The sequence below is a fragment of the Cygnus olor genome, chromosome 2 (genome assembly GCF_009769625.2).
Source record: "Cygnus olor isolate bCygOlo1 chromosome 2, bCygOlo1.pri.v2, whole genome shotgun sequence".
Taxonomy (NCBI): Eukaryota; Metazoa; Chordata; class Aves; order Anseriformes; family Anatidae; genus Cygnus; species Cygnus olor.
The window spans coordinates 132,841,520-132,913,608 of record NC_049170.1 but is presented as its reverse complement, the minus strand read 5'-3'; the positions used below and the strand labels follow the sequence as shown (position 1 = coordinate 132,913,608).

The 72,089-nt window shown below is 40.1% G+C and overlaps 1 protein-coding gene across 1 annotated transcript; it reads right to left on the bottom strand.

The window, feature by feature from the left end:
* Positions 1-15,299: 15,299 nt before the first annotated feature.
* On the bottom strand, positions 15,300-33,129 carry LOC121064569 (carbonic anhydrase 2). The gene is made up of 7 exons (XM_040546249.1): positions 32,761-33,129; positions 32,110-32,307; positions 21,352-21,470; positions 20,358-20,450; positions 19,531-19,593; positions 18,450-18,605; positions 15,300-16,140 (listed from the first exon to the last, which is right to left on the bottom strand). Exons 1-7 carry the CDS (start codon positions 32,792-32,794, stop codon positions 16,021-16,023), a joined length of 783 nt encoding a protein of 260 aa, XP_040402183.1. The 5' UTR covers positions 32,795-33,129; the 3' UTR covers positions 15,300-16,020.
* Between the last annotated feature and the right edge of the window lie 38,960 nt (positions 33,130-72,089).

Genomic DNA, 72,089 nt, shown 5'->3' with positions numbered 1-72,089 from the left:
AACTTGATTGAATGTGAAGCTGGTGTTTGTATAGAGACTGCCTAAAGTAGATAATAGGCTATCTGACGTGAATAAAAAAAACATAGTTAAAACTCCAGGCTGGGAACTGAGGGACAACAAAAGTGGAACTCCTGATGTAAAAAGACAGATGGCAAAATTTCAAAATATCTTAAACATATTTATATGAACACCCAATATATTAAGAATTTAGAAAACAAATATAATCAGCAACACTAGGAAAACTGGCCGTTACTTAATGCCCCTTCTGTTTGGTCAAGCTGAAATCTGTAGTGATGTTCCATTCATTCCATGACTATTCAATTTCCAGAAGTAGGTATTTTGTGCTGATTTACTTACGATGAGTAAGTGAGCTACTGTAGACAGGATAGGTATGAATAGCTCTCATTATGTGCTAAGTCAAAGAAGAAAAGTTGCATTGACAATATCATGAAATGTAGGTATCCAGTAATTGTCAGTTTTGGTAATGGATATAATGCTGTGTTATTCTCTTTAAAACTGCAGTAGCAATTCTGTTTCATTCTGAATATGATTAAAACACATAATGAATATGATAAAAACACATAACACCGCAGCTCTCTCTCATTCCTGTAGCCGGCAGAAGTTTTCTATTCCAATGAACCATAGAGTTAGTGTCTTGGTCCCCATGCCAGCATATCCCATGCTAGCTTCAGAAAATATTGCGTGTCTGAACCTCCATCTGGCAAAAATAAAATGGACTATTAGCATAATTAAACTAGTAGGTACTTTCAGAATACTTTTGTGGCGAAATGTATTGCAAACCATTGAGTGATGCTTTTGTCTATACCTGGACCAAAATTGTCCCAGATGTTTTATATTCATTTATTTTGCCTATGATCAGAGCATCCAGTTTGTATGAAGCATCAAAGAACATCCCTTTTTCCCCTTTTTCTTGCCAGAAAACAGATGGAAGCATTATGACCATTACAGAGCTGATGCCTGGACTGATAAAAGAAAAGCATATATTTAGGGCCTGGATAATAGTTTATGTTTGGCAGATTTACTTGGGGGGGAAAAAAAAAGCCAGAGGAAAAGTAGTCTATAAATGAACTTTGCTATGTTACTATACTTTGCTACTGTAGGTAGCTATACCTTGAGATACTGTCAGCTAAGTCATAGCCTGATGGCTGTGGTTTCTAGAGCTGCCGGTTCTAGCCCTAGTTCTCACCACTGCCACATATGGATACTAAATAGAGAGAAATAAAGGCAAATACGACTGACTGGCTTTGTATTAACTTGTTTGTTTGTTTGTAGCAAAATCAAGCAAATCCTTGACAACATACCTGAGATTTTTAATGATTTTCACAGTGATACGTTTCTGAAAATTGCCACTCAACTTCAGGACTCGGTGAACTGAAATTGTTTCACAGCCTCCCTGGTGTGTAGGTTGCAAAAAAAATCCTGGCTGTGCAAAAAGGAGTCTGAATCACAAGCAGTACCAGGCAGCCTGGAACAGACCTTTAAAAACGAGAGACGTCTTGTACCATTTGCCAAACAGTGGGGAAAGTGTGAAGATGACTAAAATGATTCAAACCTTTTTAAAAGCCCTCACATGCCTCATCATGTTCATTTTTACAGAGAGTAATTTACTCCCACCACAACTTTTTGTTACATTCAAAGGGAAACTTGAAACCTGCTGTTAAGTTTGTGTAGTACTAGTAGAAGACAGCAGCCCTGATCTTGGAAGGCTTCACTAGCCATCAGTTTGAATAGGATTCCAGGGAGAAAGGGTATTGTAAGAAATAGATTTTATTTTTGCCTCAAGAAAGCAGGAGCTAAACCTCTTCTGTGCTTATTCAAGTCTACATACTGTGATGGATTATTGAATTAGAATCTCAATCCTTGTCCCACTTCAGGAACTGTCACCAGAAATTTGAATTAATGTTGAGTAAGATTATGGAAATTAGTCTACAGTGATGAAGAAGGACCTGCAGAACAGTAAGATGAGGAAAAAAATGTTGCCTGGTGCCTATTTTGTCCTGTTTTATCTATTTTGATTGGGTTTAAATTAGTAGCTTTCAGTAATTGCTACAAGACTCCATTGCTCCTTATCTAACCCCAGGCAGCAGTTACTAAAGCCCATACATTTTCTAAAAGATAAGGACAAATAGTATGGAAAAAAAGTTGTTTACTTCCAACGACAGATCATTTATTTTCAGTGATATATCACCTATTTTGCTATCAGTTCAACACACTGAGCAATGTAACACTATCTGTTTTTAGATTTCCTACTGAAGTCAATGGAGAACTCTCAAAAGCTGATAGCGTGATAAGCTCCTTTGTAGTTTTATACTTGATTTCTGGGACAAATACCATCAAGTACTGAGGAACTGTGGAAAGTTAGTCTCCTGAGTTTTTCAGAACACTGATAAAGTTTTATCTTCATCGACAAAAAGATAATCTCAGAGTAGATAATTTCCTGTCTGTTATCTTCCTGGCAGTTATTGCCATCTTTTTCTTTGGTTGGTACTTTGTATTTGGTGTGCTAAATTCAAGAGCTGTTATGGTATAACTGACACATTAACATTTTTATTTGTCTCTCTATAATGTATGTTATTCTTTTACTTTCAGTGAGCTGGTAAAACCACAGCCTAGCCAATAATAAGCAGAGGTGTGGAACATTAAACTGAAAAAAAATAAATAAATAAAAAAGAGAGAGATAAGATGCTCCATAACATCTCTTTAAAGCTTATAAACTTCAACTTTTCAACACAGTTCTGTAGATGATAAGAAAGTATTAGGATTGACACTGTCAGAGTCCCACCTAAAACAATATATTCAGTTCGAATAGATAAAACATGGATGACTGAGTTTTATTGGGAGTTATGAAACTGTTGGAAAAAAGGTTGTGTTTTACCAAAAATAGGAATAATGAACATGACTCATGACACTTCAAGTTTTATGGAACCAAATAAACAGCACATAAACAGTGACAAAGGACTTGGTGCGTAGTCACACTCAGTGTTGTCCACAGTGTGTGCCACTTTTCAGAGGCCGTAGCTGCTTTAGATCGAGGGTCTACCTTTACACCCTGGAAATAATCACAAAGCTGACTGTCAACTTCCACAGTAGCTTTTTATGTGCCATACAACAGACCAAATGTTCCCTGTGCTTACACCATCTGGATTGCTTTTGTCTTGTGGCTATTTTTCTATCAGTGAACTTTTCAGAAGTTTTCTCTATCCAGAAAAACTATGAACAAATCTCAGGTAAATCTCCTCTGGTAACCCAGTCCCAGCATCTGTCAACCCCTTAGAAAATAGACTGGAATTGGCTGCAGACTATCTTCTTGACACTGTGGATGTAGAAGAGGTTTAATTAGGTGGTCTTAGATGACCAATGAGGGTAAGTGGAAAAAAGCACTGAAAGAAAATATTGACAGACATCCTTGACAGCACAGCTCCTGCCCGAACACCAGCAGGATTCAGAGCAGGCACAGAAATACAAACATAAAATGGACTTCAGGATGCATGCATTTTCTGGCCCGTGTTTTAAAGCCCTAAATTATGGAGCACTATGAATGTCTCTCTGTGAAGGAAATTTGTGGCACTGCTGCCATTTATCATCATGAGAAAAAGTCCAGATTTCATGTGCAAAAATATCCCACAGAACTCATAACCAGGGAAGGACTAAATAAAGGACCCTTGATGGACATCTGGGAACGGAGGTAGACAGAATCTAATTTGTCCATAGGATTTTTATTTGGTGAAATTCCATTGCAGCAAATCCCCATTGTGTGCCAGCTTTTGTTGTTAAATCTATTTTTATTAACGTGGAAAATGAAATAATCTCAAGGCCCAGGAGTAATCTGTTCAGTGTCTCACGTACACATGCCATATTTTCAGATTTGCTGAAAGAAAAACAACACTTGCCTTTCCAGAATGCTCTCTTCCCGACCTTCATCCTGCAGTGATTAATTACAGTTGAATTTCAGCTCCTTGGAACTGAGAATTTATAATAGAAATACTGCGCAGCGTGCTACTTTCGTCAACTCTGCATATCCAGACTGGCTTGTTGCAGTAGGTTTGCCTTGCAAGAACTGAAGCCGCTGAGGATATTTTCAACCTTCTAAGTCTGCAGAGATCTTGAGTCATGGTATTCACAGGGCTGGTGGTAGATACAGCAGCATGAAGGAGGAAAGCTCTGTGCTGCAAAGCTGACTTTAAGCAGAGGCTCCGTGAACAGTGAGTGCTACTACCTGGCTCTAACCCAGATTCCCTCAACTGTTTCAAAGGGCCGAGAGCCCTCATTCTCTTCAGCAGGGCTCTGTTGCTCTTGCAATCAGTGTCTCACTTCTGACTGCTGGAAAGTAAAAATAGTGTCATAGTTAATGTATGAGCCTTGGGTTTTATTTCTGATTGTGTAGTGTCAAGCTTTGAAAATCACTTTATTTCTGTGCTTGCTACAGTTAGCTTTTACAATACCTGGTCTAGGGGGCAATGTTCCTGCCCATGGCAGGGGGGCTGGAATTAGATGGTCTTTAAGGTCCCTTCCAAACCAAACCATTCTGTGATTCTACAAAATGCTTTGATTTTTGTCCACACTGCTGTCCAGAGCACTAAAGAAACTCAGTTACATGGAAAAGTAAAATAGACAGGGGAATCAGTCTCCTAACCATGGCATGGGAGAAAGTTGCTGTCCCTCAACTGCTCTGCTGTGGTTTGCTTCTCTGTTGCTTTGGCAGTAGCTTTTTTTTTCCTGTCATGCATACTGCAAGTACTGTTTCATAGCATCCTGGTTATCCCAGGCTCTGTGTTTTTGAGATGGGGAACTTGAGATGGAAATGTATATTGAGAGCCCAGGGCAGATCTGTACAGGGGGTCCTAGCAGAGGATAAGAGATAAGTGGTAGGAGGCGGTAGGAGTTGGGAAAGTGCGTGTTTTTGTATGAGACCTGAAGTAAGGTGCAGGGAGGAAAGTGTCAGTGTTAGTAGCTGTATGAATTTTGCACATGAATTTCAGCAACAGAGGGACAAAGAAAAGTATTGAGAAAGTATTGAGAAAGGCGTGAAAAGTGTGGGTGACAATTATCTGTCTCACAAACAATTCTTTTCCCTGCTGGAATCTTGGCATATGTCAGCTTTAAATATGCCTCAGCAATTTTTCCTGCTAAATCAAAAGGAAGGTGCTGGGTGAGAGGGACTGATGCTTTGATGGTGTCACTGCAGGTTGTGTGTGTCAGTATAGTTTTCCCTTCATGATGTTTTGCAATGCTGCCAACATTCACAAATTATTTCCAGCTTAAAAATAATATATCTAAAAACATCTCATAAGAGGAAATTGTTATTTTGCCTTGTCTTAAGAGAAAACACTGATGGGATTAAAAAGAAGATAAGGTCCTAATCCTCTCTTTATGGTTGGTGAGATCTCTTTCTTTGCATTTATTTGTATGTTGTTAGTACTCTTTACTTGGGGTGTTCAGACCAAGGTAGGTCAAAATTGCTTTATTGATTGGCAGATATCACTGTGAACACTTACTAATAACACTGGGGTTCCATGAAGGCATAAATATTTGTCTGCCTACCCTGCACTGCAGAAATAACATGTTTAGTCAGTCTTCCTTTTTCTCTGATTATTTTCTAGCCTTGGCTGCATAAGTTGGTAGCATAAGTTTTAACAAAGTGCTGGATTTCCTTACCTGACAGAACAGGCACACAACAGGTTTTGAAACGGGATGAAAGAAGCATAGTAACTTTTTCAGACACTCATAATGAGCTAGGTCACAAGATGTATGTACATAGAGTATGTACCTATTTCTATCAAAACCCTGCTCCCTTAAAGTTAGGCTCTTAAAGTTATTTCTGAATTATTCATTAAATGCAGATTAGACTTGCTGTCTTACCTAATCAAGTTTGCAGGCTGTGAATTTCCTAAGAGTCTAGCATCGTTAGCTCTTCAGTCACTGGGAAAGCAATGTCTAGGAGTGATGGTTGTCTATGACAAGACTGCTTGTTACTTGGCTCCCTATCCTTCTTGGGCAATTAGCTTTATTTGAGTCCTTGAAACATCCTTTAATAAAGCTTTTTTTGAATGGCAAATGCATGGCTTCTGAGATGCAGGGTATTTTTTGCTGGAGCAGACATATGACCCAGTTTTAGATATTTCACTGTCTGTTATTAGTAAAGAACATTTCAGAAGGTACTGTTTTGATCAACGTGCAAAGGACTGAAGACAAAGGTAAAGCAACTATTAATTAAATGCAGAATATTTTGCTTGGCTTGGTATGGATTATTTGTTTTGTGTGATAATTAGTATATGGGTTTTGTATTTTGGCCTCAGAATGAAAAAAATAAACGCTTTACAAAGGTTTATATTACTGAAAGCATAACACATTGACAGAAAAAAAGGCTTTTCCTTCTCATGAATTGGAGCTGACATTTAGCACACAGCCAGATAGATTGCAGTAGATAGACACAAGGCCCAGAGTCTAGTAACACATTATTCATGTGTTGTTGTTATCATATAACATAATTATTAATTGTTCTGTTGTTATTAAACTAATTATTACACTAACATAAGTATTCCTCGGAATGAAAATCATCTCAGTATCCCACAAGCTTAGATTTTTTTTCATGTTTGCTATTTTTCTTTTTGAAAGGCAAAGATTTTTCAATCTGTCTTCCTTTAACCTAGATAGCTGTGCAGTGCTTGTAAAATCCTCTGAGAAATAAAAATGGATTTTCATGTGGGAATGATCTGTAATTTCCATTTACCTGGGAACTTTACAAGGATTAGATAACTAGATGGAAATAGAGATTTACTCAACAAAAACCAAGAACTGGATCCTGCAGATTGCTTAAGAGCATAATTAGGTCTCCACATCAACAGTCCCACCAGCCCAGCTCACTCCTATTCAGACAGAAGCCATCTCTGGATCAAGAAATGGAGAGATTTCAGCAAGGCTAGTTTTATCCTGTTACCTGTTAGATGATGAGCTTGGAAAACATTTGGAAACTCAAGGTCCTATTATGGAGGTTGAGGTCATGCAGACATCATCTGATAAGCATAGCTTCATTGGTGACCTTTCTATTGACTCTATAGGGTACTCTGGTTGCCTTGTAAAGCAAGAATCTGTACCACCTGTGGCTTTCTTGTCCTTTAGGTTATAAATATATATATATATATTTATACTGTGTTTATAAAGTGAAAACAGACACCTGAATCACAAGTCCTGAAAACAGCTGGCTACACATGGTAATGGGAACAATATGGTAATGGGAACAATATAGTCCTCATTTTGTTTTCATGTCCTCAGGGAACCTCTGTGAAGCTGAAGTAAAAACAAAAAGTATTTCTTCTGGCCACCTTTACTATAGGTGATTCCTCCATCCTATTCTCTTCCAACTGTTCCTCAGGATAAAACACCTAACCTGAAATCCAGAGGAATGGGACACCTGACCTTTCAGGTATTCAGACTCCTAATTCCACCTCTCATGGAAGGAAAGAGTGTAACAAGACAATGGAATTTCAGTCAATGGGTGGAATTGCTCATGTCAGTGATAAGTCACACCAGAGTTTTCATGATCAGGCCCTAATTTTTTATATTTCTTCCCCCACGCCCTTGTAAAGTGATGAGCTCTTTACCAGAGAGAACATTAGGAAATGCAGAGCAGAACATAATATTTAAGAAGTCACACCAGGGACATTTTACTCATCTGGGATTACTGCATATTATATCTGTAATTTTTTTCATTCGTTGAATGGTTGCTTATGTCTCTAAAATTATTTAAAATACCTCAGTTTCCAAATGCTGTCTGGGTATGATTTCCGTTACTAGTCATAGCATTTAGGAGAATCTGATGCACTTCTACAGAGTAGGAGGAAAAGATGTTTACCACCCTCCTTTAAGTTGATCTGCAAAATGCTGTCCTTTCAAACCTTCCCCAGGAAGATGTTATGAGTGAGGATGATTTTTTAAGCCACATTTCACACACACACACACGCACACACACTGTTGCTTCTCATTTCTTTAATATATCTATTTTTCTTCTCTGGGAGTGTTTATTCATGGCTCTAAAACAATGTAAAAAAAATGCTCAGTGCAAGTATCTAGAGGTCTTTCAATTTTGATTTTGATTCAAGGAATATATTTCTTAAAAGTGGCATCTGAAATTAATATAATTAAACTATTATTGAGGACTTTTTGAAGAAATATAATTAATAAAGTGTTGAAGAAATGCATTGTCCAAATTACAATATCCTGCACCACCTGCAGTGTCACATGATCATCCCATTAAATAGTGTTATGTCCTTCCTGTATCCATTTCAAGTAAGCTTGTTGAAGAAGAACTGAGGCAGAGGGTAGAGGAAGTTCTTGCCTGTCCTTTGAGTAATTACAAAAGGTATTCTGCTACTACACAGTCATGCAAAACAAGCTCTTTGGCTGTCGTTACTCCTTCACTTTGGAAAGGGCACTCCAATTCCACAGTCCTTCCCTGCTTGGGTGCATGGTAGGAGGCCAGCTGTGGAGCAGGGTGAGAGAGACATCCTTGCACTTGCCTGCTTTTCCCTCCACATTTTGGGTGGCACATGATCAGCAAAGAAGAGTCTTGGCTAGTCATGGGTTCTGCTTCTTCCACTGATGTACCCTGCATGTGAAGTCCTTCCACATCACTTTAAGCCTTCGTGTTTTGGAGTGAACTGAGCCTTTGGGCATGGCCTTTAGCTGGTTATGGTCTAGTAGATCAGCATTCAGGAGAGAGAGCCTAGTTCTGCTTTCTGTGACCTGTCAGCCTTGGCATGTCTGTCATGCCTCTCAGAGACACCCCTTGTAATCTTTTTCTGTCTGCATTAGCCCTGGTCCAAGGATACCTACTGGTATCAAGCTACACATTCTTTTTCTTTTGATCTTGGGGCTTCACTGATAGAAGGTGGTCAGTAAGGCTGTGCAGCAAACTTTCCAGGTCCTTGAATGCTGAATGATGTTACAAGACTCATTAAAACCTGCCCCTCAGGAAAAAGTGTTAATATCCACCTGTCTGCTCTAATCACTTGTTATTACATATTGTCTCCATGTATTTCTTCTCTGTTTTAGGGTGTGAGTTCAGTACAGCAGTGATTGCTTCTTGTCATACACATACACGATGCCTCACACAATGCAATGTTATAAAAACAGTGCTTATATATTGTCTTTTTCAAAAGGTCCTGGGGATATCTTTGTATTGCTTCATATGGTGCAGTGCTGATCAAAATTGATTCTCTTCTGGGATTAGGAGCAACATTGCAACACTGCGTCAGCACTGAGCTCTGCCCAAGCAAACCATCAGTGGCATCCAGGCAGCACGGCTGCCCTTCAGCCCTTCACCATCATACTGAAAGAGGAAGAAGGACAGTGCCATAGCTTCCAGTTGCAAAGTAGATTAAAAATATATCAAACACTCAGTGCAAGCAGCTGCCACCAGATGCTGGCTGTGTGAGATGCTGTGCTTTGGAAGGTGGCTGATGTTCAAGGGTCCATGGGAATTTTTCAATAAAGCCATTGCCTGTACTTTCATCGCTGCTTGTTTCTGTGATATTTGATTTGACACAGCTGTTGCTTGCAGGGCTTCTATTTGAAGGGTTAGGAAATCCTAAAGCTGTCATTTAGTGAGTGATACTCTTCTATAAACTGTCTGGACTTCTATAAATATTGCTGACTCCATGCAGGGCATTATTATCTAATCTCCCAGGGAACATCTCTAATCACAGTCTACCCGCCATTGTCAATCTAGGACACATCGAATCCTTAGAAATAGCAGTGGAGAAATCATAAAATGTTCTAATACATGGAGCTGGCAGACAAGTGCGAGACAAGATCACAAACAGTACAAAATGAACAGTTGCAACTGAACGTGCTTCTCTCTTTCTCCCATCAAAGTGGTAGCTGAGTGAGCATGACTTCAAATTAACACTGGCCTTCTTCTTTTCCTTTTTTCTTTTAAGTAAATTTCCCTTTAATGAGAGCTGCCTATCTGACACTAACACAATTACCTGCAGTGGACAAAACATCAACTTTTGCTCCATGATGAAAGTGGTCTCTTTTTCTTTATGAATTCATAAACAGTTTTCCAGTTTAAATAGGTCTGATTGTGGTGTTAGAATGGGTGTTGTTTTAAGTCTGACTGTGCAACAGTTCCGAGGCCTAATTATACCTTCTTTATATAAGTCAATAATGAAGGAGAATAGAGGTCAGGAAGAAGAGCTGGATGGTTCTATTCACATGTATCTTTATCAAACTCATCATTCAGGAAATGGATCATGAATGCTGGGGAAATTGTTTTCTTCATCTCTGAGTTGGCCTTAGCGTATAAGTCCTCCTTGAAAACACTACCCATTGTGCAAGAGTGTAACTGCAAAGTGTGAATTTGTGAACAGCCCACATACCATTTAATGTTGGAGAAGGTTTTTGTGAGGATTTTGGGGGAAGGATCTCAAAGATTATCCACTTTGAAAGAAAACAAACAAAAAAAAATGAAAAAAAATAAATAAAAAATGAAGACCATTGTTCCCTGGTAGACTACACAGGTAAGACATTCATCAGGCTCTGCATGTATGGCATGTATATGACATACAAACAGCAGCTTGCATTGTCTGGTTGAACACAATATACTTCATAACCAGCAGATGCAAACATACAGCACTGGCAAGATTCCAGGTAAGCAGACTCATGCAAGCAAGATGATAAATATACAGCTGATTTTGGTTGTCTTTGCTGTTGTTATTTATGGAGCAAGCTTGAAGTGTGACAAAAGTTGATCAGAACGAATGGGAAAACATGGAGCCACATTTTCAAAACTATTTTGTTGTTTTAATGAAGACCAGACTGTTTCCAGCCGTTGTTACTTTCAAAGACCGCAGTCAGTATTTCTACCCCAGTGAGCTGATTTTTGGTGTGAAACAAGGGTATCACATGATAAGTTGGTCTGATATATGACAGTGCACTAAGATGACAGAAAATTACAGAAATTGAGTTGTCCATCCTTTTTCTAGAGGCATGCCTATTTTCTTACAATTAAAAAAAATAAAAAAAAAAAAACCTACAGTGGTCTCATTCTCGGTGTATGATTCACACCTTGGCCTACAGAAACTACTTTGCAAGCCTTGTAAGCAGCAGTTTTTGCAACAGCAATTCCCTATTGCAACGCCCATACTGAACTCAGTCATGTAATGTGACTGAGTTGTCCTGAGGGCATGTTCCACAGGCATCAGCGTGCACCTGTGCCTGACCTACACTCTGTTCTGTGCCTCATCACCTCTTCAAGGTACCTTCTTATGAGCCCTGTGGAAAGGTCCATTCCAGGAGGATTTTAAATAAAATCATGGCTGTTGTCATTATTGCTTGCCTGACGTATTAAATATAAAATAAAATAATAAATAAGTAAATAAATACATAATAAAATAAAATAGCACACACACATACCAAAACACCTTCTGGGGAAGCTGGAATACCTGTCCATGTTACAAAGAATGTGTTATGCAACTGAGTGAACTGTTACAGGATGGAGACAAGGATTCCCAATTTTCACCTTATCATTAGGTTAGAGGCAAATAACACTCACCGTAACACTTGCAAAGCATCCAAGCACTGATATTGGAATTCCAGCTGGGACAGGGATACTTAGATGTATAGCACTATAACAGCTAAGAGTGTGGGCGGTTACCAAGCTCTGTCTGGTATCCCCACATCTGACTAAAGCTGTCATTGTATAAACATCAGGGCAAGGGACATGGCTGCTTCTCAGTGACTGTTAGGTGGCTTAACTTTCTCATTGACGTGAAGAGACACCACAGAAATGTTTATGTGCTGTAAACTTATGCTGTGGATTATTTTGGGTAGCTTGTTCAGTTAGCTTTACACCAATTCTAAAAGTAGATGCTCAAATTTCCCTTGGCTGGAGTCACCTGGCCTCCACAAAGGGCCACACAGTAGGGCTGTGTTTCCACCAACAAAAATCCATTATGTCTGAAGATGTGCTTCTGCACAGGCTCCAACTTGAATCTCGACACTGCTAAGCAGCTGAGTGTATTCCCTGACATCCTTTCTAGACTAAATGAGGCAGATCTCTTTCCTCCTGCAGGCGCTGGCCATGTGCTCAGAACACACCTACGGCATTGGACCACATACCAAGTATCATCAGAGAACAACGATGGCAATCTCACTTTTTCTTCACTTCATTGTCTAGAGTATGCAACAGGGACCTCTTCCAGATGGAGTTTTAGTCCTGTTGTCTATAGGGTAGTGTCCTAATTACAAAGCCGAGATGGACCTTCATTAGTCTTGCCTTTGGTAGGTCAGTATGTGCATGGTATCTTCACTGAACCAGCAGAAGAGAGTGCAAATCCACGAGTGAATGCAAAAATAAGTAACTTTCTAACATAGTAATGTCTGGCACCAAGAGAAGAGAGGGATGGTTCAAGTCATAATCTCACTCTTTGAGTATGAGATATGATTTCACGAGTGGTCTTCCTCAGGGGTTGGTATTGGGACTCCGGTGCTGTTTCACATCTATGTTGGTGATGTGGACAGTGGGATTGAGTGCAACCTCAGCAAGTTTGCTGATGACACCAAGCAGTATGGTGCGGTCGATATGCTGGAGGGAAGGGATGTCATCAAGAGGGACCTGGACAGGCTTCAGAGTTGGGCCTGTGCAAACCTTCTGAAGTTCAGCAAGGCCAAGTGCAAGGTCCTGCATGTGGATTGAGACAATCCCAAGCACAAATACAGGCTGGGTAGAGAATGGATTGAGACCAGCCCTGAGAAGGACCTGGGGGTGTTGGTGGATGAGAAGCTCAACATAAGCTGGCAATGTCTGCTTGCAGCCCAGAAAGCCAGCCGTATCCTGGGCTACACCAAAGCAGCGTGGCCAGCAGGGCGAGGGAGATGATTGTCCCCCTCTGCTCTGCTCTCGTGAGACCCCACCTGGAGTCCTGCATTCAGCTCTGGGGCCCCCAGCACGAGAAGGACATGGACCTGTTAGAATGAGTCCAGAGGAGGCCATGAAGATGATCAAAGGGCCGGAGCACCCCTTCTATGAGGACAGGCTGAGGGAGTTGGGGTTGTTCAGCCTGGAGAAGAGAAGGCTCTGGGGAGACCTTACAGTGGCCTTCCAGTACCTAAAGGGGGCCTACAGGAAAGCTGGGGAGGGACTCTCTGTCAGGGAGTGCAGTGAGAGGACAAAGGGGAATGGTTTTAAGCTAAAAAAGATTGGATTTTTAGATTAGATGTACAGAAGAAATCCTTCACTATGAGCGTGGTGAGGCACTGGCACAGGCTGCCCAGAGAAGCTGTGGATCCCCCATCCCTGGAGGTGTTCAAGGCCAGGCTGGATGGGGCTTGGGGCAACCTGGTCTGGTTGGAGGTGTCCCTGCCCATGGCAGGGAGTTGGAATTAGATGATCTTTAAGGTCCCTTCCAACCCAAACCATTCTGTGATTCTGTGATTCTGTGATTCTGTGATTCTATGATTTATTTTTTTTAATTACAGCATTTGTTAGAATGTCACAGGTGATTCCAGGTTTTTACCCTCACCATTAGGCAGAAGTTCACATTCTTTGTCATACACCAGCCTATTTAAGCTGTACAGGTACCACAGAGAATACCACCTCTCAGAAAGCTTTATTACCTACTGGGTAGGATATCACAATTGTCATGATACGGGTTCAAATTTGAATCTCTGAGGCTTGTATGTTTTGTTTTTTAATGTTGGACATGCTGTAACATGTAGTCCTTATGCAGAGAGTAGGGCTGCCATCTCTGAGTGCAAGTTCTGTCATGCACAATTCCAGGAAAAAAGGAAGTTAGTGTTTGTGACAGCAAAAAAGCACTTTGCTGCAGTTTCAGCAAAATTGCTGAAATAAGTGGGTCATAAGCCCATATGTCTCCATCCATACAGATACTCCAAAGCTGTATGGACACAGGCCTGGGGCAACCTATTCTAGGTGACCCTGCTTGAACAGGGGGATTGGACCAGATGACCTCCAAATGTCTCTTCCAACCTCAACCTTAATGTGATTCTGTGATTCTATGTTTCCTATCAGCTTGCTTCGGCAGCTTTAAAACAGAATGTGTTGGATCTAAAATTCTAATTTTTAGAGGTGTAACGTCCCCTGCATTTTTAAGGGACACAAGTGTAGTACTCAAAAATCTGGGTGAGTCAGAAAGGTATTCAAACCACTGAACACAAAAAATTTCAATTACTCAAAACAGCTGTGCTTGGAAGAGACAAGTACCTCCAGAGCTATATTCAAAAAAGCTGAACCTAGAACAAATGACCTATGGAGAAGAGAGATTTTGTTTCTCTGGTGTTTTTTTGTTTGTTTGTTTGTTTGATTGATTTTTTTTTTGGAGGGGGGGTGGGGTGGGATTGGTTATTTTTGTTTTTGTTTTTAAATAGGAAAGCATTTCAAGGAGGGAAATTTGGCAGAATTTTCTGAAGATTTTTGGATGCACTCTGAGAAGGCTTCATTCCCATCTCAGTTGCTTAAGATCATAGGTGCTTGGGGACCTCACCTGCCCATCTGATATTTTATAAATTACAAAGTTATCCCTGATGTGGTAGGAAGCTCATCAATAAATTGTCTTAGAAACTAGTAACAGAATCCAGTCAGATGAGAGTTTTGAAGATGCCTGCTCCCACAACAGCCAGAAGCCTGAAAAGTATTGCTCGGATCCTGTGTATTTAGACGAGATTTACACTTAGGTATTTATTGCATACATGTTCATGACTTCAAAAGAACTCAGCTGATCCATCAATGGAAGTTATTGGAAGCTATTGTCTTACTCAGCAGTTTTCCTATTGAAAATTCTTCTGTTGAAATCATTCACATATGGTACCGTGAGGCTAAAAAGCAAACTGGGGATGCAGTCTTGAAACTATTTGATTTTGTTGGAGAAAAGGATTGTGTTGATGTTCTGCATAAATATAAGGCTCTTTGTTTTGGCGCTGTCACATAAGGGCAGCAACGTTTATGCAACCAGTTTGGGAGAAGCCTGTTCTGCAGTATGATTTTGTTCAAAATTCTTGTGAGGGGATCTTTTATTATGTGGTCAAATTCGATGAAAGTTTGTAGTGGTGGCTCAAAACTACTACTTCCTGCTGCTGTCTATCAGACAGCTACTTAGAGAAAATGTCCTAACATCCATATAGTTTTGCATTCATCTTCAGTATCATTGAAACTCATTCCTGATATCCTAAATGTTTATTAATTATGTTTAATATGCAATGCTGTGAACAGATTAGTAACTCCTTTTCTGAATTAAAATAACAGATTGGAAGCAAAAATATAAGTATAGATTTATTAGAGAAGTTATCTAAAATACATTATTGTTTCCCTCTTTAAATTAGAGCATATATTATTTCAATGAAAAGATACTTTGTATTCTATGGTAATAACAATTTTTAAAGATAATACTTAATTTAGGACATTTTTAATTAAAAAATTCAACATACTACCATTAAGACATAATGTTGTTGATAGCATGGGTAAAAATGTAAAACGGTCTTAAAAATATTTACGTCAGTTGCTTAAAATCTAAATCTAATTCTCAATATTCATTTTACTTTTCTTCCTCTATATACTTTTTTTTTCCTAAAGCATATCTATATTCTGTATTCCTGTGCTTTTGACAAAGCTTCAAGTTATCATTAGTTATGTGTACTACCACACTTGTGGATGAGGTTTCTTAGAATGGCTTATTTTTCTATCACCATATGCTCTCCCAAACAGCCAATGTATTGTGATACCAAAGTTGTCAGTCACAGTAATTCATCAAAATGCACACAGCCCACCCCCAGGCTTCCCCCAGCCCCACACATAAAGAACCTATTCCTGTTTGGCCAAGACCTTTCACATTTCATTAGCTGGCATTTTAGATGCAGAGCAAAAGAAAGAATGGACCTGGGAGACAAGATGTTGCCAGGGCACACATGGCAAAGGTTTGATTTGTGCTTAGCAAAAAGGGTTCCTCACAAACACAGCAATTCCTAACACACTGAGTGCTGAGGTTACTGGAAGGAAGCTCTGACTTCTCTGCTCTTCAAAGGCTGACATGGGCGCCAGTTGTCCACCATGTGGCACACGGGCTCATTCTCAGCGTTGAAGCAAAGGCCACGGAGTTTGCACATCTGTGGAAAAAGGAACAAACATTCTCAAATGCATTCTTGTTTCAACAGGACTACCTGAACTATACACCAGAGGCCTGAGCCAGAGGTCCAACTCAAAGTTTCATTAGCACTAATGGTTTAGAGGTGACATCACCATCCATGTATCTCGGCACGTCATCCACACCATTTCCTGCTCGACACAGGCTCTCGTGGCAACAAAATATCCTAGAAAGAACTAAGGTGGCACAGAAAACAAAGACCTAGGGCACATGTTTTCTGAACTCTGTGCACAAAGAGCCGTTTGTCCTCAGTCTACATCTGAATTGAAACCCTTTCAGAGCCCTTTGAAAGTTGTAATGTTTCAGTTCTTTTGAAAGTTGAATTGCTTTGTCTGCTTGATATTTAAAAACAAACAAACAAAAAACCTTGTCCTTAGGTACAAATTAAAATAACCAAATTCATTCAAGATATCTTGATTTTCAAATACTGTGAGAAGGGAAACTGTTCCACATCAACAGGAGCATACTGCAAGGTCTTAGAGTAAGGTGCTTGTCCTAAAGTGAAATTGGTGTTTCCATAGTCTGCCATAATAAAAGCACCTTGATGTCTAAGTGAGCATCTCCAAAATTACTAAAAAGAAGACTGTGTCAAAATAAAACCTGCCCCAAATGTGATCTCACAAGCCAACTGGAACTGCTGACAGAAATATGTAGGAGGGATTTTGTATGAGTCAGACTCCAAGTCAGGCTTTCCTTTATTGAGCTAGGAAGACCCCAGGCAGTGACCAGCCCAGGAGGCCTTTACCTTCAGGACCCAACAGGAATGACGTTCAGAGCTCAGCCTCTACCAGGAACTGTCACTGCAGCAAATGATAATGGAGTCGTGTATACACAGAGTCCACTCATCCAGCTTTTATTTATCTTTAGAAAACCAATTCAACTTAAATCCAGTGTCAATACTCTGCTTTATGCTTTCTTGTTTTGATCAGTTTTGGAATGAAAAGGCAAGCTGCCACATGCACTGTTTTGATCTCAAATTCATCTTTGAAATGTCGATTGTAATATGGAGGGGTCTGTGTGGGAGAAACAAGTGGTATCGTTTACCACTTGTAGGTGGTGGAAGTAGGTGTAGTAGGAAAAACAATTCTATTTTGGTGAAAATGCTCCTGCCCTATAATAAAACCACATTTGCAAGCCTTGGATCATCAATACCAATAGTTTAAAATAATCAAACAGCGTCAACTTAAAAGTTGCAGTTTATTAATAGATTTCCAATAGTTCTTCCTTGTCATTTATCCTATCTTTTATCATGTTATATCCCAACAGATCAGTTGCACTTTTTTCATATCAGCTAAATAAAACTCCTAGAATTATGTGTATAGTTTTAGCATGGCTGCCATTCATAAAAGGGATTTAAAAGTTTGAAGGGTAAACTAAAGCCCTTCAGGGCTAGCTTATATTTATAGGCTCCAGATTCTATTTATATCTTCCAAGCACACAGATGCAAACCCGAGGATAGAATCTTGCCTCTATGTAATTTCATTAATGGATGGTGCAGAAAGCTAGGGCCAGGAGTGATTTAATCTGCATAAGCTCCTTCCCACTAGGAAGGTTCTATCCTCTTCAAGCTGCACAACAGAAAATGGGATTTTTTCAGACAGCAGACTTTGGAATCTGCAAGTTTTCTCTCTTCCAAACAAGGCAGTTTTGTTAGGATTGTCACAATTCTGCGTGGGATTTCCCAGTCTGTTCTGTGATGAATAGTCCTTGTAAAATGAGTTCTGTGTATCCTGGAAATGCTGGAAGATCTCAAAGATCTACAAACTAACTACAGATCTACAGTGTGTGACTGCAAATGCGGAATAAATGCTCTTCAGATGCGTGGTAAACCCAGTATTTTCAGGGCAAGTACAATCAGATAGGTAACTGCATGTACAGCAAATTTACTGATGCTCACAACGCATGCTAGACTTACTCTGCATGTGTAACCGGTCCTGTCATGCATCCTACACTTTTCCTAGATTTTTTTACCACATGGCAGCTCCAACCTGATTAAATTTCTAAAACTCCTCACATTTTGCCTGGACTGTGTCCAAATGGAGGACAACCTTACATTTTACGTCAACCTCTAATTCCACACATAGTAGAGCTTGCCAGAAGAGCATAACCAGCTCAGATATGCATTTTTGACATGTGACACTAGCTAATAGCCTGCATAGCTCTGCAGTAGCATAAACTGCTATTTCAAAGATCACTTGGACAGCTGAACCAAAGCAATCGATATCATACCAGTCGGTACACACCTATTGGCACAGTCCCCTGGAGACCTACCTGCTCAGGGCTGACAGTGATGGGCTCCTTCAGAACATGCCAGATCACACATTCAAGCAGTGGTGGAGTGGTCAGGGAGCCAGGGTATGTCCAATAGTCTCGACATGCAGGAAGCAGTCCAGTAGGGTCAAAGTTTGTGAAAGAAGCTTGCTTCCCCTACAATAAGGAAAGTAGGCAGGCTATTGTCAAGGGAGAGACAACATACACCCACCAAGCTTGTCATTGTAAAGTCATCTACAGAAGCTCCATGTTTGAAGGAAGGGAGAAATGGAGTTTAGCATACAGTGTTGAGTGCTTCTTACAGTACACTTGGAATTATGTACCGGGAGTCTGTACTTTCAGCACTATATTTCTTATTTTTAAGACTTTCAAGACATTTCAGCATTTCAAATGTTGAACTTATGGCCTTTTCCTTTACAGATATGATCTGTCCCTGCTTGAAGGAACAATGAGATTTCAGATACCATGGGCACTGCTCCTACTGGAAATACAGAAACTGGGAGACCTGTTGGACTGTCCGCTAAAGTAAATGGCAACATCCATTTATGTCACAGGGAGCCTGATGACAAAGATTTCAGTGTAGCCTTGTTCTTTACCTTTCCTGTCCACATTTATCATTGGCAAAGGCCTTAACCCACTATGAAGGTACCTACTTAATAAATAACTTTAGTTACTCATTACTCGGCTCATGAAGATCACATACATGCTTCATACTATTTAAAATGCAGAAAGGCTTTTTTTTTTCCTAAAGTTTTATTCTGATCAAAATTTGCATCTGGAAGATGAATCCTACCCTATAGGTTTAAATACAGATGAAATAACAGGAAATGTATTAATGGAGATAAAAAATGATCACCATTTCTAGTATTATCTGCCCTTTATCGTAATTAATTTGAATCTCTTTTGCATTTAGGATTACAGGAGCATCCATGCTGATGGCATGAAGGTTTATTTTACTCTCATAAATGCAATGGATTGGGAAAAAGTAAACTGATCCACTGGGAAGAAGTAAACTGATCCAGAAGTCCACTTTCTGGATCATACGGTTGTGACTGGTAGTGTCCAAGACAGCATATATTACCTTGGTTTGAATGGAGTTCAGAGCATCAACAACTTTCTGTATTTCAGGTTTGGCATTCCCTACCTGTAATAGAAACCACATGAAAAAAAAGTAACCATGCAATCTCATGACACCTTTAGTTTTATGTTAGAATTCTCAAGGAAACATTTTGTAGCACATTTTCATAGCACCATTTCATTACATAACAGGAGTATTACAGCAAAAGTGACTGAAACTGTCTCTAAAATCATGCCAGTTGACAGTCAGCACAAATGGGTCAGTCAAGGACACTGGACGGAATAAAGTTATTTTCTTTTACAGTATGTGGTCTATTTTTGGACTTGAGCTGTTCTTTTTTTCACAGAAGTCACCCTCATAATAGAAGGGTGAAGCCAGGACAGAGTGCACACTGCTGGGTCACAATCACCTTCTTCAATTAGCTGTGAAGACAATTCAGCTGAGAAAAAATGCTCTAGACGTTTAAGAATAGCAGTAAAAAGAAAATAGGTGCTTTTTAGGCTGGTCATACCACAGATTCATACATATATTACTGTGTCAGTTATGCATATCATCTTTCTCTGATAGGGTTACGGCAGTGTCACTGTCATGATGGAGGCTAGCATGCTGCTGGTTGGTTGCTACAGAGATGGATGGCAGTCATACTCCACTGTAGGTGTACAATTTTCATATGTACAGAAAACCAAGAATTTGGAGTACCATCTAGTCTGCTCTGGGCTTATGTGGTACAGCATAATGCAGTCTTATTCTGTATTTTAGGCTCTTGGGTCCACCTGGACCACTGAACATACTGGACTAATCCAAATAATATGAAAAAAAGTTTAACTAACCTTCATGAAGATGCCTACTACAGCCAAACCATCAGGATGTTTCACAGCTTCAGCAAATTTTCCATATTTTACATTCCAGTGAACAATATGAAGCTAGGAGCAAGAAAACAAGAAGCACTATGAAAATTAGATTCCATCCATAATACTTTACAAATGAGGATGCAGGGAAGTAATTTATTAAACATTAAGAGCAGATGGTGTTTTACTGCTGAGATTTAAAACTTTTGTGTACAGTTAAGAATTTGTTGAATCATTCATTAACTTTGAAGTTTCATTTATGCAAAGAGATTTCTGTCATGCATTTTACTTTGCTTCTGACTCTTATTCCCAGATGAGTTTTAAAGGCAAACTCTGGGCTGTATCTTTCTGCTTTTAGTCTGGTAAAATTCCTGTTATCTTCAGAATGAGTTCTTCCTGCATGCAGCCTGCAGGATTTTGATATAGTACTTTTGATGTAGCTGTGTATTCTGGAGTTCTTATCAACGCTGAAAGACATGATTGTCCAGTGTCAGGACAGAATAGACGTTAATTACAGATCTGACCTCCACTCTTGAGGTTTTTTTTTAAATACTATCCTGCCCTATCATGGAAAGTCTTTGAAAAGAGTATTAAAATAATCTCCAGGTCACGTTAGCCAGGATGTTCTTTTCTTTTTTATTTCAATGTTATTTCTAATTGAAGTACATCTGTTGTCTCCTCATATCTGCAACTCAAGTTGAGCAAGTAGTTATGGTACTGTGAACAGATGTGAGGCAATGGTGAGATTTTTTTGGAGAAGAAAAACTCCTATCAAAAAGCAGCAAAGCTGATAAATTTGTGGGGCCATTTCTTCTATCTATCAATGCAAATCACAGTTATGTTCAGTTCCTGAAGCAGCACTGTACCAAAATCTTTTATGGTAACCCCCCCAGTTTCTTGCCCTTTGAAGGTTTGTAGAGCTGCTGCTACCATGCTCATTACACCCAAAAAACTGGAAAGGCAAAGCATGTCCTACCTCTGCATCATACTTCACACCATCCACAGTGTGCTCAGACCCTTGGCCCTCACAGGATCCCCAGTGAATGTGAAACTGCACCAGCCGGTAGACTCCATCCAGTGCTCCCCCTTGCAGCACTGCAAAGCAAAGGGACTCTGTTAGCATCTCCCGTAACCTTTGCTGTCAGGTCTCACTTCAAAGAGGAACATCCATCTCAAGTCTTCCGAGTGAATTACAGTTTATTGCTCTGCATGCTGCCATGCTACTCCAGATCATCTTCAATGGCACATTGCTGCAAAAAGCCAAAATCAGTAATAAACATATAAAAACATAAGTGACTTTATAGTGAGTCTCATCAGCAATTTAATAGGCATGCTAATATTACAAGTGACGAGGGAAGAGCTAAGGATGTAACTTTTCTGTCACCAAAGAAAAAATCCAAGGAAAGGTCCAAAGACTAGCCATTGTAAGTGCCCTACATAGAGTTATTTTATGAAAGCACAGCTGAAGACCAAATCATCTTTTACTTACTAATGTACTTGGTTCCTTTATTTTGGACACTTTATCCATTTAGGCAAATCCTGCAAATCCTGTGGTGAATTGGATTGAGTAAAAAGCTTTTGGCTCCAAATTAAACCCTCACACCTGTTAGCTGTGGGACGCAGCAAGGTAAAGCACTGGGCACAGTGCAAGGAATTGCAGAGATGTGACTTTGAAATCTCTCGTCCATCCCATCTTTTACTCCTCAAGAGTGAGTTTAAAAAATGGTGCTGGGAATGGCAACACCTGCAGAGGCCAATTTTTTAAAATAGGGTTTGGAAATAAAGCATTAACTTATGCTCTCCATGGTTTGACATTATTCCTGCTACATGACTGAGGTAAGTGGAGTGCCCAGCCACACATTCAGTTATACAGGAGCAAGTTCCCCTGGGCACCTACGCTTGTTAGTTTTAACCTTCTACTTAAAACTGTAACCACCACCATTATGATATGCAGGATCAAGCCCCATTTCTGCCAAATGCTCAAGGCACAGACAATGTCTCCTCCAGTGCAGCATAAAGCACAAAACAATAGCAAATAGTTCTGTTCAATAGAGCTATTTATCTAAGTTATTGGAGCAAGGTCTCACAGTGGTTTGTGCTTTTTCTAAGTCTCAAAATCACAAATAAATCTTTAAGGAATTAATATTTTAAAAATCAAAAATACTTTTAAAACGTCATTTGAAGTGCTGTATATATTACAGATCAATTTCTCTTTCAATATAGAAAGTAAATTTATAAATAAGAGTGACAGAAGAGTGTTGACATCAGTTATTACATGTAAGTGTGTTCTGTTTACGTGCCACAAACAAAATGGTTCTGTGGAGTAAAGATGCTTGCCTCTCAGTTTGCAATTAGTCTAGACATGTAAGTATCACAAGTGCATGTGTGAAAATATACACCAAATGCAGATAGGAAAAGGTCACTGTCTGTTCAGGTTTGAATAATTCTGATTATACGCAAGCATGGACAAACATGCCCATGGATACTTGGCAATGGGGGAGCTCAAAGTGGTGAGAAGGATTTGACTAAAAATCTGGAATACAGGAAAATTAAACGTAAGATGTAATGAAACACATTAGTTTCCACTTGTGTGCATTACACATGCAAAATTTGTTTCAGTGGACAAATTTAGCATTTGCCTGGGGCTCCATCTTTGGCAAATACATTTAGAAGTCTGCCAACATGCATTTCTGTTTGAAAAATGTGAATATATGTTCCAATGCAGTCCTTGTAATTTCAGATACTGTAGCCAACGCTGAACAGCCAGCAGACCAAGAGTTACCTACCTACCGCCAAGCTATGTGATACGAAGAGGAATGGCTACTTAAAGTAATTGAATAGCCACACCTTTTATTCTACTTTTGTGTTTCTGCATGTGCTAATTGCCAAGAAGCATAACTGATTCAAACACAGTACTACAAATCAGAACAGGTGTTTTTTTGTTGTTGTTGTCTTTGTGTTTTTGTTTTTTTTTTTTTTCAGAATGGCTACTGTGAATGTGTGTTAGTTCCGTTTTAAAATGAAGCAATCAGTTGCTATGTCTTTACAGATGCAAAATCATTTAATCCACTCAATATCATGTTTCATTTAAAGACAATGCCATGGAGTTTCAGTGTTTCAGCTTCAGTTCCTTTGGCTAATGGACTTGTGGCTTGTTGCAGATACAAATGGACCGAGGTTTCACCATTCCCAAACCTCCAAAAGCACTAGCGCAGCACAGGTTAATCTGCCATTATTAATCGATGGAAAGCATGCTGAAGAGCAGAACCATGCAATCGTCTTAAATCCATTTGCAGTGTTATTTCTACATAAAGTTTGCTGTAGTTTCATAAAACTCAAAGGATGCACAAAAATCTCTTTGCAGTTTTTGCTTACTTTTCTCATTCTGTGGTTCTCAAATCCAGCACTAGCTTATTTTGACTCACAGCAGAGCATTCAAAGAAAGTAATAATTAGATTAGTGGAAATGAATACAAATTCAGCAGGCTTAATTACACAACAGCTCTTCTTGTTCTACCCTCCATTAAGCAGTTATTATTTTTCCTTAATATTTTCCAGCCTTTCCAAGGAAGTAAAATTCAAACTTAAAATGCAAAGTAGAAATGTTGGAACTTCGTTTTTTTTTTTCCAGTGCAAGCATTTTTAACCGTGAATAAATGCTACCAGCTTTTGGAAAGCAAAACCTCCTCAAGAACCTGAGCAGCATCTGGGAACTTTCCTATCCCTGTCTCATGTGACACTAACACCAGTTCAGGCCCCACTGAAGACAGATGTCCAACCTTTCCATCCCCTTTTTTGAGGGATGGGAAAAATGTGATCCATAGTTGAGCCCCTGAGCATTAGCTTCTTCCTTTTGAAATCAGTACTACTCAAAACCATCCTGGAAATACGTATGTAGCTATGCTCCCTTTTGTTATATAGCATAGCTTCAGATGCAGAGCGAAGACAGCACCAGCCGACCTGGAAAGCATGTTCTTTTCTTACAGATTCATCATTGTCAACAAAATCTACATCAGTAACCTGGTCTCCACAGACATAACAGCAATACAAGAGGTAACAGCTTGAAAATGCAACTTTTCTTCCATTTGACAGTTATTTGAAATGGTGCAGTGACATAAATTTGGAGCCAATTTGCTTAGATTAAGAAATAGTAACTATGATTTCAACCTTCTACCAATTACTGAAGAAATTATGCTAGTAACATCCAGCAATTATATTGCACTGTTATTAAATGATCTCATAACATAATCTAAATTAGGTGAAAATAAGTATTAGCAGAGCTAATTCGGGAAGTTAAACAACCACATGAACTGTGCTATTAATGTCTGTGGGGTTTCTTGGATAAAGGTGAACTATGTCTGTCTCCATTACGTGGTCATAGGATATTGGACATGCACAGAAATCAAGGGGGCATTGTGCTGCACCTGGGGCAGCTGTTTGCTGAGGCCACACAATTTCAATGTTGTGCTTAAAGGCGAGACACTGGGTAGTTACCTTTCCCATGTAGAACAGGATGGCTTTGTATAAAAACACTGCAAATTGCTTCTCTCTCTCTTTTTTCTTTTTTTCCCAGGAAGTGGCAGCAGCCACATGTTAAGTTTTGCAGGAATACTGTGGAATTACTGTTGCTGTAGTTACCTCCCTGTGTAGGGATGTAACAGGACAGGAGACTAATAAATCTCATTAAGGCAATAAACTTGTCAAAGGGGTAATCTAAATGGCTGAACTACAAGATTGTTTCATGAGTCAGAATGAATTCCCTCCTACTGTACAGTTTAGTGTAATAAGAAAAAATGCTACGCTGAAATTTGTCATTCTGAGAAAATACAGAATGAGAAAATGTTCTTCACATGGAAATCATTGATGACAAAATTTCTTCCACTAAAGCATGATGGATGTCCAGAGCTCAAAACTTAAGAAATTAAGCTCTAATTGAGATACCATGAAACAAGAACATAGCAGCAGGACAGTTACAACATCTACCTTTGAGAACAACCCACTTGCAAACACACTGCTTTGGTAAAAAGAAAGCCATGGCTTTGTACCAGCCTACAATACATGTGCACATGTATATGGCTTTGTATGTAGGTGCTCACATAAATACATGCACAGCATATACATTATTGTTAATGTTCTGTAGGCATTTGTGTATTTGCAGACATCTGTACGCTAGAAAACAGACCCTGCAGAGATAAAGTGGAAGCAGCACTACTTGAGAAAAAAATAATCTTGAGCACCATGCACTATAAATGGCATAAAAAAGGCTCTAATGAGGATGCTCAGGGATTAGCCTTGTGTTCTTATGCAAGGATGGGCTTCCCCATCTGACAGACTGAAGAGTTCAGTTGGGGTGAGCTGTCACTTCTGTGAAACATGGAGTGTAGAACATCACATTTTGTCAGATGTTTCCTTCTTTACATTATCTCTTTCAAACATTCCTCCCAGGACACTATATCATGGCAAGCACGAGAGTAAGACAGGACGTAACTGTAGGGATCATGTTTGCAGATACATCTGTAACGTGTTTCACCAAGAGAAAACCTATGTAATTGGTATCTCCTAAAAAAAACCCTGCTCTGACCTTGCTAGAGGGTTAGTCTGATAAGGCAGCAGGGATGTTCCAGAGAGATAGACCAGAATGAAACATCTGCCAAAACGTAGCAGGGCTGCATACATGTGTATCAGCAGCTGCTCAGTGATTTCGATTCACCCCAGCTGAACTACTTCCTACAGGCTGGGTAGCAGCCAGACAGACTCTGACCTGCTTAAGCATCCAAAGGCATTTACGTTCTTGTCTTTCCTCCTCATCCCTTCAGGTCTTTCCAAAAGGCCCCTTGTGTGCGTGATTCAAAGAGATAGATATGTGGGAAAGTCTGTGGTACATCTAAGTGTAAATGTGTTTGTGTGCACCTAAACGTTTGTGCATACACACCTACGTAAATGTAAACGTCCACTTACTACTTATAGTGAATTAAGGAGTAGTGGCAAGACAAGTTGCTATTTGTGCATTTACAGATGCAGCTTGTGAATATTAAACATGACACAAAAATTAGATGGTATGTTAATAATCTGTTCACATAATATGATGTATTTATTGTTCCTAGTACAGGAAGGGTACAATTCAGTATTCACTTCCGTCAACCACAGCAAAATCCACTGCTCCCTGGGACCAGTGGAATTTATTTCTGATATCATCTCATAAATGGAGATTTTTGCGTGAGTCATAAGGTGCTGTAACGACTCCTTGATCAGCGTTCAGTCCTCACCTGTCACCCCTTATGAGCTGACAATGACTTCAAAAGTACTGAGTTGGAAGCATTAAGATTCTCTTAAGAGTAACAATTTACTTAATATCTGATGGCAGTAACTGTAACACTTATCTCAGAGGTTGCTTACAGTATTGGAAATTTTGTATTGACACAGTGCTCTTACTACTTTGAGGTGTAACAAAGGATGGATGAACTCAAGGAAGGTGAGCATGGCCTCTGGGCACTCAGCAGTCCCCCTTTACTCAGCTTCTAACAGTTAACTGGTTTCTCCTGGTTTTGCACAGAAACACCTCTAGAGGAGTCATATGGAAGAAGTGAAGGAAGTTGCCAGGATACCTATATGCACAAGCCATGTCAAATTTCTGCTCAAAAGTGTTTTTATTTATTTATTTTTTTTTTAATGGTATAAGTCAAGAAGGGCACTTTTGAGCTCTGTAAAGAAATGAAGTCCTGAATCCAGCAGGGCTGACCTCAAGCCCTCTCATCTTCCTTTTCAGTTCCTTGAAGCACCAGTGCTATACTCAAGTCACCTGCTTGCTGAGGCTTTGCAGCTTCTAGCAATACTAGTTGAACAGAGAATGCCTTAATGATCACACATCTTCTGGGACCTCTGACTTCCTAGTCAAGCAGTGCACAAAAATACTTGCAACACACAAGCAGCTGTCTGAAAACAGTCCCCTAGAGCTATAAGCAATCGGTTCCCTGATTTATGATTCAGATGGGTTAGGACATTGCTTAGCCCACATTTTATTCTGGAGCTTCAACCTGTGACTGTACACCAATAATGTGCAATATTATTCTGGTGTGGATAATGTTGCATCTTCAGAGCTGGGAAGCCTAAAAATAGACCAGTGGCAGTGACTGATTAAAAGTTCTGCCTTAAAGGCAGCACACCTGCGTGTTTTTTCCTCAGTCTACCCGCTGTGGTGGAAGCATAGGAAAAGAGCACCAGTGGCACAACTTTCAGTGTACCTCACTGCCAACCAAGCAGCGCTACTGCACTGACTGTTGAACTCAAATACAACAAAATGGATTGCTCTGTCTACAGTGAGTCAAAATCCAAGACAGTTAAGTGTCCTCATTAATATTGCCCATTATAGGAAGAATTGGGTAATTGATTACAACTACTGAGAGTCTCTCTAGGGGTGCTGGTACCAAGGTCAATAGTGTTTCACTTCCCTAGGTCTCCTCATAATTGTAAGGTTCCACCATGACTGCATTTCCGTAAAAATGTATTATGATTTACTTGGGACTCTCATGGATTTCAGTATTATCTCTATCTAGCTCAGCAGCAAGAAAGGAAGAGGAAACAAGTAAGAGTAGTCCACATGTGAAAATGACTACTACATTTAGTAATGTCTTTAGAGGCTTACACCATAGTTGCAATGAACTTCTGTCAGGTTCTACAACTAAGATATGATATTTTAATATTTTTGTTACAAAGTAACTTTTGATTGACTTCTTCCTTTCATAAGATCAAACACAAGATCAGAAAATACAGAATACAGAGCTTACTCCTGTGAGCATTTCCCACTTGTATGTCAGGTTTTAGGTGAATTCTGAGAAGTTTTCCACAGAACTTACTCTGAGAGCAAGTTATATGTATGTTACACAAGTGCTTTTATGCTCGAGGCTTTCTTGAGCAAAGTCACTTCCTGTGGTTTTACAGCTCTGAGAAGTTGCCATTTGTTTCTATCTTTTACAGTGAGTAAAGTGATACAGACTACAATATAAAGTGTTTAATATCATTAAGTAGGTACCCTGAATGAGACAACTCTCTCCTTTGCCATAAAGCTTTTAAAATAAGTTGCATTATTATAGTTCAGTGGTTATCAGCACCATTTGCTTGACACATATGTCAATGGCCAAGTCCCAGAACACAAGAGTGGACAGGCCTAAATTTGTACTTTTATTCCTAGCAACACTTACCATATAGAATTTTTGCTTTTATTTAAAATTATAGAAGTTTTAATCACAAATGCCTGCAAATACTTGAATTTTCACACTTATTACAAGACAATGGACATGAGATTTAAGAAAGCAACTGCAAGAGCAGAAGGAGAAGAGAAACTAAGTAACAACTGAAGGCAGAAGTTCACTATTTTTCTACATACAAGCCCAAAAAACATTCCAAAACACTGCACGGAAACATGATAGAAGACATTATTTTAACTAAGAGAAAATCATGGAATTTCAGTAAATAAAAATGTTTAAAAAGGGCAATACTGATTTGTCAGTTTACTTTCCGTACACCATTTCTATCAACTAGCAGCTGTGAAATATGAAGGGAATACACTTCAGGAACTGACTTAGGCTTTAGAACTGTATTCTGGAATATAACAGCTGTCACATAAGCCATGAAATTCAAAGGTTGTACTATAAGAACTGAAATAGAAGGTTGGTGTGTAATTGCTTAGGAATAGGGATTTTTTTAAAGCATGCTTAGTAACATCTAAGGGTATCTAAGAGAATTAACAAGAAAGTAGAACAAAGTCAGGTTCTAAAGCTATCACAATGATTTTAACATTTTATTTTTCAAACATCTTTGTAAAGGAAAATTTTATAGGTCATAGGGATAGTTAATTGTAAACTGCATCAAGAGCTACATCTATAGAGCTCCACTTATTAGTAAAGATCTTCTAAAAGGGCAGAGAGGAACACATCTTCTATGAAGATGCATTAGTCGCATAAATTGCACACAATCTTTTGTATAAAAAAGTTTTTTTTTTTTTTTTACATCCTTATGCCAAAATATATAGAAGGGATATTTTGAGAAGTACAATTTTTTACCTTTTAAACTTTCTATTTCTCATTGATACAAACAGAAGCTACAGGCTACATACTTGTATGTACAAATGTAATATATACACAAACTTTATTTTGGGGGGGGGAAAATATTCTATACAAAAACTCTTGAATATTCTGGTATCTCCTTGATTTTAACTTGTGATCAACAATATTCAAAGTATTTTCTAAATCAAAGAAATAAGTAACAACTATTTTCAGGGATTTTTATCCAAACACATTTTAGCTTTCTTGCCTATTTTACTATACCATTACTACCTGTCCTTTTCATTACAAGAACTAATTTTGCATACCCTGAAGAGAAGTCTTCAAAAAGACATTAAATACACAGAACTGCTGTTCATTTTACTTTAGTGTCGTTAGTTATGTGCCTGAATATTCTTAATGAATGGATCTACTTCTTTGCGTGCTATTACTCAAGTGTTGAAGATTATACACAAACAATGATCTTATTACTTCATTTTATGCCTACTACCACAGATAATTCCTTACAGCATACAGGACAGCTCATGGAAGCAAGCACTATAGCCTATCGGAAGTATTTACAGGATTTTGTCCCATTGTTTTCTGTAAAATATAACAGAACATAACATACTTTCACGTAATTTCTCATTGTGACTGTTGTTGAATGTCTAACCAAGAATTTGAGAGATCATTGTACTGTTAGTCTCAAAATTCAGAAATTGGAGTGAATCAAGCACAGTCAAGTCAAAGACAGCTTTATTTTCTGTAAAGAAAGTAGGTTACCTAGTTAACTGCATACAAATGAAGCCAATAAGTGTGCTGCCAGTTACATTTTATGCACTGTAATTGTCAATAGGAAGTGTGATATTGAAGGATCCACCCTTACCTGGATTCACAGAGTTATGTTTAATGTTGTTTTTCTTTTTAAATACTCATCAGTTTCTGATTCACTAATAGAACTACTGAGAATATTTCTACTTGCAGCTCCTATCCTCCCACTCTGAAAGCTGTGTCACCGCCTATCTGTCAGAGGATCCCTGTCACAGATGTTCTGGTTCTGCACTGACTTTTCTCATAAAGAGCATTCTTCCTACAGACATTTCTTTAATACAAGTTTCTGCCATTTTTTTCCTCCCAAGTTGCCAAATACAAATTAATTTTCACTGTCATTCCAAATCTATACATGCACAAAGTGACCAAGTAATAGTTTTGTTATACTATGAGGACCTGAACCTGCTTCCTTTGGGCTCAGTGAGAGCAGGATGACTGTGAGGGCAGACTTGCATGGACTTAGTGAAAAGAAGAATCCATTTTTTGTACTTTGTATCATTTACCTTATTCCTCCCAACACTGCTAAAAGGCATGTGCTTTAACTTCAGTTCCTCAGTACTTCAGAAAAAATAAACACTAAGTCAGAACCCCTTTTTGCTTTTTTTAAATATACAGATATTAATGTGGATGTTCTGAATAAGTTATATAGAGACCTATGTGTATCTATACAACCGAAGCACTGATGACCAGCTAACACTGTTCAGTATAAAGATCATAACACACAAAGTCAAATTCTCAGTGCAGTGCTGAATGTCTGTTATACCCTTGTATCACATTATCTGGAAAAAAAAAAAAAAAAAGTTTTGTAGGCATGGTTAATTTGTTTTCAGCACCATTCCCTAACTGACATTGCCAAGAAAGTGTTTAGCAAAACAGGGCATTTGCTCAAGCAAGTTAAATCGGGCAGTGTCTAGAGAAGGCACTGACTACAATGGGATTGTTTTTGCTGTCTAAATTAAAAATAGAGGCACATTCACTGTAGCAGCGTGACAATTTCTGCAAGTTCAGCCAGCTGAAAAACTACAACTGTGGACACCCTGCAAAACCCTTGTTGCAACTGTGCCTTAGATTTCATTTGTCCATCAATGTGGCCATTCCTTTCAGTAATGTTGCCAAAAGGTTTTCAGGATTCCATGCTTAATTTCATTCACCCTACAGAAAAATGAACCATAAGACACTGTGGAAAGACTGCCTCCTAGTAAACTTTGTAGGAATGTGTCATATACATATTAACTTTATCGAGAAAGCCCAGAGTCAAGAAATGCCAGGGGTAATGCTTGTTTGAGTTACAGAAGAACATAGAGGTATTTTCTAATCATTCTTCTGTTTCTGTACTAACCTGGGAGCATATTGGCTTCAGAAATGTGAAATAATATTTTGATAACCAAAGAAACTATTTCCAAACTATTTCTACTTCAAGTTGTTAACTGTATTCCTCTGTTATTCTATGGCCTGTTTCTTCCTATGATGTATTTTGCCTTTTTAACCATTTGGTTGGTAGCTTATGATGAGCTATGCCTAATACTGTTATTGTCAAATAATCTTTTTTTTTTTTTAGCCCTGCACATCCATGCCTCTATCCAAATATTTCTCACTTAAACAAAAAGGAAGCAATTCACTTCTCTGGAGTTTAAAGCAGGGAAGCTCAAAACCACCAAGACAGACTTAGTTTTCTTCCAACAGGAGTTCAGTTTTCTTGCAGTGCAGGATGCTGAATCCTTAAGGGTTGAATCCTGACCTTGGTACCTTTTTGCCTTTGAAAAAAACCTTGTGGCCTCAGTAGGTATTTTAGTTTTAGCATTAGGAGCAGCGTTAGTGGCAGTTTCTCCCATCCCTACTCCTACACACACAAAGATGAGGTCTCACCTGACTTGTCGGAAGAGTCGTCGAACTCCACGTTGAAGGAGTGCCCGTTGTTGACGATGTTTTTGGCAGTGCCGGCATCGTAACTGAAGCTGAGAGGCTTCAGAGAGGCGTCGTACCTGGCGGACTTGCTGCTGATAGCGATGGGCGACTGGCGCTCTCCATTGGCGATGGGGAAGTGTTCGTGCCAGTGCGCGGGTCCTGCGGGACAGCACAAAGCGGCTCGGTGGGCACAGCCGCAAAGCCCAGGGGATGCAGGGGACACCCACACTCGGACAAACCTCAGCGCTCTAACAACGCACTAACTGGGGGGGTGCTCGCAAGGCATGTGAGGGGAAATCCCACCTGGGGACCAAGGCGGGGACCTGACAGCCCCCGAGCCTCGGAGGGAGAAGCCGGGGTCTTACCAGGGCGCCCTTGCAGAGCCCCCCCAGGTACACAAGCACGGGCACGGCGCTCGGAGCCTTGAGGATGCTCCAGGCCAACCGCGGGGCGCGCTTGGCTCGCTGCCCGAGCGCAGGTGGCATCTCAAGGTTAAAAGAGAAAATTTAAAAAAAAAAAAAAAAAAAAAAAAAAAAAAAAAAAAAAAAAAAGCGCTCGCTGCCGCTCGGGGAGGCAGGTACCAGCCCAGCGGGACGGCCGCGGCTCACTCACCGTCGTGACTGCCGTATCCCCAGTGGTGGGACATGGTGCCCCCGGGCCGGCTCGGTGCGCCCAGGCTGCCGCAGCGCCGTGCGGGCGGCGGGGCGCTCAGGGGCTTTTATAGGCTCCCGCCAACTCCATGCCCTTCTCCGCGGCCGGAGGAAAGGGGTGGGGAGCGCGGGCGGGGGCGGAGGGAGACCGGGCTCGGGGGCGGAGAGAGCGGGCCCCTTATAATCCGCACCCGCGGAGCTGCGCCGGGCCCGGCCCGGTACGGCCCGGCTCGGCCGGGAGCACCCCGGCTCGGCCCGAGGCAGCGCGGGGCCGCCGAGCCCCGCATGGCGCCCGCACCTGCGGGGACCTGCGGGGAGCCCGCCCGCGCCTGGCCGCGGCCTTGCGAGGGGTCCGGGGCACCGGGAGCGGCACCGGGAGCCGGAGCGTGCCCCTGTGTGCCTTCCCGTGCCTCTCCGTGCCCGGCCCGCGGCCCCCTGCTGCTCCCTGCCGGGGGCTGAGGGAAGGGCGGCGCGGGCGGCTGCGGCCGCTGGGGGGGGACACAGGGACACGCGGTAGTGGCCCTACCGTGTGGGGGCCCTGCCGCGCTGCCCGGCTTGTCGCCTCCTCGGTGCCGGCTGTGGAAGGGGTTGCCGGGGTTTGGAGCGGTGGTGCCGTTCGGGAGGAAGGAGGGAGGTGTTGACTCTTACTTGAGAGAGTGTTTTCTTTTGTCGTGGTATTCGGGGAAGGCAGGTAGAGCTGCGCGTATGCTCAGTTCCTGGTGTGTAGGAAATACCGGCTTGGTGTGAGAGGGGTTCAGGCACCGCTCCCACGGATGGACGTGTGAGAGGATTGAGCAATGCATATTTTAAATGGTTTTATGTTGCTCAACGCTGCCTTGTTTTATCGGGTACTGGAAGGATCAGACCTCGGCAGCCCCTTACAGCCGACTATGTCTCGTCCTGTGCCGAGTCTCACTCCTGCGCTGCAGCGAGGTGAAGCAACTTGTACACGAGTGGGGCTGCCGGCGATCCTTCACGCATGCTTTTCAGTGTCCTCCTCCTCTGACAATTTCTATTTATTTATTTATTGTATGGGAGCAACATTGGAAATCTTACTTTATTCCCTTTTCTCATTAAGACAGTTTATCGAAATATGTTTTTATTTGTATTGTGTTGTGATTCAGCCATGCATGGGATCCGAATCCTGTTGTCAGTTAGGTCACTGTAAATCCAGAATAACACCCCCAGAATGCCTCCATCACTTACATTCAGCATTATAAGATGTGCGTCATTTGTTTTTATATGTTAAGAAGGGGGAAAAAAAAGTCTGCTCATACAATGTGGTTACTGTTGCTAATAGCAAAAGCTACCAGATGGGAAATTCCATATAAAAATTAAAGGCATTTCTCAGACCTCTTCGAGTATAAGCAGAAAATATTTAAAGCTTATTAGTGATTAACACAGTGTGTGTCCTCTAACATTTGCATTTGTCTATTCAAGATGATTTAGAAACTGCAAAATGGAAATGTGAAGGCAAAACTGTATACACAAAAGTTATTTAGAAGCGGCTGTGGTGTATGTGACGTAGAATAGCAAATAGAAATGCATGCTAGAAACTGTATGGAAAGCCTTGTTTACTCGTTACAGACCCTTTTCTGTCAGTCACATTCTAAATCTGCTCACTATGCTGTCCAAGTATATCAGCAATCTCTCATAAACACACTCACACGCAAACCCATACAGGTAAGAATCCTTGAAGAATGAAACAGAAACTATCCATTTATGCTGTAGGAAGGAATAAGATTTCTGTATATTTCAGAAGGCTTCCTTCCATTTAATCTTGGTACAAAAAAAATCAGTTCAGCCTGATTCCTCTGCACTCTTGTATGTCAAGTTTCTACTGACGTCAAAGGTAGCACCAGATAAAGAACAAGTACAGGATTAAGCACGACATGATGTTTGGGATGGTTGGCTTCCTCAAAGACCGACACAGGGAGGCACATCTCTTACCAGGGAGGTGGAAATCACCAGCACCACCAAGGGACTAGGATTTTAATTATATTAATCTTCATCACATTATTTCTATCAGTAGGTATGTGGTATGTGCTGAGCACACAAACACCCATCCACAAATAGAAAGTCAGATATCAAATTTCTTTGGTCATTCAGCACGGTTAGTACTTGCAGGCTTGCACCCATGCCAGGAAGCTGCTACTGAGAGCCTGGCGTTGACTTGGGCTTGTGGATTCCAGCCTCTCTCTCCCGTCTACTGCCTGCATCAGACTCCTCTATGAGTAAGGTTTCATGGCAATGCCTCAAAGAGTGCCTCAAAGAAAGCCATAGGGTAGCCCTGAGTGAAGAAGCTGGGTGCTGGAAACAGAATAGTCAAGATGATACTGATGAAGCTGCTTAGCGGTGACAAGAAGTGAGGTGTATTAGCAACAGCAAAAGGACGAAATATACATAAATATACATCAGCACAGTACCTGCGCTAGCTCAAACATCTCACACAAATCTACAGGATGCTTCATAAACCTGCCCCTGTGCCACAGTTCTGCTGAAATCCGTGGAATGACGCATACCAGTAAGGCCTACTTGCACATACAGAATGTGTAGGAGCAGTTCCTAAAGCAAATGTTCACAAATCCTGTGGTGATAGAAGCATTATAAATACATTTCAAGCAATACAAATACAGCGAACAGATTATCTAATTAATGTAGCCTTTTAATTACTCACGACTCTGACATTAACATTTTGAGTAGAAAAGATGTCATCTTGTCCCCGGTTTCTGTCATGACTGATACCATTGTCAACAATTACTGTGTGCATTTGTTCCTTTGTTTAGAGCAATCCCCACACACTGTGGAAGTTTTCAGACACTAATAAAAACATATTTTTCTTCATCTCTCTTGTGTTTCTTAGAGCATACCTGAATATGGTAAACAAACATTTGTAGATATCATGGTACTTTAGAATCACACCAGTAAATGCAAACAGGAGCTGCATCAATAGTTTCCATAAATGCGAACTTTTCACTCAGGTACCTGCACACCATTTATGGTACTTGTTCTTGGGCAAAGGACAACACAAAGCCTATACATCGCTTCAGTCCCATCTGAATCCTGCTTTGAAAGCTTTTTTGTCACAATGCGGTTGTTGACCCTGAGCACAGGCAGGAATGCATCCTGTTTGTCTACGATATATGGTGTTTCCTGAAATACATTTTTGAGATTATTATGATTATTATTGTGGAAGCACTGCAAATGTCAGTACAGATGGAAAAGTGGCACAGGCCTTTCCATATCAAAGCTTTCTTCTCTTTTATAGTCAATTGCTAACTCCTGTCAGTATTCTGAGTGCAGGAGTAGCCATGAAAAACATGCACCAACCTCCAGAATGGTTTCAGCAGAAGTGCATGCCATGATCATGTTGTAAATCCACCTTCTAATTTTCATAGTAGATTTTCAACTCCCTGAAAATCTACTTACATATATTTATATATATGACATCCATGTCTCTGTTCAGTGCTGAGTAAGATCCAGAAGAATCCTGCAACATTCTGATTCATGCCAGCTATTCTGTGAAAGTTATATGAAATTACGGAAGTTAAGCTAATATTTGGTCCTTCACTAAGGTCAGGTTGGGGGAAGCTCTTCATTGTATTACAAAAATGATCCTTTACTAGTAATTTCTAATGAGATAATTAATGTACGTATCAACATTGCAAGCATCATGACATATCAGTGTAGTAAGAAAAGACTGCCTGCCTCCGCTGACTTCTGGCTATTACTGATACAGGCAACGTTGAAATACGCATTTAAGTAATGTAGTATATGAAAATGAACAAGCTTGACTACATAAATAAGCTCAGTTTCCAGACTAAAGCTATCTGTCATGATTCAATGACATTACATCCACTTGGTAAAGCCCTATGCAGTGTAAATCTGATGCCAACAAAGGCATTTTGTTATTGGCTTTAGCTAAGTCCCATAACTTCAGGGAAATATTTGTGTACACACCTTCTCATTCCAGACTAATATGCTCACCATGTTCCTTGATGTTTTGAACCGTCTTACCACCTGGCCTTTACTTGTCTTCTCTTTGCAGTTCCAGATTTATTTTCTTGTTCATGTGCTATCGGGCCTTCCTCTTTACACGTGGATGTGTCAGTAGTCATCATCCTGACCTCTTACCTGTGTATCTTTTTACAAATACGCTCCATTAGTCTTGCAAAGTGCCTTCATGTGACTTCTGCAATTAAAATTGTAGCAACTTGTAGCAACTCTCGCTGGAAGTCGTTGTTACAGGTTGTACATAAAAGTATTGTGAAGGAAATTGCACCAGAAGTTCACCAGCTTGACTTAGTACAATACTGCACAATGAGTTTAAAATGGTTTATAAACTAATAAACGCCGTTAAGTTCCTGCTTTTCACTAAGCAAGTCTCTTCCCGTTCCTCTGAGGACAAAATCCTGGCAAGAGACATCAACACTTTTTGGAAGATAGAGGGAAATAACCCACATGGGGTCAAGGGCAGCAGGCTAGAGATTTTTCCTGTAGTAAGTTCCCAGCAGCCAAAGGTCTGGTTTTTGTTTCTGAGATCCTCAGAATTCTCAGCCCATTGCAGAGCCCCCACCTTCAGAACACAGCTTTTTAGGCAAAAGAGAGCCTGGAAATTCTAGCTTAACGTTATTTTCTATACTCAACGTGCAGAGGTGATAATGCACCTGACACAATGCTCAACTGGGATTTTTGCAGACTAGAAGAACCTCTCTATATAAATGCCATGCCTTGGTTCAAGTAGAGAAGAGGAGGCTTCAACTGATGGAGTGAGCAAATCCCAAACTTGCCAAGCTTTTCTTTGCCCCCAGAATGATTATCCACAAAGTGTAAAGTGTCTCAGCAGTACTACCTCCTGGATCATATTCTGCATCTTAGGCTTCTTTACTCTCAGCTGTTTGAAGACTCCATGTGTTCCTAAACTGATATAATAGATAATGACTATCCTACATGTAAGCAATAACAGATGCCTCCTAGTACAAATATACGAATGCAGAATTTATAAGGTGAGCTGGCCCTACACAAGACTGTGAGATGTCCGTTGTGTGGTTATGTTGGGAAAAACTATTATATGGAAATAATGAACCATTGCTGAGGTAAAAAGCGGCTTTTTTGCATGCATTTATGGCAAAGCGTTATCTCCAAATTTCTAATTGAATGTTTTCAACTTCAAAATAAATCTGTTCCCGTCACCAAATTCTAAATTGCATACATCACCCATGATCAGAAAAATATGCTTACACTGAATGGAATCGAGATCAGAACTGTAAGGGAGAATTTAGGTAGACACAATGTAAATATCCCAGTCAAAATGGCATTAGAATATTATCTCTATTAAAAAAAAAAAAAAAAAAAAGTGACTTTTTCAATTAACATCTGGATAGAAAAATTACATCTTGTTATAACATGAAGCATTTTTATTGCATTGGTGCACTCACTGACTGTTGGTCCAGACAAAAACAAACAGACTCTCTCGTCTAGTCAAAAAAGGTTTCAAGAGGCACGTAAGTGCTCATAGTTGGACTCACCAAATATTCCTACTATAAGAGCTCTAGAGTGAGTGCAGCATAAATGAGAATGGAATTCTCAAAAGACGGAGAGATCTCAAGGAAACTTTTGTATCCTTCCACCAACAAAGAAGGAGATAGGAAATCAGTGCATGAAGCTGAACTACAGAGGAGAGAAACAGGACTGAAAAGAGAAGAGTACCCAAGAGTAAATGCTGAGAGAGCTGGGGAATAAGATATAGCCTTCAGTTTAAGTACAACTGAATGAAATAATATAAAAATGTTTTGTCAGAAAGTTTAGTGTATACCTTGTTATCAACTATAATCATACAAATGCTCATATACTTAAGTAATTTTATGTATGTGAATTGGGTTCTCTGCCAAGTTTATTAATGCCATCTGCCCTGCTAAAAGAAAATCAATTAAATCACCTGCACTTACAAAAAATAGTTGTATACCTTTCACTTTAATGTGAAATGTAAAAATGTAACATACAGGAAGAGCCGAGATTTGAACTTCTGTAACAACTTCTTGCCTTTCTTTCTTGTAATAAAAAAATGCACTGTGAGGCATTCTATTTCTGTAGTCACCAACCATGGCACACTCTGTTTGCTGAAAGTGTCCAGTGAGGACACTAAAAGTGGTATTCAACCAAGTACCCCTGTAAGGGGCATTCTAAGATTCATTTTGTATTAGATTCTACGCTAAGCTCTTTATTTCAATATAGCAATCGTATTGGGAAAAAAAAAAAAAAAAAAAAAGTGATCTGCTCCTTTTACTCTTTGAAAGAACTTTCTCTTTTGACCTTATTTTAAAAACATGATGTCATGAAAATGTTCATGGATTGGGAAAAAACAATACTGGGCATGCAAAGGGACTATGCTATATGTAGAGCAGTGACCACAGATTGCACAGGAGCTCTGTGAGTTGCCCACAGGATAGGATTTAGCACTGAAAGCCCCAGTTTGCTGTTCAGAAATCGCTTGTGTTTTGTACAGGGATGGATGGTGCCTGAACACCAATGACTGCACTGTGTGAAACTTCCAAACATCAAAGTAATACACTCTCTATTGATTCTGTTAGTTTCTCTTGCTAAAGTTTCACATCCAAATGAACAGGAAATTGCAGAGCAAAACTTATTAATAACAAGAGACCTTCACCTAGCTTTGTCTAAGAGCCAAGGAAAACTATTCATATGAATCTGTGATTTTTGCCATTGATGGCTGTAAACAAGAATGATGAATATGAACTGTAGCCTTCAATCCAAAGCTGAGGCCCCTAATTCATGTAAAAAATTGCAAGTTGGACTGGGCGATCCCAGTAGCTGGGTGAATATGTCACTGAATTGGATGTGGTTTCAAAGTAGTAATACAACCTGCTAACATTTGCAAATACTTCACATATCAGTGAAATAGCCACATAATACCTACCTCTTTTTTATTTCCTGGGAAAATAATTAATGTTTGACAAAATGTTTTTTGGTTCACTTAAGTTTCTGTCTAGAAGTAACATAGTAGCATGTAGTAAGATATCGAGGAATCTATTTTGCTATATATTTCTATGTCAGGCTTCCACTAAAAGACAGCTTTTTCATTACAGAGAAATTCTGTAAGAGGCTGAGTTGTTGGGCAAAGGACCTTTAGGTTTTTAAGGTTAAAAGATAGAATCATAGAATCATTAAGTTTGGAAAAGACGTCCAAGATCATCTGGTCCAACCATCACCCTACCACCAGTATCACCCACTAAACCATGTCCCTAAGCATCACGTCCAACCTTTCCTTGAACACCCCCAGGGACGATGACTCCACCACTTTCCTGAGCATTACACATAAGGATTGTATAGCCTAAGGATTGTAACAACAAACAAAACTCAAAACTCTATCTCAGAATTAATATTTACATTCCTCTACTCTTTTCTTCCCCTGGTAGCATACTAATATTATTGTCCTATTGCTGTCAGCATTGTATTAGATGCCTTACTCAGCAATATGAACACAATCTACTGACTTCAGAAAGAATGTTGACTTTTTCCTATTCTTATATTTACGTTACAGATTTTTGGATTTTAAAGGCTATGTAAACCACCAGGAGGTACACACATCATCATAGTCTGGTTTTGTTTACATTTCCTCTCATCCACTTCATCTTCCTTCCTCTTCATTCCAGAAATATATCACATACACACACAAAACTTTTTAGGTTGTCCTATGACTCTAATGTGTTTTTTTTTGTTTGTTTGTTTTCTGGTTTAGATGGGGGAGAGCTACGCTGCATTCAGCAATAATCAATAGTGACTTCAACTCATGATAAATGAACATAAACACACCTGCTTCATTTTTTTTTTTCTGGTAGTATATTTCAGTAAATGTCAATGGAAAAATTGGTATGGAAAATCTGACAGTGAAATATTACTGATTTTAAAATAATTTATGTCCACTGAAATTGAAAAAGGAAAGCTCATTGCTGGTATTATCTATGGTTATGGCTTTGCATTTACTCAGCCAAGGTTTAAGCTAAATTTGTGGTTTCCCTTTGCTGATGGTGCTCTCTTAAATAACTACAGTCAGAAGCACAAAAGCTCTTAAATAGCTTAGTATAACAGCTGCTATACATCTCAAAAGTTCAAATCAGTTCACCTTTTTCACTGGCATGTGGAATCAAAGCAAACTGTAAGACCAGGCTTGGTTTACAGACTTGGTTAGCCAAACTGCTTTCAGTACAGGCTATGAAAATGTAAAGCAAAGGTGCTTTCATATCAGTTTTCTGAATTTTGACCCACAGGGTTACTGAGGCCTTCCTTACCCATTGACACAAAGTACCGGGATCACTATTTCAGGTATGATCTGTATCCAACCCTTTCAAATGGGGGTAATATTTCATCTCCTACTCAGGACAGAGCATGATCCCAGAATGTCCTCTGCAGATTGGGCCTAGGGTGGTGTGATAGGGAACGTAGCTTAGAGCTGGCTGAACCAGTTTTCAGTCATTTCTGTAACAGCTGTCAGAAGTTATTGAAAAAAATCAGTCCTGGTGAGTGGATAACATCACTGGTTAAACTACCTACATTCAAAGCCTTGTGTTGCAATATATGTTGTCTACACTCCACTGTATTCCTTTCTACAAAAATCTTCTGCATGTTCATCTATCCTGGAAACCAGATGATGCAGATTTCACAGAGACATCGCTTTTACTTGCTTAGGATGAAAATTATTCTGCAGTTACATCACAAACAGACAGTACAACTAAAGGTACTAGAGTGTCACCCTACCACATTCCCTGTGAATGACTAAAACATACAAGTGACAGAATTTACCTTTGCCCCAGCTTTTCTGAGGAAAAGTTGTCTTTAGGCGAAGCGGAGTAGCTTCTGCCATCAGAGGAAAATGGCAATTATCTCCAGTTAAAAAAAAAAAATAAAAAAAATTTAAGTGACAAAATTTTCAAAGAGCATAGGAAAATGCAGAAAAGGACAACTGTTCACAACTTTTCATGGTTTTAGCATTTTCAGATGTTTACTTGGGTATGTAAGAAACATACGCAAGTACATGTTTTCCATTGAAAACAATGAAAAGACTCATGTCAGTCATGTTTCAGGCAGTCTACAAAATCAGGGAGAGTAAACTGCCTCTGCAGATTTCCTGTGGTTCATTAATTGTTCTTTGTGTCGATATGAGCCATACATTTTAATTTTTCAGAAGTAGACAACAGAGGAAAATGAAGAATGACTACAATGTTTATTCCTGGTTTACAGCTAGAAGAAGCCCCTACTTGTAGGCAGAATGCAAGCACCTGGTCCTTTAGAAGAAAGAATACAAAGTAGAAGTTTTGAATTTGGATTATCTAAACTAAGCAAAATTGAAAATTACAATCACATCTGAATTTTTCTAATATATAATATTTTGATTTATGACAGGCCTCACCAAATGGACTTTTCAATTCAGAAATTCAATTTCAGTAATGTAGCTACTATTTTTGTAATTCATCTTGTTTTTCATGATATTTCTCAAACATGTAGCTCTGAAAATTTCTATTCAGTAAGCATTAGCATCTCTCAATCTTCTTAAGGATTCTGATCGGATTAGTATTCTCCCAGGACTGATACACTACGCAGAACTGGTTTGAGAACACAGCTCATGGTAAAAAATTTTTCCAAATGTACAAGTAAGTGTACATTGTGTACAAAATTGTCCGCTATTACAGAGGGCAGCTACAAGTAAATGATTAGCAACTACTACCTATTTTAAATTATTATGTAAAATTCTTTTGCCCTTAAATTTTAAGTATCTTTTTATATTGGACTGGCAGCACGACATAAACTCTTTCCCACCACTTGTTTAATATTCTTCAAAGAATGGAACTCAAACTGAACTCAGACCATAGTAATTAATTACACCTCATTGTCAGACTTCAGAGGAGAAATAGTCCTGATCCCCTGAAAGAAAACAAAGATTTCTAGGAAATAATTACCAACACTGAGAACAGCTGTACCTTCATCTTCTTGGTCTTGTTGCTTACAAAAGCTGATTTCCACATTTCATTCCATTATCAAGCACATAACTTTTGGTAGTCATGATTTTGTCTGTTGCTAATTCCCTGGGAAAAAGGCTGGCCTAACCAGTTAAACTATGGATGTGGCTTCATCAGAATGTGTCACTGACATATTTTGAGTAAGCTCAATTTTAACATGTAAATTGATGGTTTTGAAAATGTTGAAAAAAACAATATAATAAGTTCACAGCAGAGCAGACACTTAGCACAATGGTGTATTGACCCAGAAAAAGGTCCATCATAGTGTTGCATAAGCCATTACAGCTCTTTCAGTGGCAGTGATGTGTTGCAATTGCCAGTGCTGGGGACAAGTCTTGTAGAAAGGGATGCAGAGAGAAGTGTGTTAATGTGAGGATAAAGATGCATTACAGGCAGTCCAGAATACAGGATTTTGTAATGAAATTAATAAAAAGACAACAGCACTGTTTTATGACTTAGTATTGTGATTTAGGACTATGAAGCAATGTTTCACAACGGGAAAGAATTAAAAATTGGTTGTTTTCCTACAACACATCACACGTTGTGTCTGCTGAATTCTTCCTTCCTGTGGTCAAAAACAAGCCTTCTGGCAGTCAACTGCAGCTATTTAAAATTTCTACACACAGAGGAAAAAATTATGAAGCAGCCTTCCAGGATGAAAAGTAACACTGAAGACAACTGGCATAGCTGCACTGAATAAAACTGGCTAGTGAGGCTGACTGTGCATAGTCACATAGGATGTACTTTATTTAAAGAAAGTGCCCAGATGAGGATTGTCATTTTGTGTGTGTGGTGGTTTTACAATAAGAAATGGGAGCATTCTAGCTGATTTGGTGGCAATAAAAAGGCCAGTCAGCTTGTGATTGAAAGGGAAAGGAGCACTCCTCAGACTGTGTTGTCTGTCTTGGTCAGACTTACCTACTGACAGATTGGATTAAAGTCAATTTGTCAAGGAATGAAGATCAAGTTACAGGAGATGAAAGATCTCTGTAGTGGAAAGCTAGTAATAATGCACTCATATCCTGCTAATACTTATTTTAAGAAATCAAAAAACAGTTTTCAGGCAAACAATTGAGCAATTTCCATACCACTTATAGCACTATATAGAGGCATTGACAGGGAGAAGTACAACCTAGATTTTACATAGCTTCCATGAGCTTATTAAAATCTGTGATGCAATCAGAAATCCGGAGTCTGAAGACTCTTGGCAAGTCTCTCATGTCCAACAGCAGCTATCAATTTTGAAGCATCTCTATGACGAGATGTACGGTAGAGTAAAGGTCAGTCAACCCTTTTCTAGCACTTTGTTGTAATGAACATCAAAAAAGGATGCATCCTAGAGAATGTTCTGCTTGTCCTCCTTAGGACATGAGGCATGACAATCTGTAACCTCCGAAAGAGATCCTCAGACTCAATTCAAAATGCAAAAAATCATTTTTTTGTACGGCTTTGTAGGATGGATTAAACTATTTGTGCTAATGATGGACTACTCTGAGCAACATTTTAGGCTTATTTTAGGCCTATTCTTGCTTTGAAACAGCTCTGAACAAATCACTAACATTATTTGCTAGATACCTCTGGGCAGGAGTGTACTTCCCTTTTTGTATCCATCAATAGAACTGAATTTTAAGTCAATGCTGAGTTTGCTTACATTACAAGCACCTGGAATGACTATGCCACTAGAGACACACAGGCGATCTCCTGCAAAAGGAAAGAAACATTTCTGGCAGACTCTCACAGTGAATATGTCATCAAACGGTATCGAGCTCTCTGCTAGACTACAGATATACCAAGCTATTGTATCTACCTCTCTGTTGGACAGGATAAAATCTGGCTATTGAACAGAAGAGACATCTTTTCACAACCAACATCATATATTTTACAACCTGATCAATGGTGAAACAGTGTACTGACTGTGTTTTCATCAAGACATTACTCATGATAGTTCCACCATGAGAGGCAAAAAACGTTTACATGCTTAAAGGACCAAGCAGCTCTTGTTAGGGAAAATGAGAATGTGAAAAGATGATCTGTAACTGTTAAGAAAGAGCTCCAAGTAGTTGTGAGCCACAGCCCAAAATGTTACTTGACTGTGGCCATGAGAAGCAGCAGATCCTCTGAGAAGCTGAGGGAAGAATAATTCTGGTGATGGTTCCCAGTGGCAGCAGCTTCTCAGTGTGGACAGGGCCAGGCTGTGCGTGCTGTAGGCACACTGTGTGCTGGTGTGACTCCAGATTCATTAGCCTGTACTAGCTCACTTCTTCCTACAGCTAGAAGCTACTCATCAGACCTTATGCTTGCATTGACTCATTGTCAGTAAGATTACATACCCGTCTAGCATGGAAGCTGTGCTTAAATTGCTTGCAGGTTACAAGGAACTTACATGACAAAGTATGGCTAGCTCTGCCCTGAACACGTTTGGCTAGGTGCACTTAACATCAATTCATGTGAATTATTTGCTGCACACAGACTAACGGAGACTAGGATGATGCACAAACTCCTCTGAGCAGGAACAGCTTGCGTTTGGGCTGGAAAGCACACAAGACAAAGGACTGATCAATACTGCCAGCAGAAACAGCAGCAGCAAACAGAAGGGCTCTGAACACCATTGCAAATTGTGCAATAGTGGCTGCTTGTTGCATGTGGAGCTGCACAGTCATTTGTGTACTCACTGACCTCTTTAACCCACCCACTCTGCCCCATTGTTATTCTTTACCAGTGATGTACAGTGACAACAGCTTGATTTTCCCCACAAAAAGGGTTCTGGGGGAAACCAGGATTCACTGTGGAGAGTTAAACTACTCCAGACCCAAGAAGCTAACTGCGAAACTGAAAACCACTCTGGAAAGTAACTTAAATAACAAATTATTATTTTGTCAAATCATATGATTTGTCCAGTTACATTAATATCCCAGTGGCAGCATCAGGCCCACATAAATAATGAAGTGATTTTATCATTACACTTGTAGAATAATCTGTAAGTGTGCTTAACAAAGAGTTGTAGTAAGAATCCATGGATTTTTTAATATGTCTGTTATATAATGAGAATATTTTCTGTTCTGTATTAAGGGCAAATTTCTGTATTAAGGGCAAAAACATACTGTGATATTTCAATGCATAGAAAGTATTATATACACAATGTTTTAAAATTATCACTAAACAATTTTATCAGAAAAAAAATGTAAATTTAAATGAGACTTAATTCAACATCCTATGAACTTTCTGCCTGAATATATTTTTACATATTTTCTGTATATGTTTTGCTAATAAACGCAATGTTTTGCTATTATTATTAATAACAGTAATAATATATTATTATATATTTAATTATAAAAATATGATTATCATATATTAATATTAATATTAATATTAATATTAATATTAATAATAATAATAATAATAATAATAATAATAATAATAATAATAATTTGCTAATATTAATAATATGTTTTGCTAATAAACCAAACTGAATTTTCTCTGGAAGAATCTCCTTTCCAGGAGAACACATCAGCCTTAAATCCCTCCCACTTCTGTGTTTGACTATTATATGGAAGAATAAGGTAGCGGGTGTGGATAGCTCTGAATGAGATATATATAGTAACAGTATCTTGGTCTTCAGTCGAATTCTAGTCACTGAATTTTGTAGTCACCGGAAAGTAGATTTTATTCAATGGCTCATATGCAGGCATTTCATATAAGCGCGTGTCCTCTTACATGGCAGACTTAGGAAAAGTGAGCGTAACTTAACATTGCCAGCCTTAGGTTTGGTCAGAATTGAAATGAGACTTGGGAAAGGAATTTGTATCATCAAATCATCTGCTCTACCTGTTCTACAAGCTCAATATTAGAATTTCATGCCAGCACGAAGCCCGTATAAATGCTATGCTGCATTTATCTATGATTACATACCAGGAAGAGTTTATATGATGGCAGCAGCACGTGACGGAAATGACTTCATTAAAAAAAGATTTATTTTTTCCTTTAAAAAGACAGTCAAGAAAAGAATAAGGTATCCTTTAGTGTTAATAAAATGCTAAACAAACTTGACTGCACAGGATTTGGCTCTGAAACAAACAAAATATTTTGTTTGGTCACAAGGCATGTAATAGCTTGAGGATGTGGTATCAATCTGAGACATCTGCTTTATGTTAATATTTACACAAGGGATGAACAGGGTTTTTAGCTTTAGTGTCCTTAATATAAAAGTCGGTATGACTAACATAATAGCATAGACACACAATGTGACGTTAAATTATCTTTTCTCCTACCTGGCTCCTACTTTACTTTCCAGCATTCACAAACTACCAGGTCTACCTAAATACAAGCTAGTGGCAGCATTTCATGTTTGCCATTAATATTGTCCTTCGATCCAACTTTCTTCTACTTAAAAATGATAGTTACTCCAGTAAATGTTGTTCCCCCCCCCCTCCCCCCCAGATATCCAAATTTATTTTAAAGCGTCACAGTCTTTTTCCTGGTCCTACATTCAATCAATCTTTCTGAACTCCCGATGTGTTCTATCCTCATTCTGGAATCTAGAAGGACCATTTTTGGAGCAGGCATAGCCAGCCAAGTCATGATTTCCCTTTTTCCAACTTCTCCATTACATTATCTCTCTCCCTTAAGACTGCCTCTCTTTCCTCTCTCACTTATCCTCTTCTCCTGTGGCTAATTCATCCAAATAATTCGGCCCTTTTGTCTCTGTTTTTCTGCATATATTCAGCAGTTCATCTTGCTCTGTTCTGCACCATGGTTTGATGAACTTGTGATAATATCAGTTCATGCCTTATTTTTCAAATGTTTGCATGGCTTTTGATCTTCCAGGCTGTTTTCCAAAGAAGTCTGTTAGAACTAAATATGGATTGCTCCCTCATATCTCCCTTACACTTTCCACAGTGCTTGTGAAACTTTTCAATCTGGTGGCAGGACATCTAAACTCTTCAGATAAACAACTTGTCTAATTACAAGCTCTTTTCCTGTTAGGTGACAGGTATACTCCATCCTCACACCTAAGCTTTAAGAGTCTTTATATGTCTACAGTGATAATAGCCTGAGTTAGCAGACTTATCTTACAGAATAATAAGATCTGAATTTGCAAAAACATCCTATGAGACTATCTGAGTTAGAAGTGAAACCTGTTCTTTTACCACTAATTTTTTCAGGTTAAAGGTAACAAAGTGAGGACTAACAAGGCTCAGGCTGAGCTGTCCATGTTCACATTTCTGTGTCCTCCAGGCCTTGTACAAACAGCATATTCCTTTCCCTCCTGCTCCTCTGTTTTCTGAAAATCGAATAGCCATATTGCAATGGTGATTAATCTTCACTTTCATCAAAAACTTCCATCATTAATATTAATTTTTTCCACCTCAAATCAAGAAGATTCCCAACCTTAAAGTGACGTGGTAAGTATACCAGACTTCCAGTAGGCAGATGGAAAGAGCAGCCCTGGAGGATTACATCAGGAGACGCTCCAGGCATCATCGTACCATGATCTCACAACAGCAGGCACAGTTGGGTATCTACAGGTCTAGGCTTAGGACATCAGTCAAATGCCTGTTTCTTACAAGGATCATGTGCCCTACAACCAATTTTCCTGCTCCTTGAGACCCACTCTCATGCAATTTGGGTATTAAAGTCTGCAGGTTTCGCTCTCTGTTCTTTTTTGTAGGTCCAAGCATTGTGGCTTTTCAGACCTAAGACCATGCCAGATCATGCAGACATTATCAGCACAGGATTTGGACGCCTTTGGGGTTGCTGGGTAACCAGAAATTCCAGGAATTTGGGGAAGGGAGGTACAAAGAACAAAACAATGGGCTCACGTGCACAAGCCCCTACTGCGCTATACAAGGTGTGCTAACCATTTTACTGGGGTTAAAAAAGGAAGAGCTCTGCAGGCAGGCAACAAGTTATTACTGTTATATAACTGCTATTAGGCAGGCTGCCTGCAAGCCTTTTGTTTTCTCTGTTGAACCTCAGTCTCATGAACTTAGGGTTAATTGTTTCACTTTTGAAATTTCTTGTATGTCCTGATCTGCTTGCGCTATTTCCCTGGCTGCTCTTGCTATATTTATTTGCTTAATATCTTTTACTTTCTTGTATAGCTTTAAGTTTACAAAGAAATAAATATCAATACTTATGGATAGGAGTCTCATGAAAATTTTGGAAAAATTACCTCCATTATACAAAGTCTGTAAGATAATTTAACACAAATTGATTATAATAGAAAAACAAAAGTAATATGCACATACAAAAGAAATTTTAAAAAAGACCTTTTGCCATAAGAATGGAAAGACATGCCTAGTCACAGTTACAGCAACACCATTTTCTAGGCTTCCTACATAACTTAAAACTAAGTAACATACAGATAAAATAACTCATTGGATGTCCATTGTCAGTACAAACACGTTTGCATTCAGTCACTCACAGACTGCACCTTGTGGTGACACCTCTTACATTGCTTATCTCTGTTCTTGGCCTTTAACAAGTGCTACTGTACAATATTTTGGGTGCACTCTTGAAAACTATTGGTCTACAGACCCCATCAAATCAGATGCTCTAAAAGTAACAGAGCACAGTTGATCTTCTCACAGACAAGGAAAGGAAAAACAGGGATAATAAGCACACTGAGGCGCAAAGCCACAGATTAAGGAGAGATAGGGGAGACGTTGTGTAGATTAAGAAATTATTCATAAGAAATCACGCTCTGTAAAAATAGTCGTTAAATGCAACATTAGAAAAAGTGTATAGAGCTCCAACTCTTAAATTTTACAGCATGTTAGCATTTACTTCTGATAATAGAAAAACAAAAACAAAACAACAGCAATAGTGTCTTGAACGGCCCCAGGCTGCAATCTAACTCTCTCTGGTTTACTTTCTCCCTGCCTGAGACCTCACAGAATGAAAGAACATTTGAATATTTCTCCACTGGCTGTGCAAAGGTAACATGAGGACAGCTTCTCTGATCACACTGATACCGATGCCAGAGTCTTCCAATGAAGAAGTGAAGTGAAACTCTTCCTACTTCTTTACCAGGGACATTCCTCAATTTAGATCAAGTTTAAATCAATCTATATTATGCAAAGTAGACGAGTCAGAATTATTCCTGAGGTTATAGAAAATATAACCTATCTAGTAGAGATAAAAATAGTTCCTCCATCCTTTTGGGATTCATCTTGATATATTTTTCCCTCTTTAGACCCCTAAAGATGAATTTGACAGATAAAACTGCCTCTTGTTTGTTACCAGAAACACAGCAGAACATTATGCCAGACATCCACCTCTGGAAGCCTCACCCTGCAAGACTTACAGCATGTTTTTCAGAATTATTGAAACTTTTTGGCCCTTTGAACTTTACTGGAAAGGACTCGATATTCTACTGACTAAGGCTTTACATGTTTCATCTAACAACAGGGAGTCTTACCCCTGCCTCTGATAAGGTTTATTTCTTCATGGAAATTTAATTACTTGGGTGCAGTATGCATAACACAATGCATACAGACTATGAGCAAGCATCTGAAGGGCTACAGGGAAATGCGTGATAGTGCTCATCCAAAAAGGCCCCCCAGAAACGGAACTTGAAACCATGGTGTATTCAAAAGGCAAAAGGTCAACTTCATTTGCCTCTGTGCTGGCTGCACTATTACTGTACTGCAAATGTGCATATAAAAGTAGTTTCTCTTGGTTTTCTATTATGGTGGGTCTTGTGTTTTTATGGAGCTGTATCAATGACAAAATTTCCATGGTGTTAAGAAGTTTCTCTGAAAGGTGAAGGCAAAGGACTACACTTGTGCAATTAAATCCAACTTGCATATAGAGGGGAGAGGAAAGATTGTATCAAACATAAACACATTGCAACAGCCGGTACACATCGCCTGCAATTTTTTACTTTGCGAGTTCAAATCCCCACTAATCTGCTCCCTGCTTTCAGCTCAGAACCAAATTTACATCTCCTCATGCCCCACATTTCTGAGTCTGCCTGCTCGGCTTTGCCATGGAGGATGCTGAGTTCAGCGTGGCCGGAGCTCGCGCTGCTCTCTGCTTTCCAAACAGGGCCAGTAGCAGACAGCACAGCCCGTACCTCAGCACAGGCTGGGATTTAGACATCCTGCTTGTTCATTGCTGCCACTGTGATGCAATCGCATGGCTCGGCATCAGGCAACCCATGATAGGCAACAAAAACTGACAGACGTGCAAGATAGGAAACACACTTGCACCTCAATCTGCTGATCCCGGCCTTTATTTGTCCACACAAAACTAACATACACTACGATAACGGGAAACTCGTGCTGTTTTCGGACTGTCGGGAATGCTGCCGCGGGTGAGGCAGCCTAACCAAACAATTCACCATAACGCTGGGCCCAGGAAGCGCCACCACCTCCTCCCCTCCCGGCCCCCCTCATCGCGGCCATGCCGGGCGAGTGGCCGAGGCGGCGGCGGCCGTTGGGCTGCTGCTGCCCCCTGACGGGCGGTGCCCGGCTCTGCCCTCCCGCTGGGGAACGGCCGCGGCCTGGAGCCCGAGCGGGGCTCCTCAGAGGGCCCTGGAAGTGGGGTGTGACGGGAAAACTCCTGTAATTTCATCTCTTTCTGTGGGAATAGTGGGATTCCCAACTGCCCGTCATTTATCACTCGGTTTGGGTTGGATCTGTAGCAAATTCTGCCTCTCAGAGATACCTCTGTTAGGAGTACCTACACCTTCAGTTCTGAAATTCAAAACATAAATAAGTAGAAATAGTTCTACATAAACAAGTAGAAAAAAAATGCAATTAATGTCATCAAGAATAAGAAGACTTGTTCAACACTATCATAGCCTCATGCGTGGGGCAGACCACCATTTTAAGCCAGAGATAGGGCTCCTTTGCCCATGAAGTATCTGCATTTATTAAACTGACTCTTGATTTCAAAATCACTTCTCAAGAGGATATGTTCATGTATAAATCCTATAATTTCATATTGTGGTATAGGAGATGCTCATGTCTGTGCTGGAAATTAACAGGCCTGGGACATGCACTCCTAACCTCCAGTGTGTTACACAAGGCATCAGTGCAATAAACACTTTCACAACAAGAAAAAAAGCCATAGTAGGCAAATGCAGGGTTCAGCATCTCATTGTAGAGCTTGTGTTCTGGCGAATGACGTCTTCCGAAGCCATATATGAAAATATGTGTGTGTGATTCAAGGGCTGACAATTATGTATGTTTATAAGCAGATGACAATTCATGAGGATAAATTACCATGCATCATTTATCAAAAAACAAAACAAACAAAACAAACAGACAACCCCCCACCCCCATAGCTGAAATTGAGATGCAATTACTTTCTAGTCCTTTCAGGCCATCTATTATAATCACTGACAAAGACTAATGGCATTTATATAAGAGATGAAATTTCATGAATAAAAATGGCCCAAAGACTCTTAAGACAGTTATTTTGTATATGATGAAGGAGTTGCCGTGAGGCACACTGCACTCATCCTATTACAGTGCACAGGGAAGACTTTTTCTTCTACTGATTTTTTTTTTTAAACTTTAATAATTTCTACTACATCACTACTTTTATCTACTTTCTTCAGTTTCATCAGCTATAAGCAACTGGTCTGCACATTTAAGACCCATTACAACTGTTTGGTGTGCTTCTTGTTGTTCCTCATTCATTATTTAGCACCAGCTCCAGCATGCCATGAGGTTATGGTACTGGTTTGCTTTCACACATAAATGTCTCACTCTTGTCTCCTATATTTAGTCCTACATTTGTAAGGAGTTCCCTGGAAATACCTGCAGAGTTATTGTTGCTGTGGTTGATGATTGCTTTACAAGCTTCCACTTTGCTATGGTGCCTAAAAAGAAGCAGACAGTGGTTAAACAACAGAGTGTGCAGAGTCCCTTGGTTTTGACGGTAATCAATACTACCTTCATAAAATTCTAATATTCTACCATCATTTTGTTGTTGTTTCCATCTGGATTTACTCGGAGAAAAACCTGTGAATCCTTCATGTCATATAGTAAGCTTATCCAATCAGCCTTTGTGTGTGCATCTGTCTTTTTCACAGCAGTAATGTCTGACCCAGTGGACTGATTCCAGTCATATCTATCTAAAAATTCATTGTTCTGTTGAGAAGAGTAACCATTAGTCCCACAGAGAAGGGGAAAAAAAAAACCACCACAATGTGAGATGAATCTTTCTGAGGTCCCAAAGAACATGAATCTGTTAGAGAACATCTGTGGATGACACAATTAGAGCTCACACTTTAGAAACCAAAGATAAACCTTGAAAAAGACATCCATGGGAAAACAAACTTCCATGACTATATGAGGCAGATAACTACTATTTTCTTTAGAGATTTGATTATTAGCTTTTTGGAGCAGTGTCTGTCTTTTCTTTCTGTGCTTGTACACCAAGTATCCAGGAAACTCCTGGAACTACTAATAAGTCCTCCAATGGAAATGCAATGGTGCTTTCTCCAGTTTCTGCTCCGAGAATGAGATCTAGTAGGATGGTGCTACAAAATTCTAGAGGCATATGAGAAATAGAATTTGCAGGCTGTACTGTCTTAGCCGTTATGCTCTCCTTCTACCCAAAAGTAAGACACAAGTTAAGGAAGTAGCAGAAAACAAAAATATTGTTCATATATAAGAAGGGTTAAGCCAGAATTATCTAGTAAGTCTTTCACTTCAGTAGTGAGCCAAGATAATTTATTTATTGTATTGCATTGTAACACATATATCCAGTATTACTGACAGCAGCATTAAAGCAAAACAGTAATTCAATCAAGCTTTTGAGCAGCTGTAAACAGAACTACCAGTTTATTTCATTTTTACAGGAAAGTGTAAAATTCCCTAGCTGGTATGATGGATGCCACAGATAGCATCTCTCTCTTAGGACTGTTATTACATTTTTCTCAAGTCTAATTCTCAGTGTAATCCATGCCTGTTTTATCTACTTGCAGACATATTTAGCTGGTATTCATGAGTGTGTGTCCCTGCCATTGCCACCAGTGCCACACATAATGATGAAATTGCAACATATAGCCTGGAGATTGGGTGCAGTGACACTGTTGGAATGGCTGACCGTGGCTGGCATGAAGACATTGTTCCAGGAGACAACAAAACCCAAAATAAATTTGATAGTGCCACCTACACTTATTAAATTTCCATCAAAATGGTCATTGTACTCTCTGTATCAGACCAAGAGTTCAGCTGAGCACTATGCATAACTCTGGCTAGATGCCAGATAAATCATCTTTTCCTCTTTCAAACCTGCTTAATACTAGAAAGAAAGAAAGAAAGAAAGAAAGAAAGAAAGAAAGAAAGAAAGAAAGAAAGAAAGAAAGAAAGAAAGAAAGAAAGGAAAAAAAAAAAAGAGCAGTGCCTGAATTCCAGCTGAGATCAAAAACATGCTGCAGAAAATTGAACCAATGAGTCAGCCCTTATCTATTGTATTCTGAATGGATTTTATACTAAAATGAACATATGAAGGTGGGCAAGATGACAGCATGTTGACATTTTTATCCCTGAGGCAACAGTGACTCAGTAATGACTCTGCTTTCCTCCGAGCCACAGATAAATTTGTAGCTGATGCTATGCAACGTAGATAGCTAGGTCAGAAACACAGACCTGTGTTTTGGAGCCAGAAGCTGCTGCAATCACACCTGAATGCAAAGACAAGTTTCCAAATATCAGATAACTTTAGTACCGAGAATAAGATATGGAGGTGTTTCCAGGCAGCCTTACATTCAAATGAACTATATGAGTGCTGATATTTAAACACAGCTGTGCAATATCTTGTGTTAACTTTACCCTAAAGAGTATGGATCACATCATATTTGCACTCTAGTGATATCATTGTTGTCCGTTTCTCATAAAAAAATAACCAGACATACTAGTATTGTATACTAACGTGAGCCTAGAATTTTAAGCAGTGGCAGAAATGCCTACCCTAGCTTGCTTGTGCAATATCCATTAATCATCATAACCCCTAAGAAGTTTTATATATATAATAATACAGAAGCATATGAAACATCTTTTAGTTGCAAAACAAATTGAAGTTCACATTCTCACTGTGCAAGAGTATTTGAACTTTGGGTACTTATGTGGACAAGAATTATCTAAATAAGAGAAATGACTGCCAGAAGCTCAACAATTTTGGTGTCCTTGCAATGGCAGTGAAGAGAAACAGTATGCCTTAGGATAACTTATAATAAAACTTTGTCTTAAGTGCTCTTCATTTTTCTGAAGGACATTAAATACCCCTAGGCTGAAACTATGTTTTTTGAATTCTGCCATTTATGTGTACATACAGTAGAAATTTGCACAGACTAAAAATGAGTGCTTCCATTGTACTACTGTCCCAATGAGCAGGTTGGAAGTCACCCAAAAACATTGTTTTGGTTAGAATTAGTTAAGGTGATTTCCAAAAATATTTGGATAGTATTTTATCTAATAAAATGCGTATCCCCTGCATTTTAGGAGGGGATATTTTAGGTGGAACATCAGCCATCTCCAGGCTTCTCGTTTCCCCTTGGACTGAGGAAAAATCCAACCAGGTCCCCCCGCCTTTGTCTAGCCCTAATCCTAACCCTCCTGATCCTCATTCCTAACTTCTGCTGACTTGACCACAAATCCTGTCTCTGAGAGATAGTGAAAACAATCAGCTCAAATTGAAGCATCCCTCATCTTACCTTTTCTAACCCTCCATGGTCCAATAGAAATCTGCACTCCAGACTTTGTCTTTCCTTCCACACTACAGCTAATCCAGACCCCTAACATTTACTCCTCCTGGGCTTGGTGAGAGCTGTTGTTCCCTAACGGTTGTGTTTCCTTAAATCTCAAAATAACATTTCCACTGTCCCTAGGCTTTCTGTATCTTGGGAGACCTAGCTCTAGCCCCTCTCCCTTGCTCAACCTTAACCCCAATCCCAAGTCTTGATTCCCCCAACCATTGCCCACAAATCCTGTCCCTGAGCACGATGAGTGATCATAACAAGTTAAAAGCATCCTTCATCCCATCTTTGTTAAACTTTTTGTCTCAGACTATGACAAAGGAAATGTTATTTAGAAATGTTATGTGAGCCAGGTCACCTTCTATTCATCATCCACAGCTGAATTGTGGCCAGCATCCACAATTATTTCCTAAGTTATTTTACAAGACACATCCCTGCCTAGTATTTCTATTGTCCTTTTCTGTCCATGAATTTGTCTGACTCCCACGGCAGTAAGTTCCAGAAATTATGAAAATTCATATAATTTTATGTAGACCAACAAGAAATATAAACAAATAATTGCATAGTGGGAACAGCAGTTTTTCTGGTGGCAAAATAAAGGAAGATTTCATGTTGGACCATCTATTACTTTGCAAAATTGAGATGTTCATTTCAGTCACAACATGATCGATATGATCTGCAAAGAAACAGCAAGCATAAAGGTAGCGCTGCTTATAGGTTTCAGGGTGTGCCCACCATAATGAAGTTCTGAGCACCTGGAGGAGGCATTTGAGGCAGAAGAAAGCAATATTTCCAAAAGAAAGGTTAATCAAGGTGAAACAACAAAGACAAGATTGTTTTGTGTGGCGTTCTTCACTGATTGTTTGGCAGTGGTAGAAGGATATTAGACAAAGATGCGAAATCTGTTCTTGTCCTTACAGAAATGTGTTAAATCTTCCACCAGACACCAGTTCTGCAGACAGAGGTGATAGCCCACACATAAAGCAGCATGATTCTTCAGCATATACAATGTTGTTTTTGCACTGCTCCTTTACAATGTGATAAAGGATAATTTAAAGGAGTTAAAAAATGTTAATTAAGTACAATTAAAATTTAGAAATGAGTAAGTATTTGTCTCACCACAATTGCGTTGCAATAATGAACACCTAGGGGGCACTTTGTCTCCCAAAATTATTATAAAAATTGTTTAGTAAAGATAAAGTAACTGGAAATGTCAAAGGAGCTAACAAATACAATTCTACATCTCCCCTTGTTCAGCAGGGCCCTAGCTGCACTGGGATCATAATTAACCAGAGCAGGAGCAAAGGATCATAATAAACTTTGTCACACAAATGAACATATGGCAATGGGTAAATTTTTGCCACTGATCACATGCAAGCAAATGAGAGAAAGGACTTAGGTATAAACTTTACTGTTGAGAACAAGTATAAACAATGATACAAATTATTTGTGTGTTTTTGCATTGTGTCATTTTGCATATGTGTTTACTCCTCATGAGCTCCTATTTCATTTGATTTCAGACAGAATCAATAAAGGTTTGCTTGTGACTTTGTGACCTGTGTCTAAGAGTAATGCTTTGCTTGGGTATAAAACATTTGAATTTCTTATTACAAATTTGACTTTGGTGTTACATTATGTCACGTAGTTTTATGGGTTTATAATGATTGTTTCACACATTATTATCATCACACAGATTCCAATTACTTCAGATTGATTTTCTTGAGAGACAAAACTGGAAATTGTGTGTCTCACCAGAACACTGGTGGTTTAGCACATCTGTCATCATATACCCAGCTATGCCCATTTTCTGATATAGGAGGAAAAAAAAACAACAACAACAACAAAAAAAAGAACATCATATCTACACAGTGAGATCCAATTCATCTGGTCTACAGGATGTATCTGTCTATTTTGTCTTTTTTATGAAGAAAAAAAAATGGATACTTTCATAAAGACCTCCCACACCTAGCTGGCAGCTGCTAGTACTGCCTCGACATAGGGAGAGAAAGGTGAGGTTGAAGACTTACCACCTTCTGCAAATTTTTCTAATTGTATCCATGAGGAAGATACTGGAACCACAGCTTGGTCCAAAGAGCTGATAGTGATGAGCCATCTTGTTAATTGTGCCCAGAATACAGATAAATAAATAAAAATTCTTCCAGCCCCCAGAGTAAAAATGTTAAGGTCCTGGAGTAAAATTCTTAAACTGCTATGTTCTTAGTACAAAGCTCGAGAGAAAATCGAGTAATCCATACCTAGTAGGATAAAGAAGCATGAACAGGTTCTTCAGATATGCAATGTCCAAGGCTAAAAGGAATCTCTCAAAAATATATGTGCACCCACATACATACAAATGCTGCAAATAGATTTTTTTTCAAGCAAACGGAATTATATAAATTATTTTTAATAGATGTTAAGGAATTTAGCCTTGATTAAAATAAGCAATCACAGACTCACAGAATGGTTGAGGTTGGAAGGCACCTCTTCAAATCATCTAGTTCAACCCCCCTGATCTAGCAGGACCAGCTAAAGCAAGTTGTCCAAAACCTTGCCCAGCTGGGTACTGAACGTTTCCGTGGATGAAGACTCCAAAACCTTTCTGGGCAACGTATTCCAGGGTTTGACCATGTTCACAGTAAAAAAAAGTATTCTTTTTTGTCCAGATGGAAATGCTTGTGTTTTAATTTGTATCTGTTGCCTCTTGTCCTGTCCATTGGTACTACTGAGAAGAGTCTGGCTCCTTCTTGCCCAGTATTTGTACACATTGATAAGATCATCCTGAGCCTTCTCTTCTCCAGGCTGAAGAGTCCCAGATTCTCCACATACAGAAGATGCTGCAGCAACACACAGAGAGCTCCCACTTCAACAAGAGCTATGGGCTTTGTCTCTCTCTCAGGCCTATGATTAACCCTAATCCAAATCCTAGACCTAACATCTTAAAGCTAGACCTTGGGCTGGCTGAGCCTTACTAGGTAACCCAACATTGGCCCAAGTGAAAAAAATAACAAGTAGACAACTCTTATTGATGCCTTCCTCTTCCATTGGCAGCTTCTTTGCAGCCCCTCTCCAACGGCAGGTCTACTCTTTGTCTCTCCCAGCCATAGCCATAGACTCTGGCCTTCACGGAGCACTGTAATTTGTTCACCTAAAGCCCAGGTGCAAAAGTTCATGAGAGAGAACCGTTTTTGCTGCCAAAAATAGTGACTTAGTACAAAGGATGCAAGATTTCTCCCTGTGAACTTCTGTAACAGCACCAGGACAGAGTATCTTGGTAAGGGTGAAAGTAAAGGTTTGGAAATGAAAAAAATGGAGATACTGTTCAAGTAGGACTGCAAAGAAGCTGCCAATGGAAAAGGTAAGCTAAAAATAAATAAATAAATAAATAAATAAATAAATAAGTAAATAAATTCTTCACAATTAACTTTTTCACCTGGGCTGCATATAGTAGGGTTTTGATCTAAGCCTCAGTTAAGGACAAAGTCTAAAATTAAGGTTAGGGTTATTTTGAGGATAGAAACAAAGGATAGGCACTTTTTAATTTTTTTTATACTCAAGAATAGGATATAGTCTAAGTCTAAAACTCCTATCTGAGTGGAGTTGCTTAGAGGATGCCAGTGGAAGCAGTAAACCATAAAAAGATTATTTTTCTCCAAGAACTACTTGTCCATGTTCTTGTACACTAGTCTGAGCCAAAGGCCAAGCCAAGTCCAAGGTTTAGGACCAGGTTAGGTGCAGAGCTGGGAAAGAGACAAAGCATAGATTATTGGAGTAGAGATGCAATGGAGCAGCCAAGAAAGGTGTAGGCTGCAAAAGACCCTCACCCTAGGTCTTAGCCTCTGTTGAGCTTCACACAGAGCTTCCCAGCCAAAGACATGAGCACAAGTTCTCCGAGGAGAAATCTTTTTGCAGCCTGCCCTTTTTCAGCTTCACTCCAATGGCAGGTCCACCCTTTATTCCCCTTTCAACCGTAAAGCTAGCCCTAAGCCATGCTCCTTCAGACAGCCTACTCCTCCCGATCTTTCTCTCCTCCTTCTGTCTCCAGGCACCCACCGTCCCCAGGTGCATGGGTGATGCATCACAACTGCTGTGCCCTGGTCTCTGCTATGAAGGCTCCTGAGGTGCCCAGCCTCTCTTTGCTCCGAGCCACAGTCAGTGGCACTTCAGTGGCAGTGAGACACAATTAAACAACGTGGCAGTCACTAGAGGGCAGAGCAGTCCACAGGAACTCAGCGTCAAAGCGGTAGGGGAGAAGGGTAGAAAGTCTCTGATATTCCAGATCACACAAGAATTAGTGACACCCCACTGGACTTCCTTCCCATGCTACACCACAGACATGTCGACCTTTTTAAAGGTCTGATCATATTTCTGAAGTGAGGAGCTAAGGGCGATTCCCCTCACTTACGGTTACCTGCCACAGACCACATGAAGATACTGGGGTTTGGTGCTTTATAAATGCAGCTGCTGACTAATTTCCATGCCATATAGGAGCCATGACCTGAGCTGTTTGCAAAAATTTCAACCTTTCCTTTTAAAATAAGCCTGGAGGACAAATGCATTCTGTTGCATTCTGCATTCAGCCACCTTTTCAGAGACCTTAGTAAGCAACTCTAACACCTCTGCACTACAGAGCCAGAGTGTCAGGGAAAATCTTCTTCCAGCCCCATGAAAATTTGCCCACAGCTGTCCAAATTAAAGCCTTGGGGAAATCATAACTTGCTACAGGGATCAGTATCATGACTGGTGCTGTTTAACCTCTTTGCTGGTGATGTGGACAGTGGGATTGAGTACACCCTCAGCAAGTTTGCCGATGACACCAAGCTGTGCGGTGTGGTTGACATGCTGAAGGGAAGGGATGCCATCCAGAGGGACCTGGACGGGCCTGAGAGGTGGGCCTGTGTGAACCTCATGAGATTCAACAAGGCCAAGTGTGAGGTCCTGCATCTGGGCTGGGATGATCCCAAGCACAAATACAGGCTGGGTGAGAATGGATTGAGACCAGCCCTGAGAAGGACCTGGGGGTGTTGGTGGATGAGAAGCTTGACATGAGCCAGCAATGTGTGCTTGCATCCCAGAAAGCCAACCGTATACTGGGCTGCATCAAAAGCAGTGTAGCCAGCAGGTCAAGGGAGGTGATTCTCCTCCTCTGCTCTGCTCTTGTGAGACCCCACCTGGAGTGCTGCATTCAGCTCTGGGGCTCCCAGCACATGAAGGACATGGACCTGTTAGAATGAGTCCAGAGGAGGGCCACGAGGATGATCAGTGGTCTGGAGCACCTCTTCTATGAGGACAGGCTGAGGGAGTTGGCGTTGTTCAGTCTGGAGAAAAGAAGGCTCTGGGGAGACCTCATTGCAGCCTTCCAATACTTAAAGGGGGCCTAAAGGAAAGCTGGGAAGGGATTCTTTCTCAGGGAGTGTAGTGATAGGACAAGGGGGAATGGTTTAAAACTAAAACCAGGGTAGATTTACATTAGATATAAGGAAGAAATTCTTTATTATGAGCATGGTGAGGCACTGGAACAGGTTGCCCAGAGAAGTTGTGGATGCCCCATCCCTGGAAGTTGTGGATGCCCCAACCTGTCTTAAGGTCAGTTTGGACAGGGCTTTGAGCAACCTAGACTAGTGGGAGGCGTCCCTACCCGTGGCAGGGGGGTTGAAATTAGATGACGTTTAAGGTCCCTTCCGACCCAAACAATTCTATCATATTGTTCTGTGATTCTACCCAAAAAGAGCAGCTCATGGTGAAAAAAGTCACAAAGAAAAGTGACCAGAACAAAAATGGAGACCAGATGTAGGTGCTTTGCCTCAGACTTACCCATTTGCTGGGTTTTCCTGATGCATTGAGCAGTATGATTCTCCAGGCAGCTCAAAGCTCTAAAGATGACTTCCTGGTCACTTTTTCTGTCTTCATTCCCTAAAGAAGATTTTCAACACCAGCTCCTCAAATATATCTCTTCTCACTTGAAATCTCTGCCATTGCAATTGTCTTTGTATTCAAAACCAGCAGCATTGCCTCAGGCTGCAGCTATATGGATCTTAGTTCTCGGCTCAGTTCTCCTTTCTCTCTTCCAGTAGTTCCTTAGAAGTTACTCCATGTCATGACACTGGATTTACGTAGGGCCTCTCAGGGAGATCCGTTACCAGGGGCTGTGACTGAATGGCACCTACTCAACAAACATGGGTTGTGGTCAAACAAATGAAGGCTGACTTTTTCGGTGGTGGGAAAATCTGCCCCATGGGCCCTACTGAGGAAGCTTTTCCATGGCTATCTTTGACATTTGACCAAAATGTGAGCTGGAAGAATTTTTAGAAGCCTTCTGGGGCTTGGAGTCAGAGGCAGTGGTTGGGAAGAAAGACAGCTGTGACCTTACATTCTTAGTAGAAACTTGGCAATTGCAATTGAGTCTTTAAACAGCAAAAAGTTTCTGTCCTTCATCTCCTGACCCCAGGTGACCTCACATGTTCACTGAGGAGGAGCTGAGGATTCCCACTGGACACAAGCACATGCCGCTCAGTGACTTCTCTGCAAAGCAGATAGTATGGGCATGGGAAACACTGCTGTTGCAGGAACTGGATTGTCCCAAGTGCTACAGAGCTGGAGAGGGAGCACATCTGGAGCAGCAGCAGTTCCGCTTGCCCGTCCTGCTGTGGCCAGGCAGATGGATATAAGTGCTGTGTAAGTGCTCACCAATGTGAAGAGCAAGGCCCAGCCAGTCATTTATAACAGATGAGCAGAACAGCGGATCAAAGGACCTCTCCCATTCCAGCTGAAGGTTCTGCTTGATGCGAAGATCCTTTCAACAGCAACAGCTGCCACCACCAAACAGTGACCAACAATCCCATTTGGGCGGTTTGACTCCCCATGTGACCATTACCATATGCCAAGGTCCCAAAAAATTGTGAGTTGTTTTTTCCCCCTTTTAGCACACCCTCTGACCAGTTGTCTGTGCAGCACACCACTTAATAATACACCACTAGGAGCTGCCAAGAAGCAGCAGTTTTCACGCTAGCAGAAGCAACACTGGGATAAGCCCCGTGGTTCTGTCTCTCTGTGTGGTAGAAAAGGAGACCAGATCCCATCTGCACAACTATCCTTCCAGCCAGCTAAGAGGGGTGAGCCTGCCTTACTTCTCTGCAGGCTTTTCCTTAGCTGTTTTGCATGTAGCAGGCAAATGTAAGCTGTAACCTCTTTTTTTTTTCCTCCTCTGTTTTCTGATCCTGGTGATCCTTGATGATCATCTGAAGCAATTCAGTACAGCAACTTTATTGTTCTAATTATCTGAGTTCAAATTTCCCCTCCTTCCTCCCTTTCTCTTTCCACCTCTTCCTCCATCTCAAGACACAGGATCTATAAATTAGTAAGGAAGGCAAATGTAGCTGTTGCTTAATAAGTTGTTGTATATCTGTGACTTTAGGCTAATAAATACAATGATTCCAAAAGCAATTAGAGTCCTATCTTAAATAATCAGGAATTTCAATAAGAATACCTATGTTCTTTAACATACATTTTTGTTTGTATATATATGTATTAAATTGTGAACCCTGTGACCTACATGAAGTGAGATGATAAATGTGGCCACACTGATGTGGTAATTCTGCCGTCAGTAACATCTCTCATTGCTATGTTGATAAGTTTCTCAGAAAAAAAAATGTGTCTAGGATTTGTTATGCCATGTACTCCATAAATCACCACGGGAAAAAAAAAAGAAGAGTGAATTATGATCAAGTGTTTATTTGATCTCATTGTCTTGCATCTGGTGATCATATAAATGTTTTTCTGTATAGATTTTTTTTTAAAAAAAAAGCTAATTGTATTAAATGTGTTATGAGCAGTTATAATGAATGAACTGATGATCAGGCTTTTAACTTCCATGTTACACATTTAAAATGAAAGCATGACCCTTCCTCATTTCATGTAACAGATCCATTCTATTTAAACCTATACTGTATATCAATTCATAAACTTAGAATTGGTATTAAAGAGTCTTCATTGACCATTAAATGAATAATTACATTATTAAGGAGCTATACTCAGCACTGATTTTGTGGGATACTCCTCAGTGCATGGTCCTTAAGATAAAGCAGAAATTATTATTAAATATTATATGTTTTGTCATTGGACATGAAAGGCTTGTTTTCCTGGCTGCTACTTGCAGCAGAGTTATATACCTTGCCCTCTGCTTTGCATATTGAAGGGAGTGTGAACACTGCCTTGATGGCCGAGCTCCTCTTTGATATCCAGCTTCTGGAGGACTCTGTATTCAGACAGAGGTGGTCTTAGAGACAGCTCAGGCTCTTGGTTGTCTGTGTCTCCACGGGTTCAGCTTGCGAGCAGGCTGGGCTTGATGTGTTCGTGTATTTTTGTCAGTACTGCAATCACTAATGCTCAGCAAGGATGAGGATACTGCAATAGGGCTGAGGACAGACAACTCAGGGGAAGAAACATTTGTTCACTCCACTGCAGAACTCCTGTGGCCAACAGACCCTCATCTCTGTTCCACTTGGTCCAGCTGTAAAAACAGCTGCATAGACCAGAAAATCTGAGACAGGGACTTCTGTTGGCTGAAGCTCCATAGACTGCATTAGAGCGTATCCCTGTTCATGACCACAGTTCCTATGTATTGTTAAAATCAAAGCTGTGTGATCAAAATCAGCACCATGTATTTGTTACCCCCCCAGTTACCTCTAGCCTTTTCCTCTGTAGCACTTACCTTTGTATTTTGTCAAATTGGTAAACCTTTGCATTCCATTTCTGGTCCATCCACAGTAACACTGAACATACATGCATACCCTACAAATCTTTAAGCACATGCATCTAGCTTCTCTGTGTTATTTTCAGAAAGCTTATAAATCGCTATATCAAGGTAGATACAGAAGAGAGTTAACCATTTGTATGTACCTAATATTACAGAAACTGTCTAATTCCATGTCCTCAGATTTTGCCTAGGAATCACTTATCTGAAACATGCATCTTTGCACTGCAGCAGTGCAGATTGGCTCCCTCAGGTTTTGCAGACTGCACCTGTAAGTATTTTCTACAATAAAGGAACGCTAATGGGAGAAAAGGTGAAATGGGCTATATGGAGCAGAAATGCATAAGAACGATATGGGGTGGAAAGATCCAGAGATAAACAAAGCCTAACTGGGAGAAGATGGTGTGCAATTCATAACAGTAGAATCCCAGGTACTGAGGAGCCCTGACGCACTTCAATACCCCCCCCCCCCCCTTCATCTACAGCCTGCGTCCATGAATGAGTCTCTCAGGGGTGCTTTTCCAGAAAAACAAAGAATGCAAACTAAGCACAACATTTTCTCAATATGCACTTTGTAAAATACTTAATATACACTTAACAAAACCCAACAAATACCTACAGATGTCGAGGAAAAAAAAAAAAAAGAAAAACAAAAGTGGTGCATCAGTGATCCCCAGCCTTTCTATATCAACAGTGTTGCACTTCATTTGTCATTACTTCCTTAAAAAAACAAAAGCATGCACAGCTAGTGCACAGTGCATACGCTCTCTTTCCTTAGGTGATTATTGCCACAATGTCATGTGCACTGACTTGAATGGTATGCTTGCTGAAACTCAAGACTCCCATCAAGAATGAAAATCTGTCCTGAGCTGTCTGCACAAATCTGTTCTGGCAAAGTCTGATCAGAGTAATCCAGGAATGAAAGTTTGACTTAAGCTGTTTGGTTTTATCAACTCTAGACTCACTTGGTGTGAAATGCCACAGATTGGCGACTGTCCTCTCCCTAGGCAAAGCCTGAGTGTGACTGACCTTCAGCAGTAGCCTGAAGAGAATACATAATCACATGGAAACACCTCAAAAGAGGAAAATAGAAAACAAAGGATGCAACAAATTGGGATGAAGTTCCAAGGGGAGGAGCACAAGCAAAGTTATCACTCCTTCACAAACCCCAGCACCAACCAGTTTGCCAAGATAGGCTTAAGATCAATGATCTTGATCAGTGATCACAATGATGCTCACTGAGACTAATAGAAAAACAACCTTTTCTAAACATAAGAACTGACTCTCAGTTCAATCCTAACCTGTTTATGTAATTTTTCAGTATACATATTTCCTCTCAGAGGGAGCACATCTGAAAATCTTCAGTGCCACATCTGTTAGGAAGCATATAGAATTTATATGCAAATATATAAGTAACCTTTGTCAGAGTAGTACACCAAATCCTGTGTCTTCCCTATCCTTTTTAATGCAGAAGGACTGAAATACATTGGAACTGAGATAGCTCTAGCACAGCTAGTAAAAAGAAAGTTAGTCCACATTCCTTACTGGCTATGGAAAACTATTCAGTGTAGTGCACCTCAGTACAATGAGGAACCTAAGAACAGAAGAGTGAAAAAACCACAGTATTTCTACAGGTAGAACTGTTTGTGTTATTGTTACAGAGGAAGCATTTTACACAAGGGATCACTGAGTGGATATGCTTGTGTTTCAGAGCTCACCATTAGAGAGTGAAGGAAGATACCACCACTGGAACCCACAAAATAGCTATTTTGCTTAAAGGCCTGCGTTCAGACTGAGCTCAAGAGATGGGGGTTATATTCCACTAACCAATCTGGAACTATTATCTAGATTTTATTCATCATCACAATGAAAACAATTATAAAGGCACATCTTGCCTAGACAGAACATAAGATGTGTAAACCAAGAGCTTGTCTAAAAAGGCAGCTAAGTACAAAATTTAAATAAAAAGAATGCTGCAAAGTAAATACAGGTCTGGACTGGCAGTAACCATGGCACCTAAAATTTGGTGGTACATGAATATATATATTCTAGCCTCAGAATTCTGACATATTCCTTGCTAGTCCCAAGAAGAATCCACATGGTAAGCATTTTTTTTTTCAGCAAACTGCAGAATAAAATCTTCTCCAAATGCAGATTTTGTGACTGTTCTTTGAAAGGATTGTTGGCACACTGGGCATGCATGATACCTTGCAGTTACCCAGCTGGAGGGGAAGTGGGTTTAAAACTTTTGCCAGCCAAGTTTAATATGCCAATAACTAGGTCCTGGGAGATTCTTTATCTTCCGAGAAGCAAAGCTGCTGATTTCTTGAAGAAAAATTTAAGTATTCAGAGGACTAGAGAGACAGAGAGAAAAGGAACCACAACTCCATTACCATGACAAGTAGCCTGCCACTAGGAAATTTCATATGGTTATGAAGGGGGACCCCCCCCCCCACCAAGTCCCAGTTCCTAAAGATGCTGCATTCATTATGGTCAGTGCCTGCTTACTGCAAGTTGTTCCTTGAGCCTTTCTGCGAGAAATTTCCATGGTCCACCTTCCAGACGAAAAGAACCTGCCAAAAGCCATGTAGTACCACAGTGGCTTGAGCCACTGGAGTCCGCAATTAGTCTGAAATAATTTTTTAATGCAAGACTAGTATCAGTTATAGTCTGAGGGCTAGGTTACACTCTGTGAAGGCACTGTAGGAAACGCATCCTGGCCTAGCTGGACAGAGCAAGACACAGGGAGACACCCAGGTGTCTGCAGTGAAACCCATCTGTATCATCTCATAGGTCTGCCAGAATAAACAAAGGAATACATGTAAACTATGAGGCTTGTATGGAGAGCAAATATACACTTAATCTTCTAGTAAATCACCTTTTTCGCACAAAGATCATCAGTGATCCCTAGCAGAACAGCTGCTCAGACACATTCGGCTGTGGCCTCAGAAAACTCCCACACCAATGTCATGAGTAAAAAGCTATAAAAGAGCTGTTCTGCCAGGTTGGAGGGTCAAATAGCAGCCTGTAAATGTTTGTAATAGGGGAGAGTGTTACCACAGATATTCATTTCTCTCTCTTAATGGCCTTATGCAGAAGTAAAAAGTCAAGAGATTTTTATACTTTTTTAAAACGGGAAAACAAAATATAGGTGCCCTTCACCAGAAATGAATCATTTTCATCACACTTTATCTTTTATATTGCTGGAGTATGGGTCTCAGTTTTGAATTTGCTCTGATTTTGTTGTTGTTGTTGTTGTTATGAAAAAAAGATATATATTAGAAAGTGTCAACTCCTGAAACACTGATCTAGAATGATCTGCCTATTATCAGCATCTTCTGAGGAGTCTCATTCTTTTTATTTCCTTACAAGAGAACCAGGCAGGGGAAAAATGAGAGTGATTTAAAAATCTCAGTACCGAAGAACAAAAACTTCTCAGTTTCAAACAAGAACCACTGACTAAAACAAACTCACTTCTTATTATATGCCATCAATTAAATGCATTATATCATGTTTTGTCTTCAGCTCATGTCTATGGAACGTATTGTGGTGGTTTTACTCAAGTGGGCAGCCAAGCTCCACCACAACCGCTATCTCACTTCCCTTGCTCAAAGGGAAAAGGGGAGAAAATGTAATGAGAAGGGCTCAAGGGTTGAGATAAGGACGGGGAGATCTCTTTACAGTTACCATGATAGGCAAAACAGATTCAGACTAGGGAGATTAGTAAAATTTATTGCCTCTTACTAACAAACTAGACAAGTGAGAAACAAAGGAAAGAAACCAAAAACACCTTCCCCATCTACCCTCTTCCACCTCCTCCCGCCGAGCATAGCAGAGAAACGGGGAATGGGGGCTGCAGTCAGTCCCTAATGCATCATCTCTGCTGCTCCTTCATGGTCACTCTCTGCCCCTGCTCCACATGGGGTCCCTCCCACGGGATGCCATCCTTCCCGAACTGATCCTGCGGGGGCTGCCCACAGGCAGCAGCTCTTCAAGAACTGCTCCCACATGGCTCCATACCACGAGGTCCATCCCCCAGGAGCAAACTGCTTCAGCACGGGTCCCCCACGGGTGGCAGCTCCCCCCAGACCCCCTGCTCCTGTGTGGGCTCCTCTCCACAGGCTGCAGCTCCGGCCCGGGGCCTGCTCCTGCGGGGGCTCTCCATGGGCCGCAGACTCCTCCAGGCCACATCCACCTGCTCCACTGGGGGCTCCTCCACGGGCTGCAGCATGGAGATCTGCGCCATGTGGGACCCATGGGCTGCAGGGGGACAGCCTGCTCCACCAGGGGCCTCCCCACAGGCCGCAGGGGAACTGCTGCTGCGTGCCTGGAGCACCTCCTACCCTCCTGCTGCACTGACCTTGGGGCCTGCAGGGCTGCTTCTCAGTCCTCACTCTCCCAGCTGCTGTTGCCCAGCAGTTTTTTTTCCCCTTTCTTAAATATGCACTTACAGAGGCATAAACAGCATCGCTAATTGGCTTGGCTCTGGCCAGCGTCATGCCCCTTATGTAACATGTGGCAGCTTCTGGATTCTTCTCACAGAAGCCACTCCTACAGCCCACTCCACTACCAAAATCTTACCATGTGAACCCACTACACTTATATTGTTACAATTCGAATTAATAAATTTTAGCAAAATGGTAATCCCACAGAAAGAGTGTCTTTCTCACCTTATAAGAGCTAGAAACCTTTCCGAGATTATGAAATTTCATGTGGACTATCTCATACTTTATTTTTATAATGACTTTTTTGTTCTTTAAGAACAGACAAGTCAAGTTGTTTTCTTTCTCTCTTCTTGGAGAGGAGCTCACGCAGGAGCAGGGGGTCTGGGGGGAGCTGCTGCCCGTGGGGGACCCGTGCTGGAGCAGTTTGCTCCTGGGGGATGGACCCCGTGGTAGGGAGCCATGTGGGAGCAGTTCTTGAAGAGCTGCTGCCTGTGGGCAGCCCCCGCAGGATCAGTTTGGGAAGGACGGCATCCCGTGGGAGCGACCCCATGTGGATCAGGGGAAGGGAGCGAGGAGGAAGAATCAGCAGAGACAAAGCGTTATGGACTGACCATAACCCCATTCCCCTGCGCTACTCAGGGGGAGGTGGTAAAAGAGGGTGGATGAGGGAGAAAATGTTTCTAGTTTGCTTTTAGTTCTCATTGCACTGGTCTGTTATCAGGAGGTAATAAATAACATTAATCTCTCTACATTGTGTCTGTTTTGCTTGTGACAGTAATTGGTAAGTGATCTCCCTGTCTTTATCTCAAACCATGAGTCTTTTTTCATCACATTTTCTCCCTCTGTTCTTTCGAGGAGGGGGAGTGAGAGAACCGTGTGGTCAAGCTTAGCTGCCCATCAGCGTGGAACCACCACAAACTTCCAGAAGAAACATGATAGTAAAGGTCAGAGTATTTCAAGCAGGAGCTGGACCACTGCTGAAAGGTTTATGAACTTCCAACTAAGTAACTGACTTAACTCTCAGTATTTCAGGCCAGACACATTACAGTTGTTAAAGGGAGCAGCTCCTTCTCAACTTAGAGTATTTCTATGTCCTTCTCAGCATTTGAATGGGCAAGAAAGGCAGAAATAAGTTAGGGGCAAGACTTGCAAAAACGGCTAAATGAACTTATGATTTTGAGTATCCCTCTTATATGTGATTCACCTGGGAATACCAAAGCAGGCCGTGGAACAAGAAAGAAAAGTAAGGATTTCTGCCATATACAGAAGGTGCTTACTGTCCTAAGAACATGATCCCAAACAATAGTGCCAAATAGTAACACTCCAAGAAATGTGGTTTAAGTATGTGATAAGATTTAGTTTGAGAAAAGAATAAAATCTAATCAAATGACAGGTTGGGATTGCTAGAAGAAAAGAGAAAAAAAGTAAGAAGGGCAGCTCTGTAATGAAATGGAAGAAAAAAAAAACATTTTAGCAGCAGCATTAGCAATTAGATCTAAAAATATTGGCAATTTTGGTATTCATTTCTTGCTTTTGCTTTAAAAATTAAACCAAACATAATTATCAGTTGGTCGCAACCAGACTAGATTCAATAAAAGTTAAATATGGAGTTTTTCTTCCCATAAACTGTATTTCCATCATGATTATAAAGTACAGTTAAAAAAAAAAAAAGATACAACATAGTATAGGACTTGAGAAATCAATTATTTTTGGCTTACAGATTTATGTCAAAATATTGTAAATACAAGTGACATGAAAAAAATGAGCTGATTTATTATAAAGTTATTGCTATGTGATATCTTGTCTCTGAAGAAATTATGTTGACAATCTTCACTTCCTCTTTGCACATGCAAGATGATGAAGGCTATAAGTGTCAGGTATGTGAAATGCCTGAAATGGCTTTTGTGCTTATCTGCTGTTCTACTACAAAGCAAAGTCAATCGTATGTAGGACAAACACATACACCAATTCTATGACTTCAAAAAATGAAACTTCAGCCAGAGTTAAGAGTTGCTCACTGTACTCTACTTCTGTGAATATTCTTGCCTGACGTTGGCTTACAAAGAACCAGTTTCAGAACTGCAAAATATTTCAAGGGTTGTATTGAATAAACACATAGCATCCTCCTCAGATGCTTAGCTGGCTGCTTTCTCCAAACCTTATACTGATCTTGATGGTCATTCTCTTTCTATCTGTTCAGATGTAACAAAATAATGTTGTACTGTCTCAACCAAACTGTTTATCTCCAAAGTTTGGGTAATGTTCTAGTGGGCTATAACACAGGCAAAAACATAGGCAATATTTTAAGTATAAATGGGACATAGCACATCACAAAGTATTTACAGGTCATTAGCTCTGCTGAAGTTAACGGGGAGTAAGATGGGGGGATATGGTAGTGTGAATTTTATTTAAACCTCTCAGCCCAGAAAAGAATATGAGAAAATGGAAAATTACTACTGTACATATGACAAAAGCTACAGTTTTTTGTTGTTTAAGATACCTAGCATGTATATGAGTATGAAAGAGGTATGCCACATTTTCAGATTGTGGAATGCTATAGCCAAGGTATCAGGTTATAGCAAAAAAAAAAAAACTCAGATGTGTGCCAAACTATGGAAAATATCACAGTCATGTATGGAAACCCCAGCAACAGCCAAATATTTTCTGGAATATCCGCCAGAGCAGAAAGAGCTCAAATGTGGTTCCACAGGCCCCATCTGCAGAAGTGTTCTTTCCACCTTTCTATAGTTTTCCACCATAACTAATCAAGATATGCCTGAATGCAGATTTACTTGATTTTTTCTCCTTTCTGTGGCATGGTGAGAGCTACCCTAACTCCCAAAAGCTCTGGAATATGCCTATTAAAATTCTAGGCCTAGCAAGACCTAAAAACACTGTTAGTGTTGATGTTGTTATACTGATACAGGATATATATGTGGTCCTTGATGAGATTATTCTCCATTCATTTAAGCAATTCACGTGGTTAGCACTATGTTGTCATGAACGAGACATACCCTGCTGAAAACAATACCTTCACTGGCAGAAAAAATCTGTTAATGTAAGAAAAAATTAGACAGCTTCAGTGCTGATCCATATTCATACGTACAAGGAATGAGTTCAATACACTGTAGGACTTAGCAGTACAACTGTTATGTGCAGACAAGATATGGAAACATTTAATGTCAGAGTTTCCAAGACTATTACGGTTTTATTAAAATAACTCAAATTCAAATAATTCACCCAGGTAGTGGAAATGGCACCTGCATCTCTTTTTAAATATTCAGGCATAGTGTGACTGGAAAAGAAGCCAAGAATGAAAATTCAACTTGAATTATTTGATTGTAAAAA

What these genes read in the sequence shown, in the direction of transcription:
- LOC121064569 (XM_040546249.1), bottom strand. Translation starts at nt 32,794, where the DNA reads ATGTCCCACCACTGGGGATACGGCAGTCACGACG. An exon ending in GGGATACGGCAGTCACGACG is followed by an intron (nt 32,308 to 32,760) that starts GTGAGTGAGCCG and finishes GCTGTCCCGCAG; the next exon opens with GACCCGCGCACTGGCACGAA. An exon ending in CGACTCTTCCGACAAGTCAG is followed by an intron (nt 21,471 to 32,109) that starts GTGAGACCTCAT and finishes TTTGCTTTGCAG; the next exon opens with TGCTGCAAGGGGGAGCACTG.